This window comes from Rattus norvegicus, chromosome 1, assembly GCF_021556685.1.
Source record: "Rattus norvegicus strain SHRSP/BbbUtx chromosome 1, alternate assembly SHRSP_T2T, whole genome shotgun sequence".
Lineage (NCBI taxonomy): Eukaryota > Metazoa > Chordata > Mammalia > Rodentia > Muridae > Rattus > Rattus norvegicus.
Genome location: NC_141534.1, coordinates 44978802 through 45039749, shown reverse-complemented (window position 1 = coordinate 45039749; position 60948 = coordinate 44978802). Strand labels below are relative to the sequence as shown.

Sequence of the window (60948 nt, the reverse complement as noted above, 5' to 3'; positions counted from 1 at the left end):
AGTGTGCCCCTCTCTGTTGCTGCTGCTGCTGCTGTTGTTATTTATTTCCCTGTCTCCTAGGTTATCATTGAGCACTGATCAGAGGGAGCTGGCATGCTCACATCTATGTCTACAATGGTGATGGTGCTAGCTGCAAAGGAACCCTGTATTTTCTGTCTTCCTTCAATTCCCATTGCACTTTCTGAATTTCACTTAAACCATTGGTCTAGTCAGGTAGTTAATTTTGATTGGGACATTTTTTAATTGTTTTTCCATTTGAATTGTGGGTATTCCACCCAAAGCTTCACATTGTTTCAGTTTGTTTCACATCCAAGATGACAGAATTTAGGGTTTAGTCATGCTGAATATGTGTTGGATGAAGGGTTGAAAAATTAAAGAAAAAATTTCAACTTCTGATTTCAATCTGCAACTTGTGATGAGTATATTCGTTCTGCCTTAGGCTCTGTCGTTTTATGTAGAAATGTTCTCAAACAAGAACAAGTCCTTTAAAAAGTATTTTTTTTGTGTATTAATCAGGGTTCTGTAGAGTAACAGAACTTATAGAATAAATCTTTCAATGCATACAGAAAAGGGATTTATTAAAATTACTTACTTGGTGTGGTCCAGCTAATCCAACAATGGCTGCCTATATACAGAAGATCCAAGAATCCAGTAGTTGTTCAGTCCACAAAGCTAAATGTCTCAGCTGGTTTACAGTATACACTGGAATCCTGAAGAAGTGGACTCGAATGCCAGTTAAGGAATGGACTTTCTAGTGAGTTGAGATCAATCAGGCGAAGAGGAAATGTTTCCTTTCTTTTATGCCATTATATAGGCTTCCAGTAAAATACATGGCCCAGATTAGAGATATGTATACTTTTTTTTTTGATGGTTTAGAACTTTATCTCAATGTATGCATAGGAAACACACTCATATCAGCTAATAGGATGCAATCACGTTCAACCTATCCTATACAGTCTCGACCAGAAACTTGGTACATGATTTACAAATAAAAAAAAATAACAAAAAACAAACTGCAATCTGCTTCATCTCTATCTGTTGCAAATGTATAAAAAAATCCTCCATCAAATGCTGCTGAAGGCAGCAGACCCTTGAGAAATATACCTTTGGTTTGCCTCAGGAAAATAACACATATTGCACTGTAAAGGTTTATAAAATTGAAGCAAAGCATTGTTGTGATGTCACAATACCAGTTCTGAGAGTCCAGTAACTGACGGGAGCCTGCAGGACATACACACAACTGTAGAAGCCCTCGCTCGCCCTCAGCCAGCAGTACACACACTGAATCTACAGTCGGATCATTCTGAACTAAGACATCAGCTCACCTCATGTGCTCAGGCAGCCAGAAAACCTTAGATAGATCTTGATTTTTGCAAAGAAAACGGAGTTTCTTCAGTGTTTCAGTTTACGAGTAACAGGATGCTAACAGGTAGGTCGTTCCTTCCGTCGTCCACATTCAGAGCGAAACCGATGAGATGAGCTTGGGCTTTACTTTGCATTTCTACATTTGAAGTAGCCCGTGAGTTTAAAAGTAAATCTAAAACAGTAAAATGACCCTTCTTGGAAGACGAGAAAAAATACAAAGGAAATTAAAACCTCATTAAATTAGTCTTTAAAAACATTGTAACCTGAAATGGAGTGGGACTTTTGAGGTCTTTCTTCCAAAAAACAAGGACTTGGTCCTCGGGCCTATATTAGGCCTGACCCTTGGTGCCATGTAAGTGTACTTAAAATCTTTTCAGTGGAAAGTATCTTAGCGATTGAAACTTCTAGTACAGTTGGGAGATCTTCCATTTGAAAACTGATATTTGCATGGGATTGTTTGAATCTTGTTTTCTAGTCTCTCCCCCACCACTACCCTCATAGTTTGAAGGTAGATTTTTTCTCTTGATAAAGGAACACAAAAATGAACATCTTGTAAATTTATATTTAGTAACTAGTGGTAAACATGAAATGGTAGAATTCTTTACAGCCTAATCCTAGGTAGCCTTAGAGCAATGTATCTTAATTTTTGAACCTATATTCTCCTTGTCTTTTCAAGATATCTTAAGTTATAATTTCTTTTTTCAGAGCTGCTTTTTATTTTGGGGCTACTTTGTTTTTAATTGAGGCGTAATTCATAAAAGATTACATTGCTTTAATGCGATATGTATTCTTATCTCAAGAATCCTACTTAAATTTAAGCAAAAATCCCCCACAGGTGTGCTCTCCTATTTTGGTTTTAGTTCATTCCAGATGTAGACAAGTTGACAACCAGGAATAACAGTGTATACTTATTAATACGATAGTTTAATTTATGCATATTACTACAATGGGTACCCATAGCATTTTACATTACTTGTTCCTCTGTTCAAAAGCTTTGCAAGTGCATATATGTATATATATATATTATATGTAACATATATATATTTCTAAACACATACACACAATATTTACACAGTAATGTTTATGTATATATTTCTAAACACAATACACACATACACTATATTTACACAATAATGTTTATGTTTAGGTAGGTACCTTGAATATTCTAATTCAAGTTTATGTTATACAAAATTTATGTCAGATAAAATATAGCTATCTCACCAAACATATATACTTTGTTTCTATCAGTAACATGTAGAAACAGTGTGCCTTTCATATTAATGCCATCAGAAATTCAGAGCTGCTTAATGCTATTCATTTCAACCTTGAAGCACAAACAAAGCTAATCAGATGGTAACATAAATAGAGCCTATGTTATTTTATGAAAGAAATGTGCTACCAGAACTGTATGTATTAGATGTGAGCAATGTGTTCATAATATGGGTGTAATAGGGCAGTCAGAGATTGTTTTCTTGATTACTTGGTACCATTCAACTAAGACTGAAGCTTTATTTGCATACTTATCTCCAGGACAGTGACAGAATAAATGGCATGTTGACATTGTTCATAAAGCAAAATTTCAGTAATTAAGACTATTTGTGGAAAGGTCAAACTGAGTTATACAGGGCTGTTCTATATATCTATTGTAATTAGCAGGACTACTAGTGAGGAACTTTTGCCAGAGACAGGCAGATAGATCAGTGGAACAAAATTGAAGACCCAGAAATGAACCCACACACCTATGGTCACTTGGTTTTTGACAAAGGAGCTAAAACCATCCAATGGAAGAAAGATAGCATTTTCAACAAATGGTGCTGGTTCAACTGGAGGTCAGCATGTAGAAGAATGCAAATTGATCCATTCTTATCACCTGTACATGGTGTACAAGCTTCAGTCCAAGTGGATCAGGGACCTCCACATCAAGCCAGATACACTCAAACTAATAGAAGAAAAAGTGGGGAAGAGTCTCAAACTTGTGGACACTGGGGAAAATTTCCTGAACAAAACACCAATGGCTCATGCTCTAAGATCAAGAATCGATAAATGGTACCTTATAAAACCGCAAAGCTTTTGTAAAGCAAAAGACACTGTCATTAGGACAAAACAGCAACCAACAGATTGGGAAAAGATCTTTACCAATCCTACACCTGATAGAGGGCTAATACCTGAAATATACAAAGAACTCAAGAAGTTAGACTCCAGAGAGCCAAATAACACATAAAAATGGGGTACAGAGCTAAACAAAGAATTCTCAACTGAGGAATATCAAATGGCTGAGAAGCACCTAAAGAAATGTTCAACATCCTTAGTCATCAGGGAAATGCAAATCAAAACAACCCTGAGATTCCACCTCACATTAGTCAGAATGACTAAGATAAAAAACTCAGGTGACAGCAGATGCTGGCGAGGATGTGGAACTTTTGCCAAATAGAGTCTTTTGGAGTCAGTTTCAATAGGTGAACTTGTCATCCATGCATTTTAAATGGTGGTGTTAAAGTCCTCAGAGCCCTTTGTCCTCTTCCTTCTTTTTAAGAAAACAACATTTTGTATTATCATTTTAATCTAATTTGCTTTCTACTCGCTCTATATGAGTTATATTGTAACTCATACATACGTTTCAACGTCCTTAGTTACAGTATGATAAAGTTTAGTTGGTCTGTGCTGAGTATGTGCTATTCCACCTAGGCAGGAACTGCTCATATATAAATAAATGTTAGAAAATATAATATAAAAATACTAAGGGGATAATGTGGATGTTGCTTTGTTGGTTAAGTGCTTGCCTTACCCAAACAAATCCAGAGTTTAATCTCCAGTATCTCTAATAGGGTATACTGCAAGCCTGAAGTTCTAGCATTTGAGAGGCAGAGGTTGGAGATCAAGGTTTTGCTACATAGGGAGTTCAAAGACAGCCTACTATCTGTTATCTTACCTCAAGAAATCAGACAAATAAGTAAACAAAACCAAAAATCACTTTACGCTAGGCATTGCTGGTGAAAGAGACCCAGTGCTTAATTTAATGACATGTCTGACTTGGTGGAGCTTCAAGTCTATAGCAAAGGCCTTTCCTATACCACTGACCCTCACATGTCTTAGATTATGGTATTAAATAAACTATTTTCATATGCTATAAATTCATCTACTATAACAAAGCGTATGTTAGTGACAAGACAAAGCAATTCATATATTTGCTAACAGAGGCTGTGCATTATGTACTTATGTCCAATAGTGCAACTCCTGGGTTTGACACTGCTATTCAACACAAGGATGGTATCTAGTTCAAGAGGGACTGAGTGTCTAATTAATTTAAGTTTAAATTTAAAGAACTGCATGAGGCTAGTGGGTACCATACTATACCGAACAGCTTTCCAGCTCTAGATTACTTCAACTCTGGCCTTTTGTGTTGCAACAAAAATCAACAGTGCATAAACTTCAACGTAGTAACACATATGTAAATAAGGGGGATGAACCTTCCTAGTTCTTCTATATTATTACAAATGTCACAATCCCACTAAAATTGGGGACAAGACAAGGGTGCTCACTCTCCCCATATCTATTCAATATAGTACTCAAAATGCTAGCTAGAACAATAAGACAAGAAAAAGAGATCAAGGGGATACAAATTGGCAAAGAAGAAATAAAGGTATTACTATTTGCAGATGATATGGTAGTATACACAAGGAACCCCAAAAACTCTATCAGAGAACTTCTTCAGCTGATAAACAACTTCAGAAAAGTGGCCAGATATAAATTTAACTTAAATAAATCAGTACTCTTTCTTTATACAAATGATAAACAGGCTGAGAAAGAAATTAGGGAAACGATTCCCTTCACAATAGCCAAAAATAATATAAAATTTCTTGAGGTAACTCTAACCAAATAAGTGAAAGATCTGTATGACAATCACTTCAAGTGTCTCAAGAAAGTAATTAAAGAAGATCTCAGAAAATGGAGAGATCTCCCATGCTCATGGATTGGCAGAATTAACATAGCAAAACTGGGTCTTCTACCAAAGGCAATCTACAGATTCAATGCAGTCCCCATCAAAATCCCAACGTAATTCTTCAATGACATGGAGAAAGCAATACTCAAATTCATCTGGAAAGGCAAAACCCACAGAAGAGCGAAAACAATTCTTAACAATAGAAGAACGGCTGGGGGAATTCACCATCCCTGATCTCAAACTCTATTACAGAGCAATAGTGATAAAAAAAAAACCCTGCATGGTATTGGTACAGAGACAGACAGGTTGATCAATGAAATAGAATTGAAGATCCAGAAATAAAACCACTTACTTGCGCGCCCTTGATCTTTGATAAAGAAGCCAAAAATATATAATGGAAAAAAGAAAGCATGTTTGCTAAATAGTGCTGGTCTAACTGTCTGTCTGTATGTAGAAAAATGAAAATAGACACATATTTGTCACATTACACAAAGCTCAAGTCCAAGTGGATCAAGGACCTCAACATAAAACCAGATACACCGAATCTAATAGAAAAGAAAGTGGGAAAGAGCCTTGAACTCATTGACACAAGGGGGAAAATTCCAAACAGAATCCAATGGCTCATGCTCTAAAAATTGATAGATGGGACCTCATAAAACTGGAAAGCTTCTATAAGCCAAAGGACATAGTCAATAAGTCCAATTAGCAACCTACAGATTCGGAAAAAAAACTCCACATCCAATAGAGAGCTAATATACAAAATATATAAAGAACTCAAGAAGCTAACCACCACAAAACCAAATGACCCAATCAAAAAAATAAGGTATAGAACTAAACTGAGAATTCACAACAGAGGAATCTCAATGCAAATCAAGTTGACCCTGAGATTCTACCTTACACTAATCAGAATGACTAAGATCAAAACCTCAGGTGACAACACATGTTGTCAAGGATGTGGAGAAAGAGGAACACTCCTCCATTGCTAGTGGGATTGCAAACTGGTACAACCACTCTGGAAATCAATTTGGAGGTTCCTCAGAAACTTGGAAAAAGATCTACGTGAACACACAGCAATACCACTTTTGGGAATATACCCAAAAGTTGCCCCGCTATGCCAAGGGGCACATGCCCCACTATGTTCACAGCAGCCTTATTTGTGAAGCTGGAAATAACCCAGATGTTCCACGACAGAAGAATGGATACAGAGAATGTTCATTTACACAATGGAATACTACTCAGCTATTAAGAATGAGGTCATCCTGCGTTTTGCAGCAAATAAATGGAACTAGAAAATATCATCCTGAGTGAGGCAACTCTGACCCAAAGGACATTCATGGTATGTACTCACTGATAAGTGAGCATTAGTCAAAAAAAAGTGCAGAATACCCAAGATACAGTCCACAGAACTCAAAAAGGCCAACAAGCTGAAGGAACCACGTGAGAATGACTCAGTCCCACTTGGGATGGTTGCTACAAGGAGTGAGGGAAGGAGGGACGGGGAAGGGGAAGGGGATGGAAGTGGGGGACAGAGGGGAACATGATCTAGTATTGAGTTTGGGAAAAGGACTGAAGCCCTAAGGGCCAGCAGAAAGAATAGAAGCAGGCGACCTCAGGAGGTAGAAGATTGGGAGGACCCTCCAGAGTGTACCAGAGACCTGGGAGGTGAGAAACTCTCAGGACTCAAAAGGGGGGACCCTAGATGAAATACCCTACAGTGGGGGGGGAGGAAACTAGTACAGCCCTCCTCCAGCAGAAAGACAGGGCATCAAGTGAGGGAGGGGGTTGCTATCCCATAGTCAAAACTCTGATCATAATTGTTTCTGTCTGAAAGAACTGCAGGGATGGAAATGGAGAGGAGCCTGAGGAAAAAAGGTTCAATGACAGCCCAAAGGGGGATCCAGCTCAAGGGGAGGCCCCAAGGCCTGAAACCATTACTGAGGCTATAGAGCACTCACAAAAAGGGACCTATCGTGACTGCCCTCAGAAAGACCCAACAAGCAGCTGAGTCAAATGCAGATATTTGCACCCAACCAATGAACAGAAGCTACTCACCCCTCTGGTTGAATTAGGGAAAAGCTGGAGGATCCTGTGAAGGTGGGCAATATTGTAAGAAGACCAGCAGCCTCAATCAACCTGGACCCCCAAGATCTCAAGCATAGATCACAACCAGGCAGCATACACCAGCTGAGATGAGTCCCCAACACGTATACAGCAGAGGATTGCTGGCTCTGGGTTCAGTGAGAGAAAATGCACCTAACCCTCAAGAGACTGGAGGCCCCAGGGAGTTTAGATGTTTTGTGGGGTGGGGGTGGGGTGGGGACATCTTCCTGGAGACGGGGCGCAGTGAAGCGTTATCAGATGTGGAACAGTCAGAAGGTGGACAGGGAGGAGAATAAAATCTAGAGTATGAAAATAAATTTTAAAATAGTTAAAAAATTGAAGTTGAAACTATATTTTATCATATAGAGTCACTACATTTTCTGATTTTGATAATTGGCCATAAGGTTCAGGCTGTGTTTTCACAGTCATGATCTCCATATCCTATAGAGATGTCAGGTCTTCTGGGTTTAATTTGAAGCTGCATTCACAACAGTGGAGAGACATAGGATTGCTCTCAATTGCTCTCCCTCTCCCTCTCCCTCTCCCTCTCCCTCCCCCTCTCCCTCTCCCTCCCCCTCTCATTCTCCCTCTCCCTCTCCCTCCCCCTCTCATTCTCCCTCTCCCTCTCACTCTCCCTCTCCCTCCCCCTCTCACTCTCCCTCTCCCTGTTCTCCTCCCTGTGTGCGTGTAAAATTTTTTTCTTTCTTTGTTCTTTATTGTCTGTGTTAGATCTATCAAATCCGGGGTCTGCACATAACAGAGAAGCACGGTCTTTGAGCTCTCGCTCTATCCTGTAGATTGCTTCTTTATGTAGACAGCTTATTAAATGAGTCTCATCCTTAAATGGAATTACATACCAAGTTCTTCCTTTACAGCACATTGCTGGCATTCTGTTGACGATGAGGTCTTTGCTTACCATTTATCCTTTAAATTTTAAACTTACTTTTCCTTGAATCTCTATATTTAAGGTATACTTTGTGATGGCACTGATATACATAGTACATAGAGTAGCTTGACCAAGTCGATTAATATATCTTTCTCTTTCTATACTTTGTGAGTATGTATGTTTCATTAAGATCAAATTTCTACTCCCTCTAGTGAGTTGTGGGCTTGAGGAGAGAGAGGTTGAACCCTTATTAAAGTAGGTTGAAAAATTGGCCTACACTCTTGTGAGTTTGGCATATTCTGTGTCTGTCTCATTCTGTCAAACCTTTCTCTGATTTATCAATTTGCCCATTGATTAGATATCACTTTCAAACATGGCTGCTTCCTTCTACAAACTAACCTTACCTTCATTGTTAGGGATTAAATGTATGTACTAAGGGTATGTGCATATTCCAGGCAGATCATATTGTAATCCAGGGTGTGCGTGCATCCTCGCCAGATCATCTTTGGATGTGATCCCTTGCCAGAGCAGCCATATTGTTGCATTAAAATTCCTCTACATCTGGTCACCACAAGCACATTAGATATTCAAAACTTTTTCAAGCTGTAGTTTTGAAATGTGTGACCCTGTTGAATAATAAATCCTTATTTCCTGCTTTGCCATACCCTTGTCAAGCAACATCCCAATTCTAGATTTTATGATCCTGTGAATTTGACCTTTTAAATTCTACATATATATGAGTTCATATAATAATTCTCTTTATCCATCAAACCTGACTATAACATTATGATTCCTGTGTGTGGTTTTTAATGGCAAAACATTTTTTAAATTATGGTTTAGTACTATTTCATTATATGTGTGTGCATACATGTCTGTGTATTTGAGTACCATCACCAAAAGTTAACTATCTGTTAATACATCCATACACTTGAGTGGTGCACCTAGTCTGGTCACTGGGTGTGCTGCTACATTGAAGCTGACCATAGAGATAGTTCTTTAAGATACTCTTCATTGCCTTTAGATTACACACGCCAACATGGGAAGTCACACATGCTTGTATACCACCACGTGGATGCCGAGAACATGGGTAACCTGCAAGAGCAGCAAGTACTCTGAAATACTGAATCATCACTCCAGCCTCCAATAGAACCACATTTTTGCATACTCTGAAAAACACTTACACTTTTAAACCTTTATTTAACATGAACTGATTTGACCTGATTAGCAATTCTAAAATTTAAGGACACACACACAAACACAAAAACATGTGTGCACACACGTGCACTAGTGCGCGTGCACACGCACACACACACACACACACACACACACACACACACACACACACACACACACACACCCCAACACGGCATTTTATCTGTGACTTTTCTGCTGGGTCTCCTAGGAAGGAAGGAAAGTTGCATGGTTTTAACATTCCCTTGTGGGTGTCTGAAGTTTGGAGTTTTGTTCTGTCATCACAAATGTAGTGGTGGTCATCTCAACCAAAATAGGGACTTTATTACTTACTACTTCTAATTCCTCCTTTCTTTGATAAATATGAAGAGGAAGCTGCTCATATGTAAATTTGTGAAAATTTATTCACAAACTAGGTTCACACCACCTGTCTTTTCCTCTTTGCTCACTCATATCCATATGGTCATATTTTATGTTTTATTGTTTTAGATTTTATTAGAACAAACCATGGATTCAGGTCCTATACAACAAAATGGTTAAGGGCCAAACATAACAATTTCATAAAATAAAATGAAAAAGTAGCCTATAATTTTAAATATTTATAATTACCATGAATAAAATCTAATTAATAGAAAACAGTTGTGTTCTTTCACCATTTAATTGATTATTAAAATATCACAGCAAATGTGATTTATTTATATAAATTCTATATGATTTCTATATAATAATGAATAAATACTTTCAATATTATTCTTCACTTAAACTTGGGACTTGGCAGGCTTCTTAGAATTATGAACTAGGGGAACAGAGTTCGACTATAAAGGAGGAAACAGAACACCAAGAGATGTCGCAGCTTGCATGGAATTTTGTAAGAACACAAGGCAGGCTCTGAGTGGTAAAGCTCTGTGTGAACCTCACACAGTGGCTTTCTAGGAGAGGTTCAGAATGAGTCGTGCAGGGATACCCTCCTCTTGTCTACACTATGTATGTAGCCTTGCAATGTACTTTTATTGTGTTTGAGGATATAAACTCTGTTTATATTTTTAAATGTGCTAGCTGAATAAATAACTGGAAATTTAGTCTGTTTTAGTCTATCAAGACCAAAATGTTTCATTTTAAATGTGTCAATTTCTCTCATACTAATCTATGCTCACACAGACATCGATTACCAGTTGATGATTGTGACTGAGGGGGAAAGAAATGATTTAGTTTTCTAATATTCAGGGAATTAAAATCAAACCTAAGAGCCTACCTGTAGCTGTACACTTCTAGTCATCACAAATCTTCCTTTGTAGTTACATCTTAATAAAAACAGCCAAACAAATCCATCGCTCACTCTCGAGGTAAGAATAATCTAACTGTAGGCAAAGTACATTTTGTGTGCCTAGTTCAGAAAACAAGATTTGTAAATCGGTATAGCTTTTTCATTGTCTCTTTAAAAGATGACCATGCTGGCTATTTGCAGGAGAATGGTTATCACCTTAATACCATGTAGAGTAGAGGTGGTTAGTGCATGAGCTGATTTCTGGGCAGGCTCAGTGGAGTTTCCATGCTCAACAGGTTTATCCCAGTGCTGACACCATTGAAATAGGTGTTTGGTAGAGGAGTGTGCTACAGGCAGACTGGAGAAGGCTGCAATGAGAATGTCCTACATACCTGATGCTTAGGATCTTGCTGACAGGGGACATTTCTGAAAGATGCAAACGCCCTGCCTCTTTGCCTAGCAGGGTTAGAGAAGGATGAATTATCTTTCCCCTTCCACTTCAGTTGGTCGCAGTTTATTAGTGTCCTAATTTCAGACGCGTGTGCTTATTTTTAGCAACTAATACAGTGCATACGACCACAGCCTAATGCAGAAGAGTGGTGACCTGATCTCGAAAACAGGAACTCGAGGCTAAACTCAGGTTCTTTCATTTTTCTACCTCTGGGACATTAGCCATTCACCTTTCTAAAACAAGAGTTTCATCATTCGTCAGGTATGATTATTGCAAAAATGCATATGCAAAGGTGTGAAAATGAGTTAGCGTGGTACTGACTTTCTAAAATAAAGGGCACCCTTAGCTGAGTGGGGCCAAAGAGTTGCTGTCACAAGTATTTAGATATAATCAAATTTTCGCTCCTATAGGACCTAGGAAGTCTGAACATGCTCTATACATGTAATTACCCAACAAATACACCTTTGTGGTTGTGTCCTTTCTCTCCATAAATGTTCCCAAAGTTTGTCCATGACGATCAGTGAATCCATACTTTTTTGTTATATTTCTATGTATTTCTATTTTATTGTATGCTGTAACATGTTGTGTTTATTCATTTATTAGATTATGAACACTGTTTTTTCCCACTGGGTGGGATGTTGTAAATATCACTACTGTGAATTTTTATACATAATGTTTTATGAGTACACATGCTGCCCTTTCTCTTAAGCATCAAGGAGAGAATTGACGAAGTCATATGCTAAATCTATGCCTGGCATTTTGAGGAATTATCAAATTGTTTCTCACAGAAGCTGGGTTATTGGCACCCTCCACTGTATATGTGTGTCTTTGTGTGTGTGTGTGTGTGTGTGTGTGTGTGTGTGTGTATGCGTGCATGTGTATCTGTGTGTGTGAAGTACCTGTGAGTGTGGATGTGTGCATGTACATGCACAAGTGTGCATTAGTGTGGAGGTCAGAGGCAAACATGGGGTATCTTCCTCAATAGATCTCCTTTTTAGGTTTGGAACACTCACCAGGTTTGGGTCTCTCACTTAACCTGAGCTCATTGGTTCACTTAGGTTGGATGACCAATGAACTCCAAGGATCCTCCTGTCTCCACTCCCCAACACTGACATTATAGGAGTGGACCATGCCTTGTTTTTGTATGTATGCTGCATTTCTAAATTCAGGTCTTCATTTACACTTTACTGATTGAGACAAACCCCCTCAACCTCCCACTTGTTTTTGATAATCTGTATGTTCTGAGATGAGAATAACTTTGGGGTTTTTTTTCCATAATTAAAGTGCTGGACTACTATATTAAGTAATTGGTTCTCCAAGGTGATCTGGGAGATTGGAATCTTCCCAACCTGCCAGGCAGCTTGGTGGAAATTAAACTCTTGTTAGCTTTATCTTTAACTCCCAGAAAACTAAGATCATTCAACCCTTATTGGGCCACTTTTACATTGGAAGAATATTACTGATTTGAAAGAAATTACCTTGTTTTAATTAACTTTTATTATTTTTATCAACATCACAGGAATATCAGAAAGATACTACATATAATTGCCATGTATTGAAAAGTGCCAATGAGGTAGCCAAATGTTATCTTAAAAATGGTAAATTGTATGCTTAATAACAGTGCTGGGAGGGAACATAAGTACACATGCCTGTTTGTGTGTACATGTGGACATGCATGAATGCATGTGTGTGAGTATGTGCATGTATATTTGCATGTGTGTATGTGTAGATTTGTGTGTGTTTGTGTGAGTGTGTATATGTGTGTATGTGTATGAATTTGTGCATGTATATATGCATATATTTGTGTATATGCGTACACCTATGTATGTGTGCATGCATGCATTTGTGTGTGTATATGTGTGTATGCATCTATGTATTTGTGTATACGTGCATATGTATGAATATGTGTATATTTGTACATGTGTATGCATATATTTGTAAATGTATGTATATATGCATGTGTGTATGTGTATGTACATTTCCATGTATTCATGCATGTATTTATGTGTATGCATGTGTGTAAGCATGTAGAAAAGCCAGCCCTAGCATGGTAGTCCATGAGGTTTATACGCCAAATAAGTTTAGGACCATGAAGCAAACTGCTTACCTTAATAAAGGGAGCTAGTTCTTCTATACAACCACACGTCTCCACACTTGAAGTGGTAATGGTATTGCACACAATCATGCTATTAACAGCATCAATTTCTTCAAGAGCTGGGATGTCAATAAAGTTATTTTTGTCAAGTCAATCAATTTTCAGCATGACAAAAGTTTTTTTTTCGTGTCAATGACAAAAGTTTTAATTAAGAGAAAGTGATTTATATTTACAGACACACAAACCAAGGCATTGCTATAACCTACAATCAATGATTTTTAAAGCTCTCTCATGTAGGGTTAAATAAATCAGTCACCATTATTTTCCTGAATGCTATCGTGTCATTTCTTTACATTCAGAAATAAACGTTTTTTAACTTGTTGGCTGGCTATTGTTAACCCTTGTAAAACAGGTCATTTTACTGATCATAAAAACAGAAGCTCAACCTGGAAACCACATTGGGCAAGTGACAGAGACCCAGCCTTCCCATGTCCACACCCCCAGCATGTGTGTAGTGAGTTCAGTTCTCCCAGTGACTTAAAGGCTACTGGACACCTTCACTGCAGGTTCTTATTTATAAAGAAGAATGTATTTGAAAGTAAGTTGCATGCATGGTGCAGGAAGTGGTAGAAGAGCCCAAAGCCTCAGAAATGGTGCCATCTGTTTTTAGTTTGGAATGATTAAGCTTAGTGTGCTGCAGTGAAAGGAACCAGAGAATCATGGCTCCATACACTCACGTAAGCTGCAGCGACGGCTGGTAGTTCATTTGGTGTGTCATCTGTCAAAGTCAGGTAATTTCCATAGGAGTGGGAGTTTTTATTAAATAAGGAGAGCAGTTTACAGGCCAAGCAATCCATTAATGACATGGAACAAAAAATATATACACAATGCATTTTTGAAAGGCAAACCATGCCACTAGCAATTTTGAGGAAGCATTAAATGTTTCTCTGTGACTGTATTACATACTGAGGCCACAGTCATGGCTACACATCAATTGCTGGTATAGCAGAAAATTTAGTAAAGGGCCACACAAATGTGTGCGCATGTGTATGTTGTGTGTGTGTTATGTATGTACTCATAGAAATATGTAAACTTGTGCATATTTCATGACCCTAGATAATTTTGTGTATAAACCTCATAAACTATAATTCTAGTGCTAGTTTTCTACAGTCTTACACACACACACACACACACACACACACATGCAAACACATGAACACACATAAACAAATATTCCCACACATGCACATGTGTATACTCGCTCACACATACATCTACAAACACAAACACACACAGGTATATACCCCAGACACTATAGTTAAACATACAGATAATCGTTTCTCTGATATTATTTTGATACCTTGGCATTTTAATAAAAGACAGTTATATGTAATAGCTTTCAGATACTACTCTGATGTTCCAAGTTAATTTTAAAATATATGTGTTACTATATTTGAGCTCTTCCTGGTTAATGCTGCACCTTTTAAAATTTGAGACAGAGTTTTTCACTTTACCTATAGACCATCAATTTTTTAATACTGGCTACTCAGTGGCCCTCAAGGATCCCTTTATCTCTGCCCTCATCACAGAACTATGGTTATAGATATGAACACTCACTATTGTGTAAATGTTGGGGATCTGAACTTACATATTCTTGCTTTCACAGTAGACAATTTACCAACTGAGTTTTCTTTTTAGCATTTATAGGCACAAACCTTTGCACACACTAGCTTATGCCTGAAGAGAATGTGTTAAAATAAGAACATATGGACATGTCACGCCTTATGACAAGGCTACAGGTAAAACTCACTAAAACATGGGAATAATGGTAGATTACTCAGGACTTGAAATGTCAATTTAAGAGGGAAAGAGGGAGATCATTGAATACTGTTGGACAAAGAGAAATCAGGAAAATGAAAATGTCTGGAAAACTATTCTTCATTTTAAGGCTAAACATATACAGAAATTGTACTACTTCCTTTTGTTTGTTTACATACATGTAACCATATCTAACACAGTTTTGAGAACAAAGTTCTTAACACACGTATCAGTTCTCTACCGTGAACTAGAGTTTTACTTGTACTTTCCAGTGAACACGATTTATGAGTTCTTTGGTCATAGTCTATCATACAAGAGTAAAATACGTGAATAAATCATAATCTTTGTAGTTGTGATGTCAGTGGAAATTTAATGTGTCTTTTGGCATCTCTGAGATACTTTGGTTGGTTCTGAAGTTGAGCGTTTCTTGAAGAAAGGTTCAACAGTTTGTTGATATGGTTGACTTGAAGATAAACCATCCCAATATTACTCTGAGTATTGTTTTGGTTAGTTTTTTTATTGTAAAATCTATCTTTTTTATTTTACTTTATGTATATGAGTTCACTGTAGCTGTCTTCCCACACAATAGACGAGAACATCAGATCCCATTACAGATGGTTGTGAGCCACCATGTGGTTGGAGAGAATTGACACAAGACCTCTGGAAGAGCAGTCAGTGCTTTTAACTGCTGAGCCATCTCTCCAGCCCTGTCTTTGTAAGTTTTTATTTGACAGCATAACCCAGCCTATCACCCTAGTTTTCTCTCTAGTTCCTGCTTGAAGCTCCTTCCCTGATCATCTTCAGTAATAGACTGTCATATGGAGGCAGAAGCTAAAACAAACCCTTTCTCTCCCAAAGCTGCTTCTGCACAGAGTGTTTCAAGACAGCAACATAAATACAAACTAACATGAAAATTGACACAGGAACCACAGGCTACTCCTGTGATGGATCTGATCAGCTGCTTTGCAGAGAGGCCTGAGGAAGTGTTTTGAACTCTGATCTAGAAAAACTATTGAGTGCTCAGAATTCAATGCCCTGGTCTGTGGGGACTTTTGAGATAAAAGTGTTGAGAGAAATGCTCACAATGGAGGTATGATTTGTGACATTTCAGAAGGATGTTCAAAAGGTCTCAAAGATTCTTCTGGTAATTTTTATATGGTATTTTTTGGATAAAGAATCTGTGGTTTCTGGTAATTCTGGGGATGAAGGCTCAGCTTCAGAAACAAGAAACAAGAACTACAAAGGAGAAACCCTCTGTGCTTTGCTAGGACAATGGATGCTTGTCAACTAGGTCTGAAAGATCAATTGTGATTAATAAGAGGCCAGTGTTATTTATGTAACATCTTCTGAAACTTGTTTCTCCAGGGTCAGCATGCAAAAGCTGTGAGCAGAGAGACTAATGCTTCATCTATTAGTTCAATCTATTAGCAAGAACTTGGCAGTGCATAAGAGCTTCCCACCTGGCAGTAGTCTCGAAGACACGAGAAATGCAAGTTTGATGGGGTTACAGAGACAGAGTGGAGGCATAGACCATGTGGCAGAGTAGAAAGGCCTGAAAAGAGGCCAGGAGATGCTATTGGTAAATGTAAGTTCTCAATGGCAGTGAAGAACCAGGATGTTAGAGTTGCTGGTACCATGGGGCACCTATAAAAAGAGGGTAGTGTGGTGATTTATATAAGCTTGTCCCAGGGAGTGGCTCTATTTGGAGGAATGGCTTTTTTGGAGGAAGTGTGCCACTGTGGGTGTGGGCTTTGAGATTTTTCTTCTGTCTGAGGATGCCAGTCTCCTCTTGTTTGCCTTCAGAACAAATGTAGAACTCTCAGCTCCACCTGCATCATGCCTGTCTGGGTACTGCCATGCTCCTGCCTTGATGAAAATGGACTGAACCTCTAAACCTGTAAGCCATCCCCAGTTAAATGTTATCCTTATAAAATTTGCTTTGTTCATTGTATCTGTTCACAGCAGTAAAACCCTAACTAAGACAGCAAGGTTTAGTAGAGCTGTACTGAGTCTAAGAGATAAGCTATGTGTTCTGTGTGGTGGCATAGACAGTTACAGAGGCTGTCTAAACCTTTTGAGACTTAAAAGGCCATGAGTAAGTCCTAGATATTGGACTATTTGCTGGAGACTTTGATTTAAACAGTTGAATTTGTGGCTTTTGCTTTGATTTTATTTATTTAGAATTTTTATCATTTTTCTTAAATAAAAAAATCTCCAAGTCTTATGGTTTTTTTTTTATAGAAATCCACAGGTAAAAGATTTTGAAGTTTTAAAAGATGCTGGGTAGAATTTTGTAAAGAGCAGGGGACTTTAAATATTTGTGCTATATTTTATTCTATGCTATTAATATAAGATGCTAAGGAAAGGTTATGGTTCAATACTGGTGTGTTTGTGAGTCAAGCTGGCAAGAGGTAGAGTGTCCCTGTTACTTTTCATTGTCAGTCTGACATAACCTAGCGTCACCTGGAAAAAGAAGGGTCTAGATCAGAATGGCCTGTAGGTAAGACTGTGGTCCATCATTTTGAACACTAATTTATTTTGGAATGCCCAGTGCACTGTGAGCGGTGCCATCCACAGTCAGGGGATTTTGAACTGCATAATAAAGTTGAGCATAAGCTGAAGGGTGAGCCTCTAGCAGCCTTCATCCACAGTTTCTGCCCCAAGTTCCCACCTTGAGCCCCTACCCTGGCTTCCCTCCATGATGACCATTACTGAACATGTAAGCTGAAATAAATAAACCCTATCTCCTCCAAGTTGTTTTTGGTCAGAATGTTTTCTAATGGCAACAGAAAACAAAGCAGAACAGGTACCCTATGATATCAAATATCCAGAATAAATGTTCACATTGTAACGCACTCAGAACACCAGTCAGGACAGAACACACAATGCACTCGTTTGTTGAATCAAAATAAAGTGGGTTCAATTTTATAAATGCTGGAAAATACTAAGTGTTTCATTGAGAGTGTGGTAGAGGGAGTGGGATAGTATGTGGAACATGGTCTATTGCTTTTTGAGATTCCCCCTGGAGAGGTAGCTCTTTTACAATACAGATTTATATTCACCAGATTTTGAGATGACAATTTCCACAACAAAGCACTTGGCAGGTCAAGTGCTTTGGGAAATGTTATACTCACCTCTTAACGTACACGTTTAATTCACAGCGACAGAGCATGGAATTGACAGGCTGGGTCAATGTTCTCTCAGAATCGTCTCCCTTTTTATGAGACGAACAGTGAGCCTTTGTGGAAGTGTCAGTTGTAAGGATCCATCTTGCATATATAAGATGAAGAATTGCTTCTCTCCCAGCAGACATTTAGAGTGGATGTGTGAGCCTTTCGAGGCACACCGGCATGGTTAACAAGCGTGGGGCAAAAACATAAATTCAAGTTGCATGAAGAAAAGTAGATCTAGCTTTAGTAAGTGCTTCTTTTACAGCTACAGAACAGCAGATCATCTCTTTGTTTAAATGAAGACTTAATTTTCAGAGAGCTTTAGTGCTCATGACAGTGCTGAGTGAAAGCTATGGAGATTCTTCTTACAGTCTGTGACTTCATGCATCCATGGCTCCTCAACTACCAACGTCGTCCAGCAGAGATGATGTGATGGGATTGGCCCCCCTGCACGGACAGACTGTTCTTAAGTTCACAGCTGATTGTTTCCACTGGGTTTTCCTCATTATGTGGTTTTAGTTGAGTATTTAATGACACATGTAAACTTTTACAGCATCAGTCAGAATATTCACACTGATTTAAATATCCTGGACCCCTGTCTTTTTAGTTTCTGCTCTTTGCCTGCCATAGAATGCCATATTTAAATGTAATATATATTCCCACTTCACATTGCCTTCTTCTTTTCACAAAGCAGTATGAATGCAAATTTCTTTCCTGCTTTTTATTCATGGCTAGAAAACTAACTCATCTCTTTCCAGTGCAAGCTGATATTTAATTGTTTGCAGGGATTGGGGCTTCATTATCCACATCTGCTGAAGGATATCCTTGTTGCTTGTAAGTTTTGGCTAGTTTGAGTAATTCTACATTACATACCTCTGTTTCGTGTGACTTTTTGGGTAGTCATGCAATTTTGACTTTCTTAGCCAGACTGTGTTATATGCTGGATTGTGTGGTTAGAAGAGACTGCTCAGTTGTCTTTCCATAACGATGGTACTGGCTTGCTTTACATTCCCTTCAGCAAGGAAGGAGAGCTCCTGTTGGTAGGACTGGCTGTTTGCCTTGCATCCTCTTAAAATATAGCTCGTGGTGCTTGCATCTCACACAGCATTGATTTCAGCAGTTACCATGACAGTGCTACAGGTGGGTCATTATCTCACTTCTGCCACAGTTTTATGTGTAACTTTCCAGAAGCTGTGAATTTTGCCTAAAAATATAATACTCCACAACAAGAAATCATTATGCTTCCTCATAGAAATCAATTCTTTATAATAGCTACTGAGGTGAGTTAACCATAGACAGATGCCATCTTTTACAGTTAGCAACATACCAGACAGTAACTCATCAAAGCAATATTAATTAAAATAAATATTCACTAAGCACTATCATATACCAGGCTTTCCTTTATATAGAAGAGGTAAGATAATGGACAAATATGTCACTGATCCTCCCTTTGCCAGCTTAAAATTTGACAAAAAGACTTTAATACAACAACCACACCAATGAGCCTACAATTAAAAGTATGATTAATTGGGTATGATGGTTTGTATATCCTTGGCTCAGGTCTTGGCACTATTAGCTGTGGCCTTGTTGGAAGGTGTGTCACAGTGGGCATAGGTTTTAATACCCTCATCCTAGCCTTCTCCTTTTTGCCTTTGGAACAAGATGTAGAACTCTCAGCTCCTTTAGCCCCATGTCTTCCTGGACACTGCCATGCTCCCACCTTGAAGATAATGGACTGAACCTCTAAGCCTGTAAGCCAGCCCCAACAAAATGTTGTCCTATATGAGTTGACTTGGTCATGGTATCTCTTCACAACAGTAAAGCTCTAACTAAGACATTGGGTCAAGAAAAATATAGAAATTTAAGAATGTATATCATAAGGAGACCTCTCCTGGTTCAGCTGTATGTGATATACAGTAGAAAAAAAGGGTGGATCAGGAGAACAAGAGAAAAACTTATCCTGCTGCACTGAAATTTTAAATGTGAGTTGTGGTAAAGTGGATCTCATGATAATCTGTCCAGATTCTGTCTTTAGCATCCAGGCATCCCTGGCCCATCTGCTGATGATAGAGGCTGCTAAAGGACAGTGTTTCTCTCAGAAGAATTGTTCTATAACTCAGGGAACTATTCTTTTGAAATTACATCTCTTCTCTCTTGAAGGAGAATCTGTCCATGGCAGATATGCACATACTAAGGCAGTCCCTACCCTTTAACTCTCATTGATCTGCTCTTGGGGCTGTCTATGGCCTGAGTTGCCACTACATTTTAAACTAGCTTTGTCTGATGTCCAATTTTGTTTCTTGTACTTCCTTCTAACTCTACTTGCTGAAATTATTTCACCATACATTTCTACCCAGAATTTTCCACCTTAGTCTCTTTCCAGATTGCTTAACTAAAGATGGTTAGAACTAAGGGCCCCTTGAAAGAAAAGAGCTAATGAAAATTCATGAGGGCTTTTTTTGACAGCTGCTTAGTTAATGAGGACTTATGAGGTGTTGGATGGACTTCCTCTGGCAGGTATGGGTATAGTTGTTTAAATATTCACCCATGATACAGTTGGGGTAGAGTAGTAGGTCATTTGAAGGCATAGGGTATGCACTGTTACATGCAAATTTAATTTAAGAGGAAGAAAAGGATTTAGTTATTAAATATTATTTATTCACTGAAAAGAGAGATAAGCAGAGGTTCATTGTGACTATTTATTCATTTTAGTAATATTTTAACCCAAGGAACCTAATCTACCATCAAAAGTGAAAAAGGTGGAGGTCTCCAAATAGAACTTAATCAAAGGTAAGTGCATATTAATACCTGAATTCTGAGCCCCATGAGGTCTCCTTATCAGGACCAAGCCATAACTGAGGAGCATGACCCCGAGAAAGAGCAAGAATATATCTAGGGGGGTTCAAGATTGAGGACTTTGAGGTTAGAGTTCATCTATGTTGCTAAGTCTACAAAACAAAATCCATTTGATTACGGAGTACTCCTCATAGTCCATTCTCTTCTTCTTGCCTGTGCTTAATGACTTTGTAGAGGGTTTAATTGAAACAGACATCTTATGCTTTGGGACAAACTTATGTAAAAGCAAGTGGATGAGGATGGAAGGGATACTGTAGCATTTTATGCACAGCATTCGCTCCCCCATTTGCTGTGAATACTCCTTGCTAAAAGGTCACAATAGTACCACTCTTTCTGCTTCTCCCCTGGGAGGGATTTGATGGAGGCATTCCATTTAGGCTGAGTGTTCCAAGGTCTGTCTCTCCCTTCCGCTCTCTCTTTCTGCATATTTTCTGACTGTAGGGCTTCTGTCTTTATTATTATCTGCTGCAGGAAGAAACTTTCCTGGAGATGGCTGAGCAAGATCTATGAGTATAGCAGAATGTCATTAGGGATATATATATATATATGTATTATATATATAATATATATTATATATATAATTCTACCCTAGGTCCCTGGGCTATCTAGTCTCAGTTTCTTGGTCACCTAAGCAGTGCCAGTCATGGGTAATTTACAGGGATTATCTATCAGACACCAGGAACAGCAATAATTTAATTTTTATCCCTTTCCTGAGGAAGGTTCTGAATTGTGTCTGCTTATGAACATGTAGCTCTGTCTGTCACTTGGAACTCCCTGAAGGACTCTTTTGGTTCCAGAGTTCTTCCTGGAGAAGAGGAAGCCCTAGGCAAGAACATACTGCAATCCATCTCATTTGTCATTTCTTTCCCGTCTCTGTTTCCTCAGAGGTGTAAACTAAAAATACTCACCTGTGGTGGGCAGGGAAGCTTATAACTTATCAGATTAATGAAGTAATCATCATCATCATCATCATCACCACCACCACCACCACCACCACCATCATCATCATCACCAAAGAAAGACCACAAGAATTCATAAGGGGAATTCAAATAGTCATCTACAGACTATGAAGAAAGCTTTTATGAGGAACAAGATTGCTCGGTACCTGGACCATTAAAAGTTATTCTTCAGTACTGTGTTAGTTTCTTTTGTTTAAGGCACTTCCTGTGTTGTTGGGGTTTTCTTTGGTGTTTTGTTTTGTTTTATGGAAGCCTACATCTAATGCATCATCTCAGACAGTTATCAGAGAACTCTATTTGAGACAAGTCTTAAAATGTGCAAGAACCACTTAGCTGCATGGATCTGGGTCAAAAGTATTCTGAAGCATCACAATACTGAAGAGTAGTCCTAACAATAATATTAGAGCAATGGTGAGAGTGAGAGATGATTTAGTGAGGATCTGTGGCCATACATTGCTATGTAAAATACTTCTCATAGCAAAGTTTTTATCTTACCAGTTTTAGAGATACCAGTGTAAGACACCTTCATTAGTCATTTTTCTGCAACTGTGACTAATACCTGAGGTTCAGGAAATTATAAGGTAAAAGGTTTATTTTCACCCATAGTTTCAGAGGTTTTAGTTCTTGGACCTTTAGCGCTACAACTTTGATTTGGTAATGACATAGGCTATAATGATAAGAGGGATAGAAAAGATCTTCTCATGTTACAGCATCCAAGAAACAAAGACAGAGGGGGGAGGACCCCAATATCCTCTTCAAATATGTGTATTCAGTGATCTAAATGTTCTCACTAGGCATCAACAACCTTACAATAGTATCACAGGCTGACAACCAAACTTTTAGTAGAAGCGTGTTCATGAGAACATTTGAAATCAAAAGCATGATAGTATTCTTCTGGCTCTCAAAAGCTCATGCTTATCTATTCTGTCTGTCGATCTATCTAGCTATCTATCTATCTATCTATCTATCTATCTATCTATCTATCTATCACCTCTGTATCATCTATCGATTGATTTGTCCATCTATCTACCTATCTATCCATGTATCTATCATCTATCTATTGATCAATCTGTCTATCTATCTATCTATCTATCTATCTATCTATCTATCTATCTACACAAATCATATATGTCAATAGTATCTCACTGAATCTGAAGCTTTGGGAGTACAGCTCAAGGTGCAATAAAGAAGCATTTCTATTAATGCTTGGTCTTCCGACTCCTCACCATACTTGTCCAGTGAGATCCATACAATTGAAATAGAAAAGCTTCCATGCAGCAAAGGGCACTGTCATTTAGACAGAGCAATGGCATGCAAAATAAGAAACAAGTTTTACCAACTACACATCTGATTGAAGGCTAATTCCATAAGAAAGCAAAGGAAAACTAATAACCCAATTAAAAATGGGGTAATGGTTTAAACAGAATTCTCAAAAGAGGAAATTCAAATTACCAAGAAATGCTTAAAGAAATGTTCAACATCCTTAGCCATCAGGGGAATGCAAATCAAAACTACTTTGAGATTCCATTTTACACCTGTCAGAATAGCTAAAATCAACAAAATAAGTGACAGATTATTCTGACAAGGGTGTGGAGTAAGAGAAACACTCCTCCACTTTGGGTGGGAGTGAAAACTTATACAGAAAACTTATACCGTGTTGGTGCTTCAGGAAGACAGGAATAGATCTACCTCAAGATTTAGCTATACCAATTTTGGGCATATTCCCAAAGGATGCTCATCATACCACAGAGACACTTGCTCAACCATGTCAATCCCTACTCTATTCATAATAACAGAAATTAGAAGCAACCTAGATCTCCCTAGATAGGAAAATGGATGAAGAAAATCTGATACATTTACACAGTGGAGTTTTACTCGGCCACTAAAAAAAACTATGAAAATTTCAGGTAAGTAGTGGAACTAGAGAAAAAAATTACCCTGAGTGAGGCATCCCAGGTTAAGGAAAAATATGGTGTTTATATGCTCATATGTGATTATTAGCTGTTAATTAAACTATACCCATAGAAACACAGAGGTTAGGTTTAGAGTAAGTGACTAGGAGGGACAGTAGATATTTCTAGTAAATGGAAATAGAATAGATGGTTACAGAGGGATTAGGGATGCTGGAACAGGAAAATCAAGTGAGGATGGGGATGGGTGGGGGAGATAATATATGGAGAGACAACTAAAAGTAAGAGCCATTTTAGATGTATGTATAAACAATACAAACTTCATGAAATATATACATATATAAAGGTGATCTACATGAAATCACCAAATGATGGTAGAGACAGACTTCCTTCTCCTGTCACCAAATGAAACTTCCAATACTTGGATTGGGTTATATCTAATCAAGTTGTGGCCAAAGTGATTCCCATGTCAATTCCCAAACAACCCAGACTGTAGTCAAGACAATAGGTCACTCTCCAAAATATGTCAGCAAGGCTGATTTCTGGAGACAAAATCCACACAACTCACTGAAAGTTGAGCAGGTGCCTCCGTGGACCTTCACCCCTATGCACTAGCATATTTAGTACAGAAAGGTACTTTGCATGCTACCAAAAGAGATGAGTAAACACCAACCCAGCCACAAGCTCTTTGATTTGCTATGGTACACTGCCTGCAAGGTACACTGATACAATGGTGACAGTGCTTGGCAGAGAAACCAACCAAGATCTGAATTAACTTAAGGCATGTTCAGTGAACGAGGTCCCATATTGGACACAGTGTGGGTGACCAAGAACTAGATACCCCAGGGACCTAGGGTAGAATCAAATAGTACTGTTCTAAAAGAAATATGGAGCAATAAAATGAGCCCTAATGACATTCTGCTAGACTCATAGTTCAGTGCTCAGTCATCTCCAGAGTAGTTTCCTCCTGCACCAGGTAAGAATAAATACGGAGACTCGCAGTCAGACAATATGTACAGTGAGAGACGTTGGAACACTCAACCCTAAATGGAATGTCTCCACCAAATCCCTCTCCAGGAATCAGGAAACTCAGCAAAAGAGAAGCAGAAAAGGTGGAATTCCAGAGGGGATCAGAACTTCCTCTAAAGTAAACAAATTCCTCTAAATCAACTTGAGCGAAGCTCATATGATCTCCCAGGGACTGAGGCAACATTTATAGAGTATGCACAGTTTTGCACCATGCCCTCTCTGCTCACGTTACACCCTTCAGGTTAGAGTTCTTATGGAATTCCTGAGTATGTGTATAAGTGGGTCTCTGATTCCTGTGCTTTCTCTTGGGTTCTTTACACTCTGTTTGTTTGTTTTGCTTCATTGCAACCTGTAACACTTTGTTTTATCATCCCTTAGAAGCTTGTTTGTTTTCTAATGAGAGACAGAAAGGGAGTGGATCTGTTTGGGAGAAGAGGTAAAGAAGAACTTGGAGTAGAGGGAGAGAAAACTATAGTCAAGATATACTAAGTGAGGCAGAAATATATTTCAACATAAGGGGAAAAAAGAAACAAAACATCTGTTGGTTTGGGGACAGATCTCTGCGTTATGAAAGTACTTAAAATCCATCACTCCACTTCTGGTCTCACATTAGGTTATCTCAGAGTACAAAAAACAGGCATATTTTTAATGTCAGTAATATGCTACATTTTCTCCATGGCAAAAATTTTGCCCATAGGAAATTCATGTGGTACTAAATGGAAGGGCTATGGAGAAGAGCACAGGTACTAAGCATTGCTCTCCTGTGTGCTAAACCTTTCCTCTTCAACCAGTTCATTATCCACAGAGAAGGCAGCTTAACTACCAGCCCCCAGTACATACTTAAGATTACTAGGTTCAGAGTTTATACACTTGCTTTGGTAATTACGTTATTTTCTCCTTTACTAGAAATATTATTTTCATATATTGCTGAAGACTGTCGTATCAACATCTAACTTTTAATATATATTTGATTAGTATAAACTCGAGGCTTTGGCTAATGTTCAAGAAAGGGTAGCTATTTTTAGAGGCCCCAATATTTCCATCTGTTAGGATAGATCATAAGCCCAGAGCCAGAAGCTTTGCTGTGAGATCTTTAGTATGACGTGTATGTCTAATTTAGAGAAAAAGACATTGATAGTTACATAAAACTGCTTTTCTGGTTAGGATGGATAGCATCTACTGTTTAATCTCTAAAACTATTTTCTACAATTTTCAAGTTTCCAGTGTGACTAGAAAATGACCTAGTTTTTCTGGAGTTCATTTCTTCTAATGCTCAGGTGCATTTTTGACCTGGCCATTCTGGGACCATTCCATATTTAACTTCAAGGAGTCTCAAACTGTTTCATGAAATGCTCAATCAAAGCATTTTATGGCTACCTTTTCTCTACTTTTTCAACTATTAATTTGACCCCAGTCTATTGCATAACACTGAATCTGTTGTCACTTATTTATTGAACAGTTACTAAGTGGAGAGCAGGGTACTAGATGCTGTCACTAAAGCAGAACCTTGCTTTATTTTAAAATGATTACACTGGCCGATGGGTTTCACCACATCTATAAAATGTATTTCTATTTCTCACAGCTGTTTTATCACCCCAGGTATGGATATTTTAATTTCTTAAGCCAGCATTCCTTCAGATCCATTTATTCTGTACTAGCTCATATCTTGAGGCATTTGGGGAAGAAAATAAGTAAGAGCTTTGAGCTTGTCCTGAAAATTCATCACCTCATTTGAGAAAGAAAAACTCATAAGTACATATATTGCCCAGCTCTGTTCTTTGAGATTGTGGATATGATTCCCCTAAAAACGTCTTGTAAACTGACATTGAAGATGCTTTATTTCTCTGAAGAGCCTTCTAGTGCAGCAAGGCTGAGGCAGCTGGCCACTTCCATGAAATATATCTGTCTCTAAGCCACCTTGAAATTCAGGCACTGGAAACTTCCACCAGTCACTGAGGTCATTCTATTTGCATAGGATTATAGCCTTACTTTGAGAAGCTAATACATTCTTCCCTTTCCACACATACAATGCATTTCCTTGGGAAAGGACAACAGGAGGAGTAAATGTAAATATTGTGTGACTCTCGTGTGGATTCCAATGAACTTGCAACACCAATGTGAGATAGCACAGAGATGTCCTGTGTACCTCCTCAATGGCAACTGCCTTAAATGCCATCTCTACATGTCTATGGATGAATCAAAACCCATGGTGTGATTATTCTGGGCCAAAAGGTGATTTTTCATAGACAAATTTTGCTCACTATTAAGGAAATGGACAATTTGGCAGTGTCTCAGCTTGGCAAATATTGCTAATAGTTCCCAAAACATCAGAAGGTAAGAGGGCTCTGGGAGACGGAATAGAATACTGAGGATGGAAAACACTGGAGGAATTGGTGGTGTGATTGTGTGTTGGTGCTGACTACATTGACTTTATTGACTAGTAGACGCAATCAAGAATGGTGCTCTAGCCTGTGTAGGGCATTTCAAGGTGGTCTTAAAACACAGCAGGTTTTCTTTTGTGTAGTTCTCTCCAGTAACTCATTTTATGTGTCTCTTGTATATTTTTTGCCATCGTATTATATCCTTTAAATACACAGTAAACCATACTTGAAATAAACAAAACAAAAGTAAACCAAACCATTTGTGATAGAATACATGATTCTAGCATTAAACAAAAAGGAAAGAAACCCCAAGAATAAATATAAGTTCTCCTCTTATTATTACTTTGTTCCTGAGGATAATGTTCATATCACCTGCATATTCTAAACCTGCTGTCATTCTCTTTATGGTGCAGTAGAAATTGAAGTAGGCCTTCCATTCAGTCCATACTTAGCATCTTACTTTAAACCAGCATTTATTTCCATAGGCTCCCATGTGGAGTGAATCAATACAGCTTCTCTAAGCCTGACAACTTCATGCCTTCAGACTTGATTAGTAAAACCACTTTCCCCAAAGCCCAATTTCTTTTAATACTAAAATGCCTGTCTTTAAGTGTTTCTAAAATCTTTCACCCTGATGTTAGAAAAGAATCTTTGTCAGCGTGCAGACAAAATGCCCTAAGATGATGCCTCAGTGATTAGAACTGGAGGCACACAGCATCTAATTAATATTTTATGTCTCCACATCTTTAAAAGAGAATGTAAGGTGAGCCACTCACGTAGGCTTGTGCAAACTTTTGATATCCTGTCAAGATGCTGTAAGCTACAAAGTTCAAGTTTGAGACAGGCACAGTTGAGTTAGAAAATACCTACAAAAGAGAGCGCTCATGTTTTAGTTATGTTTATGATTCTGTGATGAGCCACATTTACATCCCGGAGTACACATGGCCTGTGGGAACATCATCATCTGTAGTTTGGTAGCCAACTTTGCCTTCCCTGGCCCATGCATCTCTGGGTAATAAAGAGAATGCATGTGGTTTGATGGCAGAGAAGCAGCAGCCACCTCCAACCCCCAATGCAAAGCCTATTGTACTGCTTCCATAGATGCATTTGCTGTGTTTATATGGGGAAGTGATATAACTCCAGCATCATAAATGCCCCTACTCTATTAGTTAATCATACATATGTAATACTGTTTAATTTCTCCTAAATAACTATGATAGAGCCATGATTCCTCCACCAATCTGTGAAGGAGACATTTGAAGAAACCAAGAATGAAGAATATAGCTAGCTCTTTCAGATATGTGTAACCATGACATGGTGGAGTTGACATTTACAAATGAATCTCTCTAAGAAAGTCTGTTAATTTGCTGTTATTTTGCTCCCACACTGATGGGTCTACAATTCATTATGCAAACATTCTTGCCTTGATCTCCATTGATCTGAATGTAGATTGAATCCTTACTTGCTGTAACCATATCACATGCCATTACTCAGTGGGTGGATACTACATAATAGATGGGAAGTCTTAGTAAGCTCCTTTCCAATGCTCATGTTCACAAACCTGCCTTTGTTATAGCCATTTCTAGTTCCACAGCACCTACCTTTCTTGAAGAGCCTTTAAAACACATTCAAGATCATTTGTAAAAGAAACAATTAGCAATGGAGTGGTGATTTGCAGGTAACCTCTGTTATCACAATAATAAGTGCCTTAAAGCAGAAGCACATTGGGGTACAAGTCATAGAGAGAAATCAGTGGTCTAAGATCCTGTGAAACATTATTACTAAAATTATCTGCTCACCTGCCAGGTTTTTTGGATTGTCTTTGAGTCTGTTACCCTTTATATGCTCAGATGTGGAAGATACAGGGCAGAATATGGGATCATGATTATATAGTTCTCGAGGTAGAAGAACACAAACTGATTTATACTTATCAACTTGTGCAAAGCTCAATTCCAAGTTGACCAAGTGTCTCCATACAAAACCAGATACACTGAAACTAATACAAGAGAAAGTGGGAAAGAACCTTGAACACATGGGCACAGGGGAAATTTTTCTGAACAGAATACCAATGGGCTAAGTTGTAAGATCAACAATCAACAAATGGGATCTCATAAAATTGAAAAGCTTCTGTAAGGCAAAGGACACTGTCATTAGGACAAAACAGCAATCAAGAGATTCAGAGATCTTACCAGTCTTGTATCTGACAGAGGGCTAATATCTAATACATACAAAGAACACAAGAAGTTAGAATCCAGAGAATCAAATAACCCTATTAAAACTGGAGTACAAGGCTAAACAAAGAATTCTTAACTGAGGAATATCAAATTTCTGAGAAGCACATAAAGAAATGTTCAACATCCTCAGACATCAGGGAGATGCAAATCAAAACGACCCTGAGATTCCACCTCATACCAATCAGAATGGCTAAGAGCAAAATGTCAGGTGACAACAGATGCTGCTGAGGATGTAGAGAAAGAGAAACACTCCTCTGTTGTTGGTGGGATTGCAAGCTGGTATAACTACTTTGGAAATCAGTCTGGCAGTTCCTCAGAATATTGGACATAGTACTACCTGACGACCCAGCTATACTATTCCTGGGCATATACCAAAAAATGCTCCAACATATAACAAAGACACATGCTCCACTATGTTCATAGCAGCCTTATTTATAATAGCCAAAAGCTAGAAGCAACCCAGTTGTTCCTCAACATAGGAATGGATACAGAAAATTAGGTACATTGACACAATGGAATACTTCTCAGCTATTATAAACAATGATTTCATGAAATTAGCAAGCAAATTGCTGGAACTAGAAAATATCATCCTGGGGTTGGGGATTTAGCTCAGTGGTAGAGCGCTTGCCTAGGAAGCGCAAGGCCCTGGGTTCGGTCCCCAGCTCCGAAAAAAGAACCAAAAAAAAAAAAAAAGGAAAATATCATCCTGAGTGAGGTAACCCAGTCACAAAAGAACACACATAGTATATACTTACTGATAAGTGAATATTAGCCCAAAAGCTTGGATTACCCAAGATACAAGTCACAGAGCACATGAAGCTCAAGAAGAAGAAAGACCAAAGTGTGGGTGCTACTTAGAAGGGGGAACAAAATACTCATGTAATGTAGAGGGTGGGAGGGACTTGGGGAGAGGAAAACGGGGGCAGGATCAGGTATGGGGGAAGATGAAGGAGATGTACAGAGGATCAGGAAATTGAATAGAGGTATGTAGCAATGGGAGATGGGGAACTGGGGATAGTCACCAGAAAGTTCCAGATGCCAGGAAAGCAAGAGACTCCCAGGACCCAATGGGGATGATACTAGCTGAAATATCCAACAAAGGGGAGAGAGAACCTGTAGAAACAATATCCAGAAGGTAAGCATGGCCCCCGATTGAGGGGTGGTGCCACCCATCCATCTCCAAATTTTTAACCCAGAATTGCTCCTGTCTAAAGGAAATACAGGGACAAAGAGTGTAACAGAGACTGAAGGAAAGGCCATCCAGAGACTTCCCCACATGGGGATCTATTCCATATGCAGCCACCAAATGAGACATTATTGCTGATGCCAAGGAATGTTTCCTGATGGGAATCTGATATAGCTGTCTCCTGAGAGCCTCTGCCAGAACCTGACCAATACAAATGCAGATGCTTTCAGTCAACCATTGGTCTGATCACGGGGACCCCAATGCAGGAGTTAGGGGAAGAACTGAAGGAGCAGAAGGGGTTTACAACCCCATAGGAAGAACAGCAATATTAACCAACCAGATCTGCCAGAGCTCCCAGGGATGAAACCACCAACTGAAGAGTACACATGGAGGGACCCACGACTCCAGCTGCACATGTAGCAGAGGTTGACCTTATCTGGCATCAGTGGGAGGGGAAGCCCTTAGTCTTGTACAGGCTCAATGCCCCATTGTAGGGGAATGCTAGGGCAATGAGGCAGAAGTGGGTGAGTGGGGGAGCAGCCTCATAGAACCAGGGGGAGAGGGATGTGATAGTGGGTTTGCAGAGGGGAAACCAGGAAATGGGATAACATTTGAAGTGTAAATAAATAAAATATCCAATAAAAAATAAATTTAAAAAAGATATAAAGTTTAAGACCAAGCCTACTAATGCTTCAAAGTGTCTTGCCCTGGGGTCACATACCAAAGAAGAGTCAAGAGAACAGTTCATTGCTATAGTTAAAAACAAAAGGTGATTTGGACTCTGAAGACTGAAGAGCATATGGTAGCCTAGTCAGGATTGAGACTACAGAAAGAAGGTGTTGGTATTGTAATAATTAGACCATGAATTAACAAGTCTGCCCAATAAAAGTTTAGTATCTGTGCATATAATAATTGCAGGAAAGTCAATGTATCTTATTCTGCAAAGAGGACGTACTGGGTTCTCCTCTGACTATTCTGGATTAACTTTGCTGTGTCCTTGATGGCTGCCTTAATTATTTTCTAATCATCTGGCTTATCTCATCATTCTTCATCCTGTTGTTTGAATGTGACATGTGCTTCATAGGCCCATGATTTGAACACTTGGTCTCCAGGCTATGAGGTCATTTTGAAGAATAAGGGACATTCTTAAGACCAATAGTGTTCTGGCATTTCTCCCTCATATCTGCCCCACAGACTTCTTAAGGCCATGCTGATCCTTACTTTCGAAAAATGTACTCCTTCCACTCTCTGCTCCCGTCCTCTTTAAAAATGATTCTGCATGTACTTTTGTAATAGCAACCTTTTCTCTAGACACCTGACTCCAAAACACAGTTTTCATTCTTAGCTCATCTTTCAAGCCCATGTATCGATTTTCTTTAACTCCTGTTTTTTCCCAGTTTTGTTTACTTCACCCCATTTTCTTATTTCTTATTATGTAGCCTCTTATCTCTTTCCTACTCTTTACAGAGACTATGCTTTCACGTTTAGTTCATATGCATATAATTTACAGCAACACATTCTAATATTAATTTGCAGCCTAATTTTTTGAGGGAAGCTTCTTGCTATCTATATGATGTAATCAAACTCACATTTACGTATGCTGAATGAGAAACTGAACAGAGCCTCATCTCTACCCACAGTCAATTCCCATGTCACCATTGTAATGGACTGTTTTTATTTTTCTTTATGCATCTCTGGTCACTGAATTACCTCATTCTGGCACCCCCAACTACTTCCCTCTGTGCCCTCTGTGTAACCTTACATTGTTTTCTGAGATCATAGGCCAGTTAATTTCAATTGTCAACTTGACACAACCTGGAATAACCTTGGAAGAGATTCTCAAGAAAGAGTTGGTTGCATTGGTTTGGTCTGTAGGCATATCTGAGATTACCTTTACTAATGGATATAGAAAGACAGTCCATTGTGGGTGGTGTCATTCCCTAAGCTGGGGTATATTAACAATAGAAGAGTGGGGAAACCAAGTGGAACACATGCACTTGAACAAATAAGTGTGTATGTATAACATATAAACAAAATTAACAAAATACCTGAAGAATGCCAAATATCTACTCTTATGTGTCTTCATAAGAGAAGTCTGCTCAGACATGGGTTTAAATCAATAAAAAAAATGTTAGTTGACTGGTGACTATACTAGGTGTTTGGGACCTCAGTGTAGCTCTGAAACTTTTTCAGAGTGAGCTTAAAAGCACAAATATCTAGGTTTTAACATACTTCAGTTAAAAAGAACAGTTAGCCAGAAACAGAACGGTCAGAGCTCTAAAATAGCAAGTTTAGTACAATTAGAGTCTTTCCAAAAACTATGGGCTTTGATGGATGAGGTTTTCTTTTCATTTTTGGAAGTTGGAAGGTGATGACATCTAGTGCTTGCATCATGAAGCCAGCTGTGTTAAGGTGTGGGGTCTTGTTATACCCACTACCCTGTGCAGTGTCTAAAGCAGTTCTGCAGAACCAAACCTGTTGGTTTTTAAACTGGCTGTGCTTTAGCTGTGTATGTTTAACTCTTGGGACTCCACTGTCCCAACTGAGATGATTGCACAGACCTAAGAGTGTTGTGAGGAGTACATAGATTAATAAACCTAAGTCCCCGGAATAGCCCCTGGTTCATGGTAAACACTACGTGGGTTTGCTAGCCCTATTATCTTTTATTTCTCAAATCTTATTTAAGCAGTCATATTGTTTTGGTATCTGAGGTGTAGACTCCCTGTCACTTCTAGTAGACAAAAATCTCACAGCAAGCTTCCTGGTCCTCGGACTCTTACAATCTTTCTGCCCCCCCCCCCTTTTGTGATATCCTCTGATCCTTAGAGTTCCATTGATTACTGGTATTGCAAGAACATTTGTGGTTTTTTTTTAGTAGTCTTCATTGCAAAGAGAAGCACTTTGATGGAGAGTAAGAGCTACACTTATCTGTGGCTATAAAGATAAGTATTTTAGAATGCAGTCGTGATTTGTGATGATTAATAAAGTGATGGTAACAGATTCTTCTCTAAAATCTATAACCTCTCTGGCCATGGCTATTTGGCTAGATTTTCATTACCAGGCATGATTTTCCTCTGGTTGAGCAGGCCTTTAGTCAAATTAAATGGTTGCTTGCATCAATATAGGAGTGTCCTTATTGTACCTTTAGGAATATCTTGTCATGTTGGTCACTCTTGTAGTTAACAGGGTTCATACGTAGGTAGGACTATTGGTCACTTTCTTCCCTTGGCATACTGCATAGTACCTTCTAGTACTATGAACCAAGACATTAAGTAGGGATGTTTCATGTCAGATCCAGCTAGATTCCTCTGAATCCTGTGTTAAAACGGCATAGTGTTTTCAGCAGTACAAACTTATCTTCAAATTCTGGGAAACAACCAACGACAACAACCATAGGCTATATTGATTTGGGAGTATCTTAGATTCTTGTAGACTTACATTTTTCTCTAAACTTACTTTATTTAGGGTTCTTAAATGCTTCAACCTTCCTTTTAACCCACTGACCAAAAGTAGGGTTGAAAGATGGTTAATAGGACAAGGGGATTTTGGACCTGTTAAGAAATAGTTCTTTGGGAGGCAATTCCAATCTTTGTTGTCATGATATCAGTAGTCCAGTCTAATAGCAAACAACAAACACAAAGCAGTAGTGGCAGCACAATCCAGCAGAAACTACAAAGCTCTGTCAAATTGTCATGGGTCCATGGAAGCAGCCAAAATCTGCTGGAATACCACAAAAATTTATTTCTATGAAGTGAAAATCAATAAAGAAGCAAGACCAGCAAAGCATTGCATAGTCAGCGAAAGTCAGTGGAAAATCAGCAAAGGCCGGAGAAGATCAGTGAAGACCAGCACAATAGTGCATGGTATCACAATGTAAGAACAAGTTTTCACTGAGAGTGTGGTTTCATTTATACTCTTTCCAAACATCGCACGCCCTCTCAAGAGTCTGCTTCAGCAAAATATCACATTCCCTCTCATGTATCTGCTTTAGAAAACATCCTCTCATGTTTCTGCTTCATATCCTCTCTCATCATTTGCCACAACTGAACATAGAAAGAAATCAGAAATTTCTACTTCAGATTCCCTTGACTAACAACTTGAAAGAGGGTTTCTCATGTCTGGTAGTGGGGATTGTCATTAGACGATTTACAGCTTTTGTGGGGAAGCATTGTTGGCCTAAAAGGCATAATTTCATTTAACTATCTATGTATATATATATATGTGCACATGTATATATACATATATATTTTTATATATATAATTATATACATGTTATATAATTTTAGGTAAATTAAAAATAGTATGATTCCTTATGACTTTAACTTTCTATTTATAAGGTTAGATTTTTTGATAGGAAATTGGTTATTTATTTCTAAATAAATATCCCTGTCCCCATTAGAAAACAAATCTCTATTATCTCAGATAGGTTATACAAATCAGGTTATTTGTGAGTTGTTCAGATCAGAGGTTGCAGTCAGGAAGCCAGATGGAGACAAAATATCAAAGGACCCGCTAGAATGGAGGGAGAAGTTTGGGCAGAAGATGCACTACCTCATTGTTCCACAAGGTGCCCGAATATCCTCACAATACAGCACCTGTTTTTTTCAGAGTGTATAGAAGACCAATGTGAAAGCCACAATAGTCTTTGTCCCAGAATTTCAAAGAGTCTGTTACAATAATTAGTGACCCAAGACCATAGGGTTTTGGCAAGATTACTATGTTATAATGAAAATAGGTGATTGAGCAAACCACTCACTTTTACAGCTGAGGAGACAGACAGGATGCAGAGCTGAAGAGAACAGTTGAGCGGTCTCATGATCTTCTTCCAGGAAACTCTCAGTTAGATCAACCTCTTGCATGCCTAAAGCTAGCCCCAGAGGTATCATTCTGGGTACAGAGTCAGTATGCATGGACCTTCAGGAGACACTCATCAAAATCATAGCAGCAGACTTTTAGGATATTTCTAGGTTGTATTATTTTATATTGAAATATTATGGTGTATAAATCTCTATAGGTAGTGTTAATTACACCCCCAGGTAAATATTAATTTTTTTCCTTAAAATGTCTTTGATACAAAAACCTAATTATTCATAATGATTTTTATAATTTCAGATCTTCATAGGACACTAATTATTATCATATATAAACAAAAAATTTACAGAGAACATTGTTTTCATTTTGATTTTTTAATTACTAATAACTATAAATGTTTCCCTATAATTAGTAGATATACAATTCTTCTGATTTTATTATCAATTTACATATACCACTGGTACTTTATTCAGTAGATTTGAATGTTTTTAGCTCTTTCATACTTGGAAGAAAAAATTTTTTAGAATGTTGGATAAGTTAATATTTGCTATACGAGCATTTTCATAAAAGCATGTGATTTATATTGGCACTTATAATTTTTCTTCAAATGTTTTAATTCTAATTTTTGGTAGTTATTTTGTTTTTCCTATTTTGTCTTTTTTTTCTTTATTAACTTGTGTATTTCTTATCTATATTTTGATTGGTATTCCCCTTCCCGGTTTCCCCGTCCCGGAGCAACATCCCCCCTAACCCTTCCCCCTCCCATTCTATCTGAGTATTCCCCTCCCCATCCTCCCCCTATTACCACACTCCCCCCAACAATCACATTCACTGGGGGTTCAGTCTTGGCAGGACCAAGGGCTTCCTTCCACTGGTGCTCTTACTAGACTATTCATTGCTACCTATGCAGTTGGAGCACAGGGTCAGTCCATGTATGGTTTTGGATAGTGGCTTAGTCCCTGGAAGCTCTGGTTGGTTGGCATTGTTGTTCATATGGGGTCTCGAGCCCCTTCAAGCTCTTCCAGTCCTGTCTCTGATTCCTTCAATGGGGGTCCTATTCTCAGTTCAGTGGTTTGCTGATGGCATTCGCCTATGTATTTGCTGTAATCTGGCTGTGCCTCTCAGGAGAGATCTACATCTGGTTCCTGTCAGCCTGCACTTCTTTGCTTCATCCATCTTATCTAGTTTGGTGGCTGTATATGTATGGGCCACATGTGTGGCAGGTTCTGAATGGGTGTTCCTTCTGCCTCTGTTCTAAACTTTGCCTCCCTATTCCCTGCCAAGGGTATTCTTGTTCCCCTTTTAAAGAAGGAGTGAAGCATTCGCATTTTGGTCATTCTTCTTGAGTTTCATGTGTTCTGTGCATCTAGGGTAATTCAAGCATTTGGGCTAATAGCCACTTATCAATGAGTACATACCATGTGTGTTTTTCTGTGATTGGGTTACCTCACTCAGGATGATATTTTCCAGTTCCATCCATTTGCCTATGAATTTCATAAAGTCATTGTTTTTGATAGCTGAGTAATATTCCATTGTGTAGATGTACCACATTTTTGTATCCATTCCTCTGTTGAAGGGCATCTGGGTTATATCCAGCTTCTGGCTATTATAAATAAGGCTGGTATGAAGATAGTGGAGCATGTGTCTTTGTTATATGTTGGGGCATCTTTTCTGTATATGCCCAAGAGAGGTATAGCTGGGTCCTCAGGTAGTTCAATGTCCAATATTCTGAGAAACATCCAGACAGATTTCCAGAATGGTTGTACTAGTCTGCAATCCCACCAAAAATGGAGGAGTGTTCCTCTTTCTCCACATCCTCGCCAGCATTTGCTGTCACCTGAGTTTTTGATCTTAGCCATTCTCGCTGGTGTGAGGTGAAATCTCAGGGTTGTTTTGATTTGCATTTCCCTTATGACTAAAGATGTTGAAGATTTCTTTAGGTGTTTCTCAGCCATTCGGCATTCCGCAGCTGTGAATTCTTTATTTAACTCTGAACCCCATTTTTATAGGGTTATTTGTCTCCCTGCAGTCTAACTTCTTGAGTTCTTTGTATATTTTAGATATAAGCCCTCTATCTGTTGTAGGATTGATAAAGATCTTTTCTCAATCTGTTGGTTGCCCTTTTGTCCTAACAACAGTGACCTTTGCCTTACAGAAGCTTTGCACTTTTATGAGATCCGATTTGTCGATTCTTGATCTTAGAGCATAAGCCATTGATGTTTTGTTCGGGAAATTTTCTTCAGTGCCCCTGTGTGTTCGAGATGCTTCCCGACCTTTTCTTCTGTTAGGTTGAGTGTATCTGGTTTGATGTGGAGGTTCTTGATCCACTTGGACTTAAGCTTTGTACAGGGTGATAAGCATGGATCGATCTGCATTCTTCTACATGCTGACCTCCAGTTGAACCAACACCATTTGCTGAAAATGCTATCTTTTTTCCATTTGATGGTTTTGGCTCCTTTGTCAAAAATCAAGTGCCCATAGGTGTGTGGGTTCATTTCTGGGTCTTCAATTCTGTTCCATTGGTCTATCTGTCTGTCTCTGTACCAATACCATGCAGTTTTTATCACTATTGCTCTGTAATACTGCTTGAGGTCAGGGATAGTGATTCCGCCTGAAGTCCTTTTATTGTTGAGGATAGTTTTAGCTATCCTGGGTTTTTTGTTATTCCAGATGAATTTGCAAATTGTTCTGTCTAACTCTTTGGAGAATTGGATTGGTATTTTGATGGGGATTGCATTGAATCTGTAGATCGCTTTTGGTAAAATGGCCATTTTTACTATATTAATCCTGCCAATCCATGAGCATGGGAGATCTTTCCATCTTCTGAGGTCTTCTTCAATTCCTTTCTTCAGAGTCTTGAAGTTCTTATTGTACAAATCTTTTACTTGCTTGGTTAAAGTCACACCGAAGTACTTTATATTATTTGGGTCTATTATGAAGGGTGTCGTTTCCCTAATTTCATTCTCGGCTTGTTTCTCTTTTGTGTAGAGGAAGGCTACTGATTTATTTGAGTTAATTTTATACCCAGCCACTTTGCTGAAGTTGTTTATCAGCTTTAGTAGTTCTCTGGTGGAACTTTTGGGATCACTTAAATATACTATCATGTCATCTGCAAATAGTGATATTTTGACCTCTTCTTTTCCGATCTGTATCCCTTTGATCTCCTTTTGTTGTCTGATTGCTCTGGCTAGAACTTCAAGAACTATATTGAATAAGTAGGGAGAGAGTGGGCAGCCTTGTCTAGTCCCTGATTTTAGTGGGATTGCTTCAAGTTTCTCTCCATTTAGTTTAATGTTAGCAACTGGTTTGCTGTATATGGCTTTTACTATGTTTAGGTATGGGCCTTGAATTCCTATTCTTTCCAGGACTTTTATCATGAAGGGGTGTTGAATTTTGTCAAATGCTTTCTCAGCATCTAATGAAATGATCATGTGGTTCTGTTCTTTCAGTTTGTTTATATAATGGATCACGTTGATGGTTTTCCGTATATTAAACCATCCCTGCATGCCTGGGATGAAGCCTACTTGATCATGGTAGATGATTGTTTTGATGTGCTCTTGGATTCGGTTTGCCAGAATTTTATTGAGTATTTTTGCGTCGATATTCATAAGGGAAATTGGTCTGAAGTTCTCTTTCTTTGTTGTGTCTTTGTGTGGTTTAGGTATAAGAGTAATTGTGGCTTCATAGAAGGAATTCGGTAGTGATCCATCTGTTTCAGTTTTGTGGAATAGTTTGGATAATATTGGTACGAGGTCTTCTATGAAGGTCTGATAGAATTCTGCACTAAACCTGTCTGGACCTGGGCTCTTTTTGGTTGGGAAACCTTTAATGACTGCTTCTATTTCCTTAGGAGTTATGGGGTTGTTTAACTGGTTTATCTGTTCCTGATTTAACTTCGGTACCTGGTATCTGTCTAGGAAATTGTCCATTTCCTGCAGATTTTCAAGTTTTGTTGAATATAGGCTTTTGTAGTAAGATCTGATGATTTTTTGAATTACCTCTGATTCTGTAGTTATGTCTCCCTTTTCATTTCTGATTTTGTAATTTGGATACACTTTCTGTGTCCTCTCGTTAATCTGGCTAAGGGTTTATCTATCTTGTTGATTTTCTCCAAGAGCCAACTTTTGGTTCTGTTGATTCTTCCTATGGTCCTTTGTGTTTCTACTTGGTTGATTTCAGCTCTGAGTTTATTTCCTGCCTTCTACTCCTCCTGGGTGTGTTTGCTTCTTTTTGTTCTAGAGCTTTTACGTGTGCTGTCAAGCTGCTGACATATGCTCTTTCATGTTTCTTTCTGCAGGCACTCAGCGCTATGAGTTTTCCTCTTAGCACAGCTTTCATTGTGTCCCATATGTTTGGGTATGTTGTACCTTTATTTTCATTAAATTCTAAAAAGTCTTTAATTTCTTTTTTTATTTCTTCCTTGACAAGGTTATCATTGAGTAGAGCATTGTTCAACTTCCATGTATATGTGTGCGTTCTTTCCTTATTTTTATTGAAAACCAGCTTTAGACCGTGGTGGTCTGATAGGATGCATGGGATCATTTCTATCTTTCTGTATCTGTTGAGGCCTGTTTTATGACCAATTATATTGTCAATTTTGGAGAAAGTACCATGAGGTGGTGAGAAGATGGTATATCCGTTTGTTTTAGGATAGAATGTTCTATAAATATCTGTTAAGTCCATTTGGTTCATGATTTCTCTTAGTCTATCTATGTCTCTGTTTAATTTCAGTTTCCATGATCTGTCCCTTGATGAGAGTGGGGTGTTGAAATCTCCTACTAGTATTGTGTGAGGTGCAATGTGTGCTTTGAGCTTTAGTAAGGTTTCTCTTACATATGTAGGTGCCCTTGAATTTGGAGCATAGATATTTATGGTTGAGAGTTCATCTTGGTGGACTTTTCCTTTGATGCATATGAAATGTCCTTCCTTATTGATGACTTTTAGTTGAAAATCGATTTTATTCCATATTAGAATGGCTCCTCCAGCTTGCTTCTTCAGATCATTTGCTTGGAAAGTTGTTTTCTAGTCTTTCACTCTGATGTAGTATCTGTCTTTGTTTCTGAGGTGTGTTTCCTGTAGGCAGCAGAATGCAGGGTCCTCATTGCATATCCAGTGGGTTAATCTATGTGTTTTTATTGGGGAGTTGAGACCATTGATGTTGAGAGATATTAAGGAATAGTGATTATTGCTTCCTGTTATATTCATATTTGGATGTGAGATTATGTTTGTGTGCTTTTCTTCTCTTTGTTTTATTGCCAAGACGATTAGTTTCTTCGTTGTTTTAGGGTGTAGCTTGCCTCCTTATGTTGGACTTAACCATTTATTATCCTTTGTTGGGCTAGATTTGTAGAAAGATATTGTGTAAATTTGGTTTTGTCATGGGAATATCTTGGTTTCTCCATCTATGTTAATTGAGAGTTTTACAGGATACAGTAACCTGGGCTGGCATTTGTGTTCTCTTAGGGTCTGTATGACATCTCTCCAGGATCTTCTGGCTTTCATCGTCTCTGGTGAGAAGTCTGGTGTGATTCTGAAAGGTCTGCCTTTATATGTTACTTGACCTCTTTCCCTTATTTCTTTTAATATTCTTTCTTTATTTTGTGCATTTGGTGTTTTGACTATTATGTGACAGGAGGAATTTCTTTTCTCGTCCAATCTATTTGGAGTTCTGTAGGCTTCTTGTAATTTTATGGGCATCTCTTTCTTTAGGTTAGGGAAGTTTTCTTCTGTGATTTTGTTGAAGATATTTATTGGTCCTTTGAGCTGAGAGTCTTCACTCTCTTCTATACCTATTATCCTTAGGTTTGATCTTCTCATTGAGTCCTGCATTTTCTGTATGTTTTGGACCAGTAGCTTTTTCCGCTTTACATTTTCTTTGACTGTTGTGTCAATGATTTCTATGGAACCTTCTGCTCCTGAGATTCTTTCTTCTATCTCTTGTATTCTGTTGGTGATGCTTGTATCTACAGCTCCTTGTCTCTTCCTTTGGTTTTCTATATCCAGGGTTGTTTCCCATTGTGCTTTCTTTATTGCTTCTATTTCCGTTTTTATTCCTTCACCTGTTTGATTGTGCTTTCTTGTAATTCTTTCAAGGATTTTTACATTTCCTCTGTATAGGCTTCTGCTTGTTTGTTTATGTTTTCCTACATTTCTCTAAGGGAGTTCTTTATGTCTTTCTTGAAGTCCTCCAGCATCATGATCAAATGTGATTTTAAATGTAGATCTTGCTTTTCTGGTGTGTTTGGATATTCAGTGTTTGCTTTGGTGGGAGAATTGGGCTCCGATGATGCCAAGTAGTCTTGGTTTCTGTTGCTTGGGTTCCTGCACTTCACTCTCACCATCAGGTTGTCTCTGGTGTTACCTTTTTCTGCTATTTCTGACAGTGGCTAGACCGTCCTATAAGCCTGTGTGTCAGGAGTGCTATAGACCTGTTTTCCTGTTTTCTTTCAGCCAGTTATGGGGACAGCGTGTTCTGCTTTTGGGCGTGTAGTTTTTCCTGTCTACTGGTCTTCAGCTGTTCCTGTGGGCCTGTGTCCTGAGTCCACCAGGCAGGTCGCTTGGAGCCGAAAAGTTGGTCTTACCTGTGTTCTCATGGCTCAAGTTGCTCATGGGGGACTCCTTTTGAGCTCTCTGTGAGGGCGCCAAACGGTAGGGCCTGCACTGCCTTTTCCTGGGGGCCCTGTGCACTGGTGTCCCAGATGGCGTCAGGTGTTTTCCTCTGGTGTCAGAAAAGTGGGCAGATTGTAGTCTCTTCTGGCTTCCCAGGCCTGTCTGCCTCTCTGAATGTTTAGCTCTCCCTCCTACAGGATTTGGGTGCAGAGAACGGTTGACTGGTTCGCTTCAGGTCCAGGCGATGTCTGGACTGCCAGGGATCTGCCGTCTGATGCCCCTATCTTCCGGTTCCCAGAGGCTACATCATATTTTGTCTTTTGATACACATATATTTATTAATTTTTCTCACTAGTTTGGCTATATTTATCATGTTTTCTAAGTTGTGACTCAACCATGTAAATAAAATTAATTTTAGTCTATAATGTGAATTAGAGATTAAAATACTATTTTCTTCTAAAATGTGTTTGCAGTAGACAAAAAGATGTTTATGTTCCTTTGATCAGAAACATGTTGAACTGGGAGTACTGTGACCTCCCACAGTACTAATTCTAGCTACAGAAATTTAAACTAGAGAAAGAGCTTGCAGGATGACTAGGAGGCTATGCCACATACTCTAGCTTCCTATTTATAAATGTTAGAGAGGATTAATAAGAAGTAATATTAAGTAACAATTAAATAAATGCATAGCAACATTTGCAGCTACTGGTGACAGTTTTGAAAGAGAGCCAGCCAAGGTGCAAATTTAAGTAGAAATAGCAAACCACACACTCTATCCCCCTGAGATGGCACTCAAATTACATTTTACTTGAAGAATGATGTTTAGTTTTTATCATAAATATGAAAGATTTATCATGTTAAAATGAGGTGATGAGTTTTCAATATGAGATTGGAGTATTAAAGGGAAGTCAGCTTTCTCCCTTGGACATAAATTTATGATGAGTTATTTTGAGCTTTTCTCTTGAAGGCTTGAGTGTGGATAGCTAGGGTTAGTAACTACCATTAATGAGCAAGCATGAGTATCTCATAATGACAGAATGTTTATTGACTAATTAGTATTTATAATGAGAAGAAGCCAATGGTAATTGAAGAAGTAATTTCTTGATGCTCTTTCAAGCAATGAGGCAGCTGAATCTGTATTTTGGAAGCTTATCTAAACTGCCAAAAAAAAAAAAAAAAACAGTTCGCATTACAAAATAGGAAGATTAATCATAAGCTTTAAAGTTGTTACAATCAAATTAACAAATTTACTTTATAAGTTGGATTGTTTGGTGGCAACATACATTTTTCTCTAAGCTACTTCTTTCTATTATTTCAATAACTGGACTCCTTGTATATGTAGCATCATGTATATTCTGCAAAATTAATTATGTTTTCTATCAAATAAAAATTTCAGTCATGTCTACTTGGCACAAAGACCTATTAATATTAAGTGAAAGAAATATTAATGAGTTAGATATTAAGAACTCTTATAAAAACATATATGTTTCTACATATATGAAAAGAAAGAATGCCAGTTGAATTATATATAGTTTTTAATAACCATGGCTGTAGTCAGAACACAGTCCATGCATTGTTAATTTGTCTTGGAATTATAAAACTTTTGTAAAAGTATTACTGTGCTTTAATTTTTCTTTTACTCCAAGAATTATATAGATGATCTCCATAGTACTGATACTAACTTTTGATATATGTAACAGTAATAACAATATTATCAAACTACACATGTGATTAGGTTAAGTTATAGGGGAAATATGGATACATGTACACAAAGACACACACAAACACATGGATATATGTGTATGCATATTCATGCATGTACACATATCCAAACATGATATACCATACACATATACATATACAGAAAGATAATTACATCCCCAATCACATACCACAGGTACAAAGACACTCCACCCCACCCCAATGGCCTCAGGCTATGTAAAGGTCCAGGATACATTTCATTCCCAGAGTATCTCTAGGAATCAAGCTATGCTCTCTCATTCAAATCTCAGCCCCAATGGCAAGAGGGATTTGGAGTGATTGGTATTCCTCTTTTCCTTTGAAGGAATAGAATCTTTTCACCAAATCTTTAAATTAAATTTATGATCTTCCTTATGGTGGGCTTAACTGAATCAGTTTCTTTGAAATATCTATAGGACAAGGAAGGTGAACAACGATGTTGACTTATTTAGGCCTGAGGGACAATGGTGCCTCTGTTGATGGCCTGGAGTTGACTTTTCTTCAAGCTGCATTCTGAAGAGATGAGTGAAATCAGGGCATTCCTACTAAGAGAAACAGAAATACATAGCATGTTGGAAAATCATCACAACCTCACTGTGAAAGTGTAAGTTTACGTTTAGTTTTAATAGTTAACTGGACACATCCCAAAGCACTTAGTTATAGGGTCTCAATGAAGGAATGCCTTAAACAGGTTGGCCTGTGATCATGTCTCTGGGACATTTGTCTTGTTTATGTTCATTGATGTGGCAAGATCCAGCCTAAAAATTGATGGCAAAACTTACTGGGATTAAGTCCTAAATTGTGTAAGAATAGAGAAAGTGTCCAGAGCCATAAGTACATAAGCATTTTTATATGTTCTAGATTTGTGGGTGGGATTTGACTAGCTATTATATGTTCTGGCCACCATATTTCCCTGCAATAAGAGACTATAGCCTGGAATTATGAGATAAATTCTGTCTGTCTTAAATCACTTTTGTGAGAGTATTGTATCACAGAAACAGAAATGAACCCAAATAACTTGAAAAAAAAACAAGAGTAAGTTCAATAATTGTTTGAGAGAGTAGGAAAATGGTACATAAATTAGGCCTGGATAAAATTTGGTTTACCTGTTATATACCCCAAATTTGAAACATTTAATGATTCATTGACCAATGTGTATTCCATAAGATAAAATTGGATAGGTTTTTATATAAAAATAAACAGTTTTATATTAATTACAAGATTAGCATGTCTTAATGTTTCCACTTCAGGAAAAAACAGACAGATAAACAAACAAATAAATTGAAAAATTTTGGCAGTGTAGAGGCAAACTATATGGGGTGATGGGGTATCTGCATCTTCCCAAAAGTGGCAACATTTCAAATACTCTAGTATTTTGTACAAAGAGACACTCCAGTTCATTCTTCCCCTTGTAAAATGAAAGTAGTAGTTTTTCCTGCAGCAGAATTAGAGTCTATTTAATTTGTAAATTGGGTAAGTAATCACATTCTTTCTCTACCAAGCCTTATAAACCTTCCTTCATGGTGATATTATTTCAGTTAGTGGTTAGGACACAGCAAGTTAAAACTCAATAGATGAGCAAGTTTATAAAATTTCCAAAATGCAGTGGCTAATTCTTCATGTAGATTATTATGATCATTACCTGATCAGTCAATATAAGCCCCTCTATTAATTGGCAGAAAATGTACAACATCCAAACTTCTAAGAAAATGTATCAAATCCAAGTGAGAAAGCCCTTAGAAGTTTTAGAAAAAACAATGCTTCATTTTTATTGAGGTAGTAAGATTATATTTCATTTCCATCAATATCATCTCACTGAAGAGTTCTTTTCCTAAAAAATTCATTCATTCATGTATATGAGTGCTCTGTCTTCATGCATATCAGAAGAAGGCATCAAATTCCATAACAGATGATTGTGAGCAACCAAGTCAACTCAGGACTTCTGAAAGACGAGTGAAGCTCCACCAATAGTTCTTAAGATCATAAGCCAAGTGCCTAGCTATTAATGTACAGGGAGAAACATCATGTCTAGAACTATTTGATGTAATGTATTTTTAATTCTGAAAGGCTATTTCTCTTCCTACCATGGCTGAAAGATGTTTCTGGTAAGGAGGAGTTATCCTTCCTCAACAGAGAACAATTTGATACCTGAATCTTTTCCTTATGAACTGCAGTGTGCACAAGCCTCCTTTATCTGTTCCTGTGGTTTGTGTCTTCTTTAATCAAGCCTCACTTGGTAAAAGAAAATAATTTCTACTCAGAGCTGATGAAAATCTTATTCTGTAGTCATATTTCCATCTTTTTACAATTGAAATGTTGAGTTGTCTAGTAGATACTTTTCATCTTGACACATATGATAGTCTAACCAAAGCCTTTAAAAAAAGCCAGGCAAGGTTTATGTGGAATAATCTGGAGAGGAGGATTTATTTCATTTATTTTATTTAGGAAGATTTTAGTTTTTAACTCCCCCCAATGTGAGTGCATGTGTGAGTGAGTGTGTGTACTGAAGTGAGTACAAAGAATTGAAGGCCTCTACTAAAAAAGCAATGCGTTTAACAATGGAGCAAGTGCTTTAGCATAAGTCTTAGGAACCACCTGCATGGTCAGATTTTTTTATGTGAGAGTGTGGGGGTATACATGTATGTGCAGGAGATAACTGGAAATGTCCTTGTACTACTCTTCAAATGTTATCAGGGCTGGGAAGGCAGATAATATGGTATTCTAGCAAAGCAAGTATGACAGGGCTTCACTTTAATCTTTAAAACTCATGCTGAAAAAAAAAACCCATAAGAACAACAATACCAACCAACCAGAGTTTCCAGGGACTAAAGCACTACCCAAAGACTATACGTAGACTAACTCAGGGCTCCAACTGCATATTGTTGGATCACCAGTGGAAGGGGAAGCCTTTGGTCCTACCAAGGTTGGACACCAAGTGCAGGGGAATGTTAGAGGTGGTGGTGGTAAAGGGAGGTAATGGGCAGGGGGAACACCCATATGGGGGAGGGGGAGGGTATGGGGACTTATGGAAAGGAAATTAGGGAAAGGAATAACATTTGAAATGTAAATAGAGAAATGTATCTTTTAAAAAGAGTCATGGTGGTCCAGACTGTACCCAGATCAGAAGGGACCTGGTCAAACAGCTCCCTGCACCCAAATCCCAAGGGAGGGAGAGCTAGATGTTCAGAGGGGCAAACACTCCTGGGAAGACAGAGGGGACTGCTCTCTGCCCACATTTCTGACTCTAGAGGAAAACGCCTGACGCCATCTGCCCCCCCCCACCCCCGTGCACAGGGACCCGAGAGAAGACAGGGCGGGCCCTTCTGATTGCTGCCTTCACAGAGAGCTGAAACCCAGCCCCCTGGGGGTGACTTCAGGCCAGAGACCAGAGGTAAGACCAACTTTTCTGCTCCAAGCGACCTGCCTGGTGGACTCAGGACACAGGCCCACAGGAACAGCTGAAGACCAGTAGACAGGAAAGACTACACGCCTGAAAGCAGAATACTCTGTTCCCATAACTGGCTGAAAGAAAACAGGAAAACAGGTCTATAGCACTCCTGACACACAGGCTTATAGGACGGTCTAGCCACTGTCAGAAATAGCAGAAAAAGGTAACACCAGAGACAACCTGATGGTGAGAGTGAAGTGCAGGAACCCAAGCAACAGAAACCAAGACTACTTGGCATCATCGGAGCCCAATTCTCCCACCAAAGCAAACACTGAATATCCAAACACACCAGAAAAGCAAGATCTACATTTAAAATCACATTTGATCATGATGCTGGAGGACTTCAAGAAAGACATAAAGAACTCCCTTATAGAAATGCAGGAAAACACAAATAAATAAGTAGAAGCCTATAGAGAGGAAACATAAAAATTCCTGAAAGAATTCCAGGAAAACACAATCAAACAGGTGAAAGAATTAAAAATGGAAATAGAAGCAATAAAGAAAGCACAAAGGGAGACAACCCTGGATATAGAAAAACAAAGGAAGAGACAAGGAGCCATAAATATAAGCATCACCAACAGAATACAAGAGATAGAATAGCGAATCTCAGGAGCAGAAGATTCCATACAAATCATTGACACAACAGTCAAAGATAATGTAAAACAGAAAAAACTACTGGCCCAAAACATACAGGAAATCCAGAACATAATGAGAAGATCATATCTAAAGATAATAGGTATAGAAGAGAGTGAAGACTCTGAACTGAAGGGACCAGTAAATTTCTTCAACAAAATCATAGAAGAAAACTTCCTTAACCTAAAGAAAGAGATGACCATAAACATAGAAAAAGCCTACAGAACTCCAAATAGATTGGACCAGAAAAGAAAATCCTCCCACATAATAGTCAAAATACCAAATGCACAAAACAAAGAAAGAATATTAAAAGCAGTAAGGGAAAAAGTCAAGTAACAAAAAGGCAGATCTATCAGAATTACACAAGACTTCTCATCAGAGACTATGAAAACCAGAAGATCCTGGACAAATGTCATACAGACCCTAAGAGAACACAAATGCCAGCCCAGATTACTGTATGCAGCAAAACTCTCAATTAGCATAGATGGAGAAACCAAGATATACCATGACAAAACCAAATTTACACAATATCTTTATACAAATCCAGCCCTACAAAGGATAATACAACACAAGGAGGCAAGTTACACCCTAGAAAAAGTAAGAAACTAAACGTCTGCAACAAAACAGAGAGAAGACAAGCACACAAACATAATCTCACCTCCAAATACGAATGTAACAGGAAGCAACAATCACTATTCCTTAATATCTCTCAACATCAATGGACTCAATTCCCCCAATAAAAAGACACAGATTAGCAAACTGGATAAGCAATAAGGACCCAGCATTTTGCTGCCTACAGGAAACCCACATCAGAAACAAAGACAGACACTACCTCAGAGTAAAAGGCTGGAAAACAACTTTCCTGACCCTGCCCGCAGGGGCTCCATAATTTACAGGAATCCAGGGGGATCCAAACCTGTGAAGGAATGAGCAAGAAAGAGGAGCAAGACCAAGCAGTGTTCTTGTCAAGGTCTGTTTATTATAAGAAGCACACAGCATTTATAGCTTTGAGGCAGGAATTGAAGCTGGGTAGGGGGTTTTGGGAATGTCCGGTTTGAAAGGTTCCCACCTGAGGTCATGGGGAAGTAAAAGATAAGCCATTAAATCACAAGATGTTCTATTTAGATAGTGGCAGTTAGCCTCAATTCTGGGAACATTTTCTTTCTTGGGAAAGGTTAAATGTCAAGCCTTTCTGAGGAACTGGCTTATGGTTGGTTTCTATCTTATCCAACCCTGTCCAGCTTGGTCCCAGACACTTTCGAGCAAATGGTTTGAAAAATCGGACTGGAGTAGCCATTCTAATATCGAATAAAATCGGTTTTCAACCAAAAGTCATCAAAAAAGATAAGGAAGGACACTTTATATTCATCAAAGGTAAAATCCACCAAGATGAACTCTCAACCATAAATATCTATGCTCCAAATTCAAGGGCACCTACATACATAAAAGAAACCTTACCAAAGCTCAAAGCACACATTGCACCTCACACAATACTAGTAGGAGATTTCAACACCCTACTCTCATCAATGGACAGATCATGGAAACAGAAATTAAACAGGGACATAGACAGACTAAGAAAAGTCATGAACCAAATGGACTTAACAGATATCTATAGAACATTCTATCCTAAAACAAAAGGATATACCTTCTTCTCACCACATCATGGTACTTTCTCCAAAATTGACCATATGATTGGACATAAAACAGGCCTCAACAGATACAGAAGGATAGAAATAATCCCATTAGTCCTGTCAGACCACCACCGGCTAAACCTGGTCTTCAATAACAGTAAGGAAACACTACCCACATATATATGGAAGTTGAATAATGCTCTACTCAGTGATACACAAAGAATCAACAGAACCAAAAGCTGGTCCTTTGAGAAAATCAACAAGATAGATTAAACCCTTAGCCAGACTAACAAGAGGACACACAGAGTGTGTCCAAATTAACAAAATCAGAAATGAAAAGGGAGACATAACAACAGAGCAAGAGGAAATTCAAAAAATCATCAGATCCTACTACAAAAGGCTATATACAACAATACTTGAAAATCTGAAGAAAATTTGACAATTTCCTAGACAGATACCAGGTAGCAAAGTTAAATCAGGAACAGATAAACCATTTAAACAACCCCATAACTTCTAAAGAAATAGAAGCAGTTACTGAAAGTCTCACAACCAAAAAGAGATCAGGTTGAGATCGGTTCAGTGCAGAATTCTGTCAGACCTTCATAGAAGACTTCATACCAATACTATCCAAACTATTCCACAAAATTGAAACAGTGGGAGTGCCTCTGAATTCCTTCTATGGAGCCACAATTACTCTTATACCTAAACCACACAAAGACCCAACAAAGAAAGAGAACTTCAGACCAATTTCCGTTGTGAATATCGATGGAAAAATACTCAATAAAATTCTTGCAAACCAAATCTAAGAGCACATCAAAACAATCATCCATCATGATCAAGTAGGCTTCATCCCAGGGATGCAGGGATGGTTTAATAGACAGAAAACCATCAAAGTAATCCACTATATAAACAAACTGAAAGATAAAAACCACATGACCATTTTATCAGAGGCTGAGAAAGCATTTGACAAAATTCAACACCCCTTCATGATAAAAGTCCTGGAAAGAACAGGAATTCAAGGCCCATACCTAAACATAGTAAAAGCCATATACAGCACACCAGTAGCTAATATTAAACTAAATGGAGAGAAACTTGAAGCAATTCCACTAAAACCAGGGTCTACAGTAGGCTGCCCACTCCCTCCCTACTTATTCAATATAGTTCTCGAAGTCCTAGCCAGAGCAATCACACAAGAATAAGTCGATCAAAGGGACACAGATTGGAAAGGAAAAACTCAAAATATCACTATTTGCAGAAGATATGATAGTATATTTAAGTGATCACAAAAATTCCACCAGAGAACTACTAAACCTGATAAACACCTTCAGAAAAGTGGCTGGGTATAAAATTAACTCAAATAAATCAGTAGCCTTCCTCTACACAAAAGAGAAACAAGCTGAGAAAGAAATTAGGGAAACAACACCCTTCATAATAGTCCCAAGTAATATAAAATACCTCAGTTTGACTTTAAACAAGCAAGAAAAGGATTTGTATGATAAGAACTTCAAGCCTCTGAAGAAAGAAATAGAATAAGATCTCAGAAGATGGAAAGATCTCCCATGCTCATGGATTGGCAGGATTAATATAGTAAAAATGACCATTTTACCAAAAGCGATCTACAGATTCAATGCAATCCCCATCAAAATACCAATCCAATTCTTCAGAGAGTTAGACAGAACAATTTGCAAATTCATCTGGAATAACAAAAAACCCAAGAGAGCTAAAAACTAATCTCAACAATAAAAGGACTTCTTGGGGAATCACTATCCCTGACCTCAAGCAGTATTACAGAGCAATAGTGATAAAAACTGCATGATATTGGTGCAGAGACAGACAGATAGACCAGTGGAATAGAATTGAAGACCCAGAAATGGAACCACACACCAATGGTTACTTGATTTTTGACAAAGGAGCCAAAACCATCCAATGGAAAAAAGATAGCATTTTCAGCAAATGGTGCTGGTACAACTGGAGGTCAGCATGCAGAAGAATGCAGACTGATATATTCTTACCACCCTGTACAAAGCTTAAGTCCAAGTGGATCAAGGACCTCCACATAAAACCAGAGACACTCAAACTAATAGAAGAAAAAGTGGGGAAGAATCTTGAACACATTGGCACTGGAGAAAATTTCCTGAACAAAACACCAATGGCTTATGCTCTAAGATAAAGAATCGACAAATGGGATCTCATAAAAGTGCAAAGCTTCTGTAAGGCAAAGGACACTGTTGTTAAGACAAAATGGCAACCAACAGATTGGGAAAAGATCTTTACCAATCCTACAACTGATAGAGGGCTCATATCCAAAATATGTAAAGAACTCACGAAGTTAGACTGCAGGGAGACAAATAACCCTATTAAAAATGGGGTTCAGAGCTAAACAAGGAACTCAGAGCTGAGGAATGCCGAATGGCTGAGAAACACCTAAAGAAATGTTCAATATCTTTAGTCATAAGGGAAAATGCAAATCAAAACAACCCTAAGATTCCACCTCACACCAGTCAGAATGGCTAAGATCAAAAACTGAGGTGACAGCAGATGCTGGCGAGGATGTGGAGAAAGAGGAATACTCCTCCATTGTTGGTGGGATTGCAGACTGGTACAACTATACTGGAAATCAGTCTGGAGGTTCCTCAGAATATTGGACATTGCACTACCTGAGGACCCAGCTATGCCCCTCTGGCATAAACCCAAAAGATGCCCGAACATATAAAAAAGACACGTGCTCCACTATGTTCATAGCAGCCTTATTTATAATAGCCAGAAGCTGGAAAGAACCCAGATGCCCTTCAACAGAGGAATGGATACAGAAAATGTGGTACATCTACACAATGGAATATTACTCAGCTATCAAAAACAATGACTTTATGAAATTCATAGGCAAGAGGTTGGAAATGGAAAATATCATCCTAAGTGAGGTATCCCAATCACAGAAAAACACACATGGTATGCACTCATTGATAAGTGGCTATTAGCCCAAATGTTCATATTACCCTAGATGCACAAAACACATGAAACTCAAGAAGGATGACCAAAATGCAAATGCTTCACTCCTTCTTTAAAAGGGAAACAAGAATACCCTTGGGAGGGAATAGGGAGACAAAGTTTAGAACAAAGGCTGAAGGAATACCCATTCAGAGCCTGCCCCACATGTGGCCTATACATATATAGCCACCAAACTAGGTAATATGGATGAAGCAAAGAAGTTCAGGCTGACAGGAACCCAATGTATATCTCTGCTGGGAGACTCAGTCCAAACACAGCAAATACATAGGCGAATGCCATCAGCAAACCACCGAACTGAGAACGGGACCCCCCCATTGAAGGATTCAGAGAAAGGACTGGAAGAGCTTGAAGGGGCTTGAGACCCCATGTGAACAACAATGCCAACCAACCAGAGCTTCCAGGGACTAAGCCACTACCCAAAGTCTATACATGGTCTGACCCTGGGTTCCAACTGCATAGGGAGCAATGAATAGCCTAGTAAGAGCACCAGTGGAAGGGGAAGCCCTTGGTCCTGCCAAGACTGAACCCCCAGTGAATGTGATTGTTGGGGGGAGGGCGGTAATGGGGAAACGATGGGGAGGGGAACGCCCATATAGAAGAGGAGGGGGAGGGATCAGGGGGATGTTGGCCTGGAAACCGGGAAAGGGAATAACAATCGAAGTGTAAATAAGAAATACCCAATTTAATAAAGATGGATTAAAAAAATAATAAAAACAGACATATTTGTTAAAAAGAGATTTAAGTAATATGCAGCATGTATAGCAAATATGTTTAATAAAAATTTTTATGTCTTGTCAATAATAAAACCTTTTTTAAAGGAGAAAAAAAAAGTCATATGTGGCAATACACACTTCTAATCCCAGCACCAATGAAGCAGAGAGAATTGGAAATTTGTAACATTCTGGTCAGCCAGAAAGACATATTCTACTTGTCAAGCTTTAAACTAAACAGAGACCCTATCTCACAAAACAAAACAAAACAAAACAAAACAAAACAAAAAAACCAAAAATAAACAAGTAAAACCATGGATTGAACCTTGAAATTGTCCTGTGGCTTGTACATGGCACTATTACATGAAATGGTACATATCTGTACACCACACACACACACACACACACACACACACACACACACACACACACACACACACACATTCACACACTGATTGAACCATTTCTCTTTTGAGCCTAAGAGCTGAAGGAAAATCTTCCACCCTTATTCAAAGAGAACAACCTACCTTCTTGAAATGAATCCTTATAGCAAGTGTCCAAATAACTCCATGGAAACTGCAGCACAGTTTATAAGGGCTCTTTCTAGATGGGATACCTGCTAGATGGTCAGATATGAGCCGCTGCCCACCTTCTGCTCCTTCTAGAACTGGTTTGCTAAATGTAAACCAGGTCCATTGCAGGGCTTCTGAGGATAAAGGGCGTTCTAACTCTACCAAAATGTTTTCTTCTAGAACTTTGTTTTCATCCTTTAAAAAGACTCAACACTTAAAATACCTGCAATTTGTAGCAAGGGCAAAATGTCATGTACTCCAGTTCCATTAAGCTGTCAAACCAGTCAGCTTTTGTGAAGTAGTTAACCTTTGCATGAGAAAGAATGTGGAAACTAACATATCCTTAGGGTGTTACCCTTTCTTTTCCTGAGGGTATTGTTTTAAAGTACTTCAAAACTTTCCACTTACAGAAGATATATTGATTGGAGATCATCATAATCCAATGCCCCATTTTCTAGGGCAATATTTGAGCACACTGAAAGAGAGGTTGGAAAACTGAGCTGTGACACACGCTCATTGCACATCTTTGGGGAAAAAAATCTAAAATGTTTAAACCTCCATATTCTCTTTTCCCTCTGTCTCCTGTCTGTTCCCTTTTCCTTCCTTTTACTTTTTGTCCTGTTGCATTTCCTCTTCCTGTCCATATGTCCTCATCTGTCTCTCTTTCTCATACATCTTAAAGACCCAAGATTTCTCTAGACAGACATAAGAAGATAAGGGTAGTGGTTCTTCTCCTTCCCTTTCCTCCTCTTTCTTTCCCTTCCTTCTTTTTCTCTCCTTAATGCTAGAGATTAGACCATCGTCTTTTCTGCCCTCACACAGCTACACATTTCACCCCTACTATACAACTGTACCTTTAGGTCCTCTTGCATTTAAAGCAATATGATTATTAACATCAATAATTGTGGTGGTTTGAATGAAAATGCCCCCCCTTAGGTTCATTAGGGAGTGAAACGGTTAGGAAATATGGTTTTGTTGAAGTAGATGTGGCCTTGTTGAAGGAAATGGGTCTCTAAGGGGTGGGCTTTGATGTCTCAAGTACTCAAGCCAGTCCCAATATCACTCTCTCTTCCTGCTGCCTGAGGATCAAGATACAGAATTCTAAGCTATTTCTTCACCACTATGTCTGCCTGGATACCTTCATGCTTCCCACCATGACCATAATGGACTAAACCTCTCAACTGTAAACAGCCCCAATCAATGCTTTACTTTATAAGTGTTCCCATGGTCATGGTGTCTCTTCACTTGATTAGAAACCCTATCTAAGGCAATTGTCATATGAATTAAAGGAAATATCTTTAAGAAGTCCTGGAAGCTAGATGAGCATCATCAAATGTAAGAGATGATGATGTACCTTGAGATTCATTTCAGAACTATGAAGAAGGAGTTCCTCTCATTTAATTTCTGGGTTCAAAACATTCTTAATATCACTAAATGTAATCCTTTGTCCTAATACTTTTGATCTGTTTCTTTTTCTGGAGCACTAATTTTAAGAAGTTCCTCAAAGGCAATGAAATGTTGCCTTTCATTTTGATGGTGGCAGGGGGTAGCCATTGCTATGACAAGGAATCTATTAAAACAAATGGGGTAAAGCAATGGCAAAGGAGGCCAACTTTACATTTTTTATTTGTTCTTAGTTATAATCCTTTTCTGTCCCATCCTCCATTTTCTCTCTCCAACTGTCTTGAATAGTCTCTCATATAGATGTTCATCAGTTCTTACTAAATACATGTATACTTAGTCATACTTGAATACATAGAAGGTTTTGAAAGGAGACAACTTTGGCATTCTCAAAGCAAACTTATAGTGAGGAAGTTCAGGGAGCATTTTGGATTTTAAAAATCAGAAAATCTATTTTAGAAATGTGAGCCCTGGAAATCATACCAAAATTTTGTAGAATCTACAATTTTTAAAAAAGATTTACTTATTTTATGTATGGGAGTACATTATCACTCTCTTCAGATACACCAGAAGAGTGCATTGGATCCCATTACAGACAATTGTGAGTCACTAAGTGGTTGCTGGAAATTGAACTCAGGACCTCTGAAGAGCAGTCAGTGCTCTTAACCACTGAGCCATTTCTCCATCCCTCTAAATTTTATTTATTTATTTTCACAGATAATTTCATACATGAACACTGCATCTACTTTCTTCCTCTTCCAACCTTTCCCTTATCCCCTCCCAAATCCATTATCTCTTTTAAAGTATTATTAATTATTAAATGTGTATACATATACATGCACATATGTATGCACAATCTACTGAGTACGTTGAATGTCGATTGTTTGTACACATGTTAATACTGTCCTGTTGGTACTGGACAATTTATGTAGGAGCCCCCTGGAGGAGAATGATTCTCTCTGTAGCTGTAGCTCTTCATCTATGGGAAGGACATGGGAAATTCCCCCTGTTCATGTTGGCATAATAAACACTGTTGTCATTATGTTGGTCTTCTGATAACCATACATTGAGATTTTTTTGGATGCTTTTTTTCCTGTCATGTGAGGCAAGCATCTTGAACTTTTGAATCTTACAGTATTTCTTCCCTTCTTCCAGGATTTTTCCCTAAGACTTATGTGGAGAGATTGCATTAGTGACGCATCAATTGGCATTGAGTATCTCATGGTAACTTATTCTGTGCAGTTTGAGCAGGTGTGAACCTTTGAAATAGTCCTCAATTGTGGCATATATAACCTTCTCAGATAAAAGGTAAGAGCTACATTTACCTGTGGATATAAAGATCAGTAGTCACAGTAGAGTGAGAAATGAGAAACTAAATCAGCAAGCACTTCTCCCATGTCCTTGGTCTCTCTAACCATAATAGTTTCTCTCAAGTGTTGTCCTCCATCCTCACCCTGTATCCTAACCACATTTGCATCAGAGCAACTTTATACTTAAATAGGTTTTGGAGAACTCTATGTTGATAGTACAATTCGAAAATCTCAAAACTGATGAATTGAAGATAGAAAAATGATAACCAAATATATAACATCCTTGCCAATGAAGATAAGAGACTTTTCATAAAGTTCCACCTATCTCAAGAGTTATAAGCAATCAGTGGTGCTGAGAGATGAATAACCAATCTTCTTCAGGAATAGGCCTCCTGATAGGTTACCCAATTTCAAATGGTCAGCTGTGTATACATATATATTTACATGTATATATATATATATATATACAAGAAGCATTAAATGACCCTAGTAGTTTATGTGCATGTCTGCTTCTCTCTCTCTCTCTCTCTCTCTCTCTCTCTCTCTCTCTCTCTCTCTCTCTCTCTCTCTCTCTGTATGTGTGTGTGTGTATGAATTATAGAAGTCATGAACTTGAGAAGGAAAGAGAGATGAAAGGAGGAGTTAGTAGGGGTCCAGGGAGGGATGGGGATGATGTAACTATGTAGGCATGTATAAACTTCTAAAAAAAGCACTCATGTATGAACTTCTCAAAAACATGAATTTAGACTACTGAAAAAAGCAGAAGTATAATGCTACTTGAGAAATATGTGACCATGAAAGGTCATATTTTGGGTTTCATAAATGTTGGACCTTATAGAATTTATTTTATTAGCATTTTATAGTATTCTGAAACTATAGTCTGCTAAAACAAGTTTCTGGACCACAGTTTATAAAGTCATTCTGACAGACCTTCACAGAATTATAAAACATCTCACAGTATCATCCTGTTTAATGAAACCATTATGCCTGGTACAGAAGCACCAAGTTTCTGAGAGTTTAAACACTTCACTATTGGAAAAGACAAGCATTTTGCTTATAGGATGGCTTCTCTTTATGCACATTTTTTCCTAGGAAATAAAAGATTTAAAATTTAGAAACACCAGGGAACACATTTTAGTTCGTTTTGAATGTTAGAATAAGTATGAGAGTGCTTTAGAAAAAGGCTCTCTATTTTGACAGGTAAGAGTATATCAGAGAGAAAATAGTGAAAATGAAAATCTTGTACAAAAGCCAATTGAGTGCATGAGTTTACACATCATAAAAGGCATGCCTATAAAGATTTCCTGAGGTGCATTATCTCTAAGGCTTATCTTGATAATAATTCAAAATTGCTTTTCATTTTTTGAGCTCTGTCATTCAGAATAAGAATGGATCCCAAAAAGATGGTTTAGGTCTTAGAATTTGGCATATCATCAGCACATTCACACAGTGTTAATCTTCAGTGACATCAGGTGCCCCTAAATGGCTGTTGTTCCAGGTGCCTACCCTCAAGCCAGAAGAACTGTCTAGAATCAAAACAGTACAACTGAGCCAAGACAGACTTTGAAAAATGGACATGGAATTGCTTTGAAAACATTTTAAACTTGAGCCCTTGAAATCAAGACAAATGGTGTGAAGAATTACCTTTTAAGATTAGAAAACCCCTTGCCTAGTTTTTCATTTTACAAAGTAATTGAAGTATTGAGAAATTTAAAAAAAATCATTCAAAGCATTCAACAATTTCTTTACATCAAAGTTAGGGCCACAGCTTAAGTTTTCATTCTTCTTGATCCCAAAATGTTCATGCGATATCCACTATATAAACAAACTCAAAGGGGAAAAAACACATGATCATCCCATTAGATGCAAAGAAAGCATTTGACAAAATTCAATACCCCTTCATGTTAAAAGATCAGGAATTTTGAAATATCAGGTATTCAAGACCCACACCTAAACATAGTAAAGCAATATACAGCAAACCAGTAGCCAACATCAAACTAAATGGAGAGAAACTTGAAGCAATCTCACAAAAGTCAAGCACTAGACAAGGCAGCCCACTCTCTCCCTACCTATTCAATATAGTACTTAAAGTCCTAGCCAGAGCAATCAGACAACAAAAGGAGGTCAAAGGGATATGAATTGGAAAGGAGGAAGTCAAAATATCACTATTTGTGGAAGATATGATAGTATGTTTAAGTGACCCCAAAAATTCCGCCAAAGAACTCCTAAACCTGATAAACAACTTCAGCCAAGTGTCGGGGTATAAAATTAACTCAAACAAATCAGTAGCCTTCCCCCACTGAAAGGATAAAAAGGCTGAGAATGAAATTAGGGAAATGACACCCTTCACAATAGTCACAAACAATATAAAATATCTTGGTGTTACTCTAACTAAGCAAGTGAAAGATCTGTATGAAGGAGTTTTCAAGCCCATAGGAAGAACAATATCAACCAACCAGACCTTCCCCCAGAGTTCCCAGAGACTAAACCATCAACCAAAGTGAACACATAGAGGGATCCATGGCTCCAACCACATATATAGCAGAGGATGGCCTTACACAGGCATCAATGAGAGAGACCCTTGGCCCTGTGAAGGCTCAATGCCCCAGTGTAGGGGAATGCCAAGGTGAGGAGATGGAATGGAGTGAGTGGGTAGGTGGGGAGAACACTCTCATAGAGGCAGGGGAAGGGGGGAAGGGATATGGGGATTCTAGAAGGGAAATCTGGAAAGGGGACAACATTTGAAATGTAAGTAAAGAAAATATTCAATTAAAAAAACAAAAAAAGAAAAATTAACCAAATTTTATTTTATGAGTAGCTTACATTTTATAAATAAAACACCTAAGAATGTTGATAATGTATAAAGGCATATATCTACCATAAGTGTATCATATAGAAGAATAGGATTAGTACATACTTTATTCGGATCCATCAATTCATTTTTCTTTGCAATAAATAATAGAATTTCTGAAAATAAAAAGGAACTAAACACAGTATATATACATATATATATGTATATATATATTGTAAAATGTACATAGTAGCATATCAATAATCTGGTATGGTAACATAAATTTGAAGCACACCAATGGAAGTCTTTACTCAAGAGTACAGTGGCAATTAGAAAAAAACAGGAGGGGCAAAATCAAGGCAATCCCCAGGAAGGACCACAGACCCTATGCCATTTTATCAGCAATAGGAACAGAGGAGGAGCTCAACTCCTGCTGATCTCAAGTCTCTGAGATTCCTGGTGTCTAAGTTCACTCAGCCTTAACAGTTCTTCTGTCTTGTGGCATGGACCACTTACCCTACAAACTATCTTCTAAATTCTTATCCTTACAACCATAGATTACTGTACTTCTCATCCCTTATCACAAAGGGTTATTTTTGGTATGGATAAAAGTTAATACTGGAACCTACAACAGGTTAAAATCAGAGAATAATTGGAGTATTTGTGACCCAAACTGGCATCTATTTTATCCCTCTTCCCATGAAAGACAGGGCAAACAGATTGTAAGATCTAGAAGACATGGAGGAGTGCTTGACATAGTTCTCTGAACATATAAGACTGGGTCACTGTAACTATGGAGTCACAGTGCTGTGGTTGCTAGCACAAGACCATCAATTCTGCAATGAACATGGAGGATGGAATTCAAGGCCCCATGCCTAACTGAGGGGCTGTTAGCCTTTGATGGCTGCTTGAACCACGGGAGTAAGCACTCTATAGAGATATGGTTCCTGGTATGTTGCCTGTGCTCCACTGATTGGCTTTACACAGGTGCACAAAAAGTCAGCACTAGTCAAAGTGATTTATATAAAAATAAATAAATGTTAAGGAAAGAGGCCATGAAGTTAGTCTCAGGGGAGGAGGAACTCTAGAAAGGCAAGAATATGAGTCATGAGTAGATAAGAGCAAAATACGTTGAATACACGTATAAAATTCTCAAAGCATAAATTAAAAATTTTATAAGGCTACATTATTATAATTTGAAGTAGAATCATATGGATAATAAATCTAGTTATGTATACATCATCATAAACCATCAGAATAAATTTGAGATTTATTGTATATCAATCATTCAAGTATCCATCTATGGGGAATCTCTTACTTATAAATGAAGTACTGATACTTCTGTTTTGTGCTTTGAAATTAATCAGTATGCTGAAGGTGACAGATTATTGAAAATGTCATATGCAGAGCTAGTCCAATATTACCTTTCACATTTACTTCCAATGTGCCC

General features: G+C 38.3%; 1 long non-coding RNA gene across 2 annotated transcripts; it reads left to right on the top strand.

The window, feature by feature from the left end:
* The first annotated feature begins 1211 nt into the window (after positions 1–1211).
* Positions 1212–22270, top strand: LOC102546790 (uncharacterized). 2 transcript variants are annotated; one of them, XR_015645153.1, is made up of 5 exons: positions 1217–1429; positions 16476–16695; positions 16914–17007; positions 20993–21070; positions 22022–22269. It is a non-coding gene; the product is annotated as an uncharacterized LOC102546790 (long non-coding RNA). The 2 variants fall into 2 exon arrangements; XR_015645151.1 differs by lacking the exons at positions 16476–16695; positions 16914–17007 and having other exon boundaries at positions 1212–1429; positions 22022–22270.
* The last annotated feature ends 38678 nt before the right edge of the window (positions 22271–60948 follow it).